The sequence below is a fragment of the Sceloporus occidentalis genome, unplaced genomic scaffold (genome assembly GCF_023333645.1).
Source record: "Sceloporus occidentalis isolate IW3139 unplaced genomic scaffold, rSceOcc1.0.p SCAF_15, whole genome shotgun sequence".
NCBI classification, from domain to species: domain Eukaryota; kingdom Metazoa; phylum Chordata; class Lepidosauria; order Squamata; family Phrynosomatidae; genus Sceloporus; species Sceloporus occidentalis.
Window position 1 is genome coordinate 15,863,355 of NW_028316995.1, and position 72,089 is coordinate 15,935,443.

The 72,089-nt window shown below is 39.7% G+C and overlaps 2 protein-coding genes across 3 annotated transcripts; both read left to right on the forward strand.

The window, feature by feature from the left end:
* The first annotated feature begins 6,141 nt into the window (after positions 1–6,141).
* On the forward strand, positions 6,142–38,562 carry LOC149303312 (acetyl-coenzyme A synthetase 2-like, mitochondrial). The gene is made up of 14 exons (XM_089481430.1): positions 6,142–6,517; positions 12,491–12,587; positions 19,377–19,576; positions 20,586–20,761; positions 21,605–21,757; positions 23,502–23,649; positions 25,483–25,620; positions 26,683–26,775; positions 32,175–32,287; positions 32,819–32,945; positions 33,183–33,310; positions 35,629–35,692; positions 37,696–37,817; positions 38,386–38,562. The coding sequence occupies exons 1-14, from the start codon at positions 6,142–6,144 to the stop codon at positions 38,560–38,562; spliced, it is 2,112 nt and encodes a 703-aa protein (XP_089337556.1).
* A 14,215-nt stretch (positions 38,563–52,777) lies between these two features.
* Positions 52,778–61,871, forward strand: LOC149303313 (adipocyte plasma membrane-associated protein-like). 2 transcript variants are annotated; one of them, XM_089481590.1, is made up of 10 exons: positions 52,778–52,869; positions 54,459–54,476; positions 55,232–55,348; positions 55,907–56,022; positions 58,254–58,346; positions 59,011–59,127; positions 59,322–59,496; positions 60,146–60,280; positions 61,210–61,402; positions 61,662–61,871. In XM_089481590.1, the coding sequence occupies exons 1-10, from the start codon at positions 52,778–52,780 to the stop codon at positions 61,869–61,871; spliced, it is 1,266 nt and encodes a 421-aa protein (XP_089337716.1). The 2 variants fall into 2 exon arrangements, with proteins under 2 accessions (XP_089337716.1, XP_089337717.1); XM_089481591.1 differs by lacking the exon at positions 54,459–54,476.
* Positions 61,872–72,089: the final 10,218 nt, after the last annotated feature.

Here is a 72,089-nt window from a genome sequence, read left to right on the forward strand (position 1 = left end):
GTATGCTAGAAACAGGAGCCCCAGAGCCACATAGGAGTAAGGGCAACGTGACTGGCATGGTCAGGGCAAGCTCTACCATCAGATGAAGGAGAAAGGGAAAGTTAAGAGGAGGCACTTGTAGAGGAGAGGTAGGGCAGGGGTGAAGGATATTTAAGGGGAAGGGGTGGTTTGTTCACCTTGGTTTCCTGCACATACACCCTGTTAGTCGTAGGATGTATGAGGCTGGGTGATGGTTATTTTATGTTTGGAGGTTAGCCTGTCAGGAGCACTCGCATTGTATATTATACATTTGGAGGTCATAGATGTTAAGATGGAGGGCATGGTCCCACCATACGCAAGGAAGGATGTATACTTGCAGATGGCTTGGTGGCTTATGGACGTTGGCATTTGGCAAGTTAATTTCGGTCAAGTTGGTAGAGTTTTAAAAGTTTACCTATCCTTCCCTGCGGGTTTAGCAGTATTTTTAAGTCTAGGTTCTAATAACATCTTATATCTTTGAATTTCTTGTACACAACACTATGTCAATACAACCCAGTGTGTGAGTCTGAGCCATTTCACAGTGCAAAGGTCAAGGTAATCAACTGCTTAGGGATTTATATATATATATATATATATATATATACAGTATCTCACAAAAGTGAGTACACTCCTCACATTTTTGTAAATATTTTATTATATCTTTTCATGTGACATCACTGAAGAAATTACACTCTGCTACCATGTAAAGTAGTGAGTGTACAGCCTGTATAACAGTGTAAATCTGCTGTCCCCTCAAAATAACTCAACACACAGCCATTAATGTCCAAAGTGAGTACACCCCTAAGTGGAAATGTCCAAATTGGGCCCAATTAGCCATTTCCCCTCCCCGGTGTCAAGTGCCTCGTTAGTGTTACAAGGTCTCAGGTGTGAATAGGGAGCAGGTGTGTTAAATTTGGTGTTTTCGGTCTCACACTCTCTAATACTGGTCACTGGAAGTTCAACATGGCACCTCATGGCAAAGAACCCTCTGAGGATCTGAAAAAAAATGTTGCTCTACATAAAGATGGCCAAGACCCTGAAACTGAGTTGCAGCATGGTGGGCAAGACCATACAGGCCTTGCCCAAAGAAGTTGAGTGCACATGCTCAGCGACATATCCAGAGGTTGTCTTTGGAAAATAGACGTATGAGGGCTGCCAGCATTGCTGCAGAGGTTGGAGTGGGTCAGCCTGTCAGTGCTCAGACCATACGCCGCACACTGCATCAAATTGGTCTGCATAGCTGTTGTCCCAGAAGGAAGCCTCTTCTAAAGATTAGACTTGTGCATTCGTCTTCAGGCGAACATGAAAACGAACACGAAGAGTGCGTTTTCGTGTTCGTTCCGAAGACATGAAGAAGAGAAGACGGTGCCGGTAAAATGTAGGCGAAGACGAAGACTCACACACGAAGAATCTTCGCCTTCGTCTACTATTCTCCCCGGTCCCTTCCCCATCTAACTTACCTTATCTTCACAGCATCGGGGGAGTTGACTGAAGTGGAAATCCGCAGGTTCGTCCTCAGGGGTTACAGGGCAGTGTGAGTGAGCCTATTGGTCACCTGCAGGGTCTTCCTCTGGCATCAACCAATTGGTTGATGCCAGAGGAAGACCCTGCAGGTGACCAATAGGGCTCACTCGCACAGCCTTTTTAACTCCTGATTTCCGCTCCCGTTAACCCCTGCGATGCTGCGTTGGATAACGGGAGCAGAAATCCGTAGGGTAAAGGGCTGTGCAAGCGACCAATAGGCTCACTCGCACGGCCCCTTACCACTAGTTGCTAGGCAGAAAAAAAAAATCAACCTGGGACCCTGCTGCAACAGTCCAACAAAGTCGCCGGTACGGACATTTAACTGACACAGCAGGGACACCAGTGGTCTCCCCGCTGTGTCAGTTAAATGTCAGTGCCAGCGACCAACAAAGTCGCCGGTACGGACATTTAACTTAGCATAAATAACTTACTATAACTTCGGACACAATGCTGCCCTCTGTTGGTTTTACATTAAGTAGCATATGCTTGAAATCCAAAGTTATTATGCTACTCAGTGTAAAACCAACAGAGGGCAGCATTCTGTCCGAAGATATATTAGCCATATGTGGCAGTGTGTTCATTTTCATTTATTAATTATTTAAATAAAATATATCCCCATGATCCGCTGGTCTCCCCGCTGCAACAGTTAAATGTCCGCACTCGCGGACATTAATTCTGTCGAACTTGCAAACTCTTTTTTTCTATTTATTTGGGGTTTTTTTGTATTAAACCATTACACGAAAGGATCATGGGAATATATTTTATTTGAATAAATGCAAATGAGCTCACTGCCACAGATGGCTAATATATGTTCGGACAGAATGCTGCCCTCTGTTGGTTTTACATTAAGTTGCATAATAACTTTGGATTTCTTTCAAGCATATGGAACAATGCTACTTAATGTAAAACCAACAGAGGGCAGCATTCTGTCCGAACATATATTAGCCATATGTCTTCGGACAGAATGCTGCCCTCTGTTGGTTTTACATTAAATAGCATTGTTCCATATACTTGAAATCCAGTTATTTATTATGCTACTTAATGTAAAACCAACAGAGGGCAGCATTCTGTCCGAAGACATATGGCTAATATATGTTCGGACAGAATGCTGCCCTCTGTTGGTTTTACATTAAGTAGCATTGTTCCATATGCTTGAAAGAAATCCAAAGTTATTATGCTACTTAATGTAAAACCAACAGAGGGCAGCATTCTGTCCGAACATATATGGCTAATATATGCTGCGTTCCTGCCACACACTACATTTTTAAGATGGTGTAGTGTGCAGCCGAGCATATCCAGCCGATGGCTGCACTGTGCAGGACGCTCCAGCTGCAGATGGGGTGAGTGAGAGATGATGGCCAGCAGCCCAGTTTGGGAAAAAAGATGTGGAAATTTGAAATTAATTATTCTATAATTTGTACGGATAAATGAAAAGTATCCCCTCTAGGCCATTACTTCTGAGTCGATCAGTGATAGTCAGAGGTAGGGGAACAGTAAAAAGAATGGCATTTACAAAAATACCTCCACTGGACTACCAATAAGCTCCCTCCGCTCTTCTGATTTTACCATAATACCAAGTGCTATTTAATACCCAAACGCTTCCTAACAACAATTCCTTTAATGATTTAAAATGTCAGACACTGGAGTTTGTTTCCATAGAAACACTAAAAAAGCTCCTTAAGCGTTTCTGTGTAGTTTTCATGTGATTAAACCCTCAGAAGAAAGAATAAAATGGCAGATCTGCTATGGCATATTTGCTTGGCATACTATCGAGTGCAATTATTGTTTTGTCTGATGGAACAGCATTCTTTACAGAAACTATAAAATGAAATAATTTGTTGCGGTCACTGTGAAAAATGGAGATGAAACCAGACGTTGTGTTTACTAATTCAGCATAATGAATGTTCAAAGAAATTTTTGGGGTTTGGAACTTTTATCACCCCACAGCAGCAGGTGTCCAAAGAGCATTGAACCTGGCATGCTTGGTACCTACTATTTAAAATATTAATAAATGATTCAGTTATAAACTGTTTCAAAATAAAAGTTGCTGTTCAAAGTTATGTTTTATTAACACACATATATTATAATCATTTAATTTGCAAAAATACTAGCTTATTATTTACACATTATTCATTTTATGCATATAACCCTGCTGACATGTGAGATATTATGTGAGCCGCATTACTCATAGTATCTAAAATAGCAGCTGGGCACCCAAGCAAACGGGGACTATTTATAAACCGCAATTCTGGTGCTTGATGAGGGGGTGATCCTGGGCCCACTTTGTCAACAATGTATCTCGTATGTGGTTCACATTGAAACGATTAACTACTTTCACACAATATACAGATACACACAAGATACACAGTGTGACACTCAACAAAAGCCAAGGAAGTATAAGTTATGGCATTTTGGATGCTTTCTCTGCTTTACTCTGCAGACCAGCCATATTCATTCATTTCTTTTTTCCCTCATTTCATTTTCTCATACATTGCTTTTAATCTCTAGGTTCATGTCTCTCCTCATGTTCTCCCTTTCCATTCTTCCCTCTCTTATTAAATTCTTACTTTCCCCTTTTATATTCCTCTCAGCCTTTAATCTCATTGCATTCATACCTTGATAAGTCCTTCATAATTTCTCTTTTGTGACGTTTCATTCACCCTCTTTCATCTTTTCCTCCTCATTACCTTCATGTAGAGGCTGAGCTTATTGCATTGTGGTCCGTGGCAGGGCATAGACCTTTAATTTCGTGCCATTCCACTGAATGTATCTGGTGTTTTAAGTGCTGCTGTGAATGATAGTAACGTTATCTCTGGAATCTGCTTCCACCGAAATCTTCAGCATTCACCCTCCTTCCCAACATTCAAGAAACATCTCAAAACTCACTTCTTCAGAGAAGCCGCACCATCTTAGCTGCTAGAACTTCCTTGTCATTGATACGACCACCATACTACCTCTCACCTTTCTCTGTGCCTTATGTTTGTCACCCCATTCCCTCAAGATTGTAAGCTTGCGAGCCGAGCCTCTCCACCTAATGTATCGGTTTGTCTTAGTCTATCAATTCTCGTCTTGTCATACCCCTTGAATATTTGTATTGTATTAAGCTATGCGTACATTTTTGGCGCTATATAAATAAAAGATAATAAAAATAATAGCTGCAACGTGTACAATGTCTCAAATGTCAACTACAGTTATTAGCTTGCCCTGATTGTGTGACCTCTTGTGGATACCACAGCACCTCCAACAGTCATGTCAATTTCCTGAAACTGTTCCTTTCATTTGCCGCTTTCCCCATCGCCCAGCTAAACGCCCTGCAGGAAATGCATTCAGCCAAACGTATCTCCCTGCACATGATGTATAGTGTGCATGCGCAAAGTTTTCCCTGCCACAGACTGACAGTTAAAAGTTGCCAATCTGGGGCAGGAAATGTTGGTTCCTGGAGGAAGAAGATCCTTCTAATTCCGTGCCAGGTAAGTGCTTCATTTTTTATATTATTTTTCATTTTGGAAGAATGCATATTAGTCCTCACTGAGGGTTAATGTTACTCAGAGTACTTTAGCATGCATTTTTCTATAGTATAGGTGTCAGGGACAATAGACCGTCCCTTTGGGTCAATGAGTTGCAAATCAGTAGAAACCCTAAGGATAGTGAATAAACCCTAAAGTTATTTAAATATACAACTCTGAAAAATTGTGTTTGCAGAATTTTTGAAGCTTTTCATACTTGGCATGGCCCTGATATTCTCATGCATTTATTTTAGAATAGCGGTGAAGGGTTAGAAGTTTAAGGTAAACCTACATTTAACAGTACAATTATAACATTTGCTTCCTCACCAAAAATAAACCCAATTTTAAAACTGTGTTAAAAATCTAGTGACATGTACATAATATATTTAAAAACTTGACTTTGCTCACTCCAGTGGTAAAGGCATACACTGCAGGGGTTAACCAACATCTTCACATATTATTATTGGGTTTGTTTTGTAATAAATACATTTGTATACAATAACGCCATCATATTCTGCAGCACTAATATTTACATTAAATATAGCAGATTACTTTTCCTTATCGATGTATCCTACACAAAACATTATTAAAGGGAAAGAATGAATTGACTAGCCTAGCTGACAGTGAGAAATATCCTTCTACCAAGTATAGTTCTGCGTGTGTTTCATACAGATAGTCTGCAGGCGCTTTCTGCTGCTGTGATGATTTAAGTGAAGCAGATAGAAAGATTAAGAAATGCACATGCAGGGGAATAGGGGTAATGAGTACTGAGCTATCAGGACCCAGGGGGACAGGTCTATGCACCAGATCATGGGGACCTTATCTGCCACAGAAGAATCAGAGGAGGGGACAATGCAGGCCAACGTGGTGCTCAATATAAAAAGTTGCTATTACGTTTCCTGAATGTGAAATGAGGAGGAGCAGCAGTAGGGGAGTGTAATTCTAGCAGCTCCCAGCAGAAGACTTGTTGCAGTTGTGGTTATCATCTTCAGCACTTAACTCCTACTAGCCTGCACTTTAAGATACTTCTTGGGCTTCAACAGATCATAGAGGTATAGACCTGAGCACCTTGGAAACCCTGATATCTCTGAAGATGACAGCTACATTTGTAAACAGACTGATCTTGAATCAGGTGCTCAGTAAGCACCATGCTCCTGCAAGGATCTGCCAGTGGAGAAGACTTGGAGCTAGACATTGTGTGTCCTACCAACAACAGAAGGTGCAACCATCTCACCAGGCTGCTGGCTCTCAGTGGGATGTCCATTCTTACATGCCAGAAGCTGCTGCCTTGCCTGCTGTGCAAAGTTACCAAGAACTCATACAGCTGTCGGTGGGCGACCCTGAGACTTTTTGGGGTGTGCTGGCCAGAGAAAGGTTGACTTGGGTTAAGCCATACCAGACGGTTAAAGACTGTGACTTCACTCAAGGCCGGGTGAGGTGGTTCCTTGGTGGCCAGTTGAATGTGTCTGGTGAGTGATGTGACGTTCGCAGGTGGATTGCTTACAGTGACATCTGCTTCCCAGGCTTCTGCGTCATCGTTTTAAGCTCAATGTGCTTGATTAGCTGTGCCCATGCATATAGCTCGTATACCGGCACTGTGCTCCCCCGTGTCTCTGCATGGACCTGCATATATACATTTCATGCAAAATACCCCCAAATACTTCACATTTGTGTCTTGCCTTAATATGGCTCGATCCAAAGCAGTCCTCTCAACACGAGGTTAAGGAAGCGCTTAAGGCAGATGCGGCTATATGATCGGTTTACCATTCTCTATAAGTTTAAATGGGAGGGGACATTATTGGATCTGTGCCGGTTATGGGGGGGATCTAATCCTTATCCGACAACAATACATTTCCAATATGACGGTACATACATGCAATAACAGTGCCTTTTTATTATATAGCGCTTTTTTAATATGGTGTCTTAAACCTGGCATGCGTGAACAAACCAGCTGGAGTTCTCATGCATCGTAGCCGTCTTGTTTTAGCGCGTTGGGAGTGAACGAGTTAAAAAAGGCTTCTTTTTTTTTTCTTGGCTCACTTCTGCACTGACGTTTCCAATACATTGAGAAGAATGGGATGGGCCCAAACTGCGCATCTGATTGGCTAAGAACTTAGAAGAGGGGGCGTGGTTTGGTGTAACCAAAAAAAACCCCTACTTTTGAGAAGCTCTGTTTGTGTCACATGCTGGGTGCTGCCCAACTGGCTTGGGGTGGCTTTTGTGTAGAGAGCTGGCACTCGGCCCTCTGTTAATGTCTACGCCTGAACAAAGTAACTGCCGCTTTAACGTAATCGGTGTATTATTTCATTCACAGAGGATTTACATATACAATTCTCGCAACTAGAAATAAAGAAAACTAACAGTGCTTGATTTTTTTAAGTCTTGTTTTGCCCTAAAATTCTAATCTAATGACTCTTAAAGGGACACTCCGGTATCCCAGGGGTGCCAACTGACAAGGGCAGACTGTGCCGGGAGGACGGACCACCGTCGATCAGTGTGTCGGTGCACAGTAAATGCATGGAGGGACTGATCCAAAGAGTAGAGTGCGGCCACCAGCAAGGAGTCACTAAGTCCCAGCACGCTGCCTGAGCGCCAGGATATGATGTCATTTCCCAGCTCATAGTCGCAGGCAGTGTGTGAGGACCATGAGGGTGCATCGGAAGGGAGTGTGTAAAATATTTAGAAATAATAGAAACTGCAGCCACTGAAAAAGCTACTATTAGTAATATAGAATAAAACGTAACTTTTATCCCGGGTTAGAAAATAAAAATATAGCTATGTAGATATATATATACAATAACTGTTTTTCTGGAGATATATTATCCGGAATTATCCGGAATGTATATCTGTAGAGAAGGCTGGTGGCCTTGAGCCCAGGTGGACTAGGCCACCCAGATAGCCCTATGATATGATGACCAAAACCAACACAAAAAGTACACCCTACCCTTACGAAAAAATTACTGCAGTTTTTCTGAAGTAATACTGCTGTTTTTTGGACATGAAAAAACTGCAATACTGCACTTTTACTGCAGTATTACTGCACTTTTACTGCAGTTGTACTGCATTTGTACTTCACTGTACTGCAGTTATTTTTGTACGGAAGTACAAATGCAATAAAGCTGCAGTACATTGAAGTACAACTGTAGGTTTGCAATATAAAAAAAAAGTGCAGTAAATGTGCAGTAAAACTGCAGTACAGTGAAGTACAAATGCAGTACAACTGCAGTAAATGTGCAGTATTGGAGTTTTTTCATGTCCAAAAAACAGCAGTATTACTTCAGAAAAACTGCAGTAATTTTTCGTAAGGGTACCTCTCATGTACAACAAACATTTCCCCCAAATGACTTAATAGACCAAATGAAGCACAAAAATGATCCAGTCAGGGGTAAACGCTGCCTAAGACACTGTGATGGCTATATGCGGTATTAAAAATAAAATACATAGTAGCATTATTCTGGTAGTTGCCCAAAACGTTCAAATCAGAGTAATAGAGACAAATGCCTCCCGCTGCCAGCTCGCCTTTCGCCTTTATGTAAATGTGTACGCTGAGAACTGTAGCAACTTGTCAGCATTGCCTTAGCACATGGTTTCTGAATACTACATATAGCTGACATGCGGTGATAAATGACCGAAGGAACACGTCAGACTTGAGCCTCAACAAGAACAAACCAGACGGCAACCCGTAGATGAGCCTCGGCCTTGGCTGCCTACATTACCCAGTTGTGTGTGATTTAACTCCAAATTATATAAGACATCAGATATTCAATACGTGACTACTTAGGACTTCAAGCTTCTGCAGTCACAATTTTCAAGCTAATTATAAGGAATTCTGATTAACCGAGTTATAGAAGGGTAACCTAAACTCCTCTCTGATGAGCAATTATGTCAACGTTTTGTTTGCAAAGAGCAATTAATTGCTGTTTTGTAGAACATGATTGCATAATCACTGCAATATTTTGACACCTTATTGCATGGCCTGCTCATTATATATAAGATTGGAATACCTCAATAGAACATCAGGACTCTGGTGTTACATGTGATACAATGAACTTGAAATATTTTTGCCACCGACTTCTTACTGGCAACTAGAATGTGTTTGAATGTTGGATACTTTTGCTTTAACTGGACAGCAGCAGAGATTCCAGACATGTTAGAATCTTTTCTTCTCGCTTGTGTTATGCATGTTACTAAGGGAATGATTTTCCATGCTGCAACATCTATTATCAACCTTTGGCATAGTTTCCAACACAAAGTTCACAGCCTGCGTTTAAAAATAAAGACACATCTAAGGTATACGACAAAATCATTGGGCGATAGATAAAAAAAAATAATGTATGTCGCCATGAAAAGTACAATTACTTGGCTGGATCTAATATTTTCACACGTAAGTGTTGGTGGAAATCATTTATTGGGGCCACAGAAGACTTGATCTATTCACTAAAGCAAGCATCTGCAGGAGAGTTTCAACTTTATGCATCATAATGGCCCAACCTCAATGATGCTTTTCAACAAAAAGGATCAGCTGGCTGTATATAAATTATAGTTAATGTCGAGATATGAGTAATGCATAGCTCATTTTTGGAAGAGATACTCACTGAGGTTGGCTGTCCATAATGCTTAGTGTAGTCAGAGAAGTCAAATTACCTTCAGTATCTGTTTTAGTGAATACACTCCATTGCAAGTACTTAAGCGGTTGTAGGGGTGCAAACCAATTGGCTCTGGAATATTCCATCAATGCCCAACATATAGTCCGAGCTCCCAATGTTTACGCTGCCTCTCTTCAACCTATCATACTTCAAATTAAGACCATATCATTGGTTCTTCCATATACCTGTCCACCATGTGACTCTTTTAAGGGTACAATTCCTATGACGCCTTTGATGGCCAGCCAGCCATCAGGGATCTTGAGAAGAAGAGTTGTCATCTGTTGCATCTGGAGACCAGATATTCTTTAAATTAGCGTATGGGTTATATTCTCTACATAAATTTGCCCCACTGCCTTTAGGCCTTTAAGCCCTTAAGGACAATGGGCGGTCCATAAACCCATTGAAAACAATGCATTTTGAGCCCGTACATGTACGGGCTTTGTCATTAAGGGGTTAAAAACATTGTAACATCCTTTTCTCTCTGAATGGGGATTTTTTGAATGTTGTATGTGTCATGGTAAGTACTTTTTTGTGATCCTTTAACCTTGTTGTATATACCCTTGCTCTAGAAATAGCATTCAGTTCATGTGAAGACCCATTTGTGTTAAAAGCTCAGGTTCACCTTGAGAGGCACATGACGAATGGTTCATAAAAACAAATGGTTCATAAAACTTTGTGTCTGTAGGATGGAGTTAAACAAAAAGAAATACACTTAAGACATGTTATGCATTCTTTATTCAACGTTTTTTATAGCAAAGCTATGAGTGAAATACGGTATAATGTTACATTTAAATGACTTTCTCTGTTTATTGACACTGCCCGTGTTCCTAAAAAAAAACAGTCATGAAAGTATAATTCTGGCGTACTGTCAATGGCTGTGCTTTTTATTGCATTCTTACTAACCTGAAATATTTTCATTGTGTTTGGGGTCAATGTGAAAGTTTTGCAACTAGCCCAATAAAGTAAGTAGTAATCTCTGTTACCTTGTAGTTGTGAATGAATGATTTTATAGGCAAATATTATGTTGGTTCAGAAAACAAAATAGGCTCTGCTATAGTTTATTGGTGAGGAGGTGGCTGGAAGTCATTGAGGTCCTGAAGGCACCTTATAGGAGAGCATGCATTTTATGGTGAGAAAACAAACCATGAGAATTTCAGTTTTGAAAACACGTGACGTAGCCATGCATTAGGAATGACGCAAACAGGGTTTGAATGCAGAGTAGGCAGGGAGGCATCAAGATGGAGGCTTTGTTAAAAAGAGGTGGTATGTAGGAACCATTGTTAGGAAGTTGGCAGAATTCCATGCTCCCCCTTCGCATTCCACTGACTTGGACAGAGACTCAGAAACCCCGAATTAGCTGTGACTTCCTATGGTAAAGCTAATAAGTCACAGTGTAGGACTTTGTAAATATAGGTTTTCTTGTAGTTTCATTTTTTTGTTTTGTTTTATTTTAAGCATGTTCATGAAATAAACAAAAGGTGAAGTACACAGAAACATGGATGCAATCTCAGCTTACATACATAGCATGAGGTACATAGCATTCAGGGGATTAATACACACCTCGTACCCTGCAAGAATGGACCATCAGAACTTGGTATCACATAGTTGATTTCTTGCTGACCCAAGTAATTAGTATCAAACACAACTGAAATTGTAAAAGAAAAGAAGAAGTTGGGGTAACTAAAGTTTAAGGAATGAAGAGGACGAGAATGAAAGGGGAAGAACACTGACAGGAGTCATGCTTGCTAGAGATGAAAACAGCTAATGGAAATGTGTTATCTCTAAATGATGAGGACCAGGATTCCCAAATTTGATGAACTGTATCGAGATTGTGCTGTAATCTTCTCCATGACAAAAAAGATTCCAGATGGATGAGTGGATCTTGGCTTTAGATGGGATGTCCCCTCCAGCAGCAAACTAAAACTTGTGTGGTTGCAGGACACACTCAGTGAACTAGTTTGATTTGTGTTTTATTGAGTTTAGGAAGGGTAACATCCATTCTTGTAGTTTTCTTATTGCTCACTGTAGATTTTGCCTTGATGCAAGACATAATCATGTTAACCACTATGTCTGGATAACATCTGAGTGCTCATGTCGTGTCCCTCAAAGGGGCAGCTCAAGCTTCCACTCCAGTTAAAGAAGAAGTCTAAGAGTCTTCTGTTACTGATTCTCTGAATAATTAATCTTTCCTTACCGACCAATACTGATGTGCATCAATTATGTTAAACGGACCAGCTTTGGCCTATTTTGGTGGCAGCTCTCCAGGACTATTGAAAGACAAGGCGATATCTTGAATTGTCTATTAAGGCCAGCCAAGCAAGCAAATTTAATGTCTCATTCTACATTTGAATAAGCCATTTGTTCAAGCGATGCGTAGTGCTGTTGTTGCTTTAGGACTGAATTCTTTCCTGTCTGATCTGAGCGTTTATTCACATTGATAACAAGGAAACTGATTTCCCCAACTGCAGCATTGTTAAATCTTTTAATAGAGTAATACATGATCAGCAGCATAGCTGATGTTAATTGGAGCCTCCTTTGCAAATTTATGACATGTTTCTTGTATTTTCTCACAGTGAGAACAGCTTTCCAGTAGAACTGGTGGAGGTTAATGCAGTGAGGAAATGTAACAAAAAAAGGGGACTAGATTGGCTGAATGGCTCATAACTGCTGTCAGATTCTGTTTCTAATCAATGTTATAGTTTCTTTGTCGTTAATCAAAATCATGCTAGCTAGGCAAAGCCACACAAAAATAACACTTTCTTACGCTCAAGAATACTAAATACTCTATCTCTACAGTGAATTGCCTAGACAAGCATGTACATCAGTGTCCAGAAAGAGTTGCATTGATTTGGGAGAGAGATGAACCTGGGACCCAAGTGAACATCACATACAGGTAGGTCGCAAACTTTTTATATGTGTTATATTACAAATAACCCGACTGACTACAATTTAAAAATTATTATAACAATCTGTTTTCCTTTGCTTATTTTCATAGAACATTTTGTATACTGTTTAAAGATATGTGGGGCATAGGGGTCAGGCGCCCCTGTGCAGCTTGCGGCAGTTATTATATTATCATATACAGCAAAGCATTTCTTCCAAGGCTGAATCCTTTATATGATCCATCTTTTGTGCAGGTTGACACACCCTAGCTTGTTTGTTACAAAACTAGCAAGGACCCATTGCAGTGATTGGGGATAGCTGCACATACAGTGTGCTTTTTTAGAATTTCATATTTATCTGTTATATGTCTAATCAAAAGGATTTGTTTTTTGAGTTAGAAAATGAAAAGACACTGGTAAAATATCTAATATATATAATACAAGAGAAGTTTCCGCACATTTTTAATATAAAAAAAATCCTATATATATGTATAAAGAAACTTTTATTTATATATATATATATGTATATATATGTCACGGAGCTGGCTAGTCCGACTGACTACCTCCGCTGTCTTGTGCTCCCTTAGCCTGGGACAACACACTTTCCCCGGTTCCCCAGTCACTAGCCGAGACTCAGTGTAGGGTAAAACCAAACGAAGACTGATTTATTTTAGACACACGGAGCTGGATATATCCAGCAAAACACACATTAACATAAAACAAGATATTGGGACACAAACCGCCCCCTTAATCTGCCTCTCAGAGACAACAGGGGCAGTAACGGGATTAACAATACAATAGGGGGGAGACTGATTTATACAACATTAAACATCAAAGAATGGTGGTCACTCCCTGGTGGCAGATCCTGGCTGTCTGCCGTAGATAATCCCCTCAACCAGTGATGAGATGATACTGCTGGGGGTAGCCACAGAAGTCTTTACAAACCCAGGGCCCATAGTCAATAGGGAGGAGGCTGGCAGTCAGGCTTCTCCAGTGGCCCCAGTGATGGAGGCTTCCGTCACAATATATATATATATATAATCGTTGGTGATGTTGGGTGGAGCTTTAAACAATGTCCAATCAGAGTGTGTATAATGCTCTCTGAACTCTGATCCACTTCTTCTAGTTCCCCTCTACTCTGACCTGTTACCCCCTGCTCCTCTTTGATCTCCTCAGCCCCTTCCTGCACCCTCTATCTCCTTTCTGATCCCCAAGCCTCTTACTGCCCCCTCTGCCCCGCTCCTACCCGTGCCCCTCTGCTGTGATCTGCCCCTTCCTTACTTCTGAAATTGACAGAATACTGGTTGGATCATGAGGAAAATCCATTTCATGTTTGCTACAATATATATTTCTGATACCAGCATGGTTGAAAAATAATGCATTATACCATTCCATAATGCACATATACTCTATTGCATAATAACAAGAGAATTGTAATGATTTCAATATACATTATTTCAAGGTTTCAGCATTTTGAACACATTTCTTACCATTTAGCTGTGAGACTAAATAACAAGGCACATGCATTATCTTCGTGCTGTTTGCTACATGTCCTGTGACAAAACCATTCTTAGTCAAGAGAGGTCAAAATAACCTTCAGAACTCAATTGTAATATCAAAAGACACCCAGTATCTAAATTGTTCACATGATCTGACATGTTTGCAATCATTCACGTTTGATAGGGCTGGTTTGGTCTGAAATTCACTATCCTTTATTGGGGAGAATTCTTCTTTAGAAGAATGATTCCCAAAGGGGAGAGTCATATCATGAGACTGTGAATGTGCCCCCTTGAGCATGTGCATTTTTTCCTATATGGTATTACTTAGTAAATACTAAAGCATTATCCAACTGCAGGAAAATCAGGCTCCTTTCGTTAATTTGTCAATTAGTCAAAAAGCTGTACTCGACCACATGCGGGAGAGCTTAATCATGGTTCTAGTCTGGTTCTGGATTGGCCTCTGTAGCATAATTTATTACACGGTACAATCGGTCTGTACCATGTTTTTCTATAACTCCTTTTATTCTGCATTGTTTGCCTATGATAAGGCATTCAGCGTGATTTTACAAAGTTGTGCACAGAAGCCTCTGACATAGATAAAAATAAGTAATAGCAGAAACCGTACCTAGTATGAAAGGTACGTTGTTCTATCTAACCAAACCTGCATGACCTAGTAATTATTTAGTTCAGAGGCTGTAAGAACGCGTTTGTCTTATTGAACTTGTGAAGGACATTGAGGGTTCAACTTCAACAAGGAAGTCAAAATAATTGTTTTTACTGGCACCGCAACTGTATATAAACTGCAAGTGAAAGTTGCATAACTATGAAATAGTTCAGTTTTTATCTGGTAGTTTTGACTGGCATTGGCTTTATTTATGTGTCAGTAAAGGTGTCATCTTCTCTTGCTCTTCTAGATGACACTAAGAACATTATAAACAATGTTAATGCCTCAGTTTCCCGGAATGATGATTTTACTAATTATATTGTGTTAGAATGAGATCTAAGTAGACAGTCAACTACTACAAATATTTGGAACAAAGGTTGGTTCGGAATATCACATGATAACCAAACAATAGTTGCTACCTGGTCAGCAAGGAAGTATGTTTCATAAATAACGATATATATGTGTCTGTAAGCACAGCCATTAATTCCACACTGTATTCAATAATCAAAATGTTTTTTTATGGGCAGCCCTGGTAGTTTAAGGCCAGCAGCCACATGATGACGGTAGTATGGCCGATGGCTGGATATGTGTGGCCGCACGCTATCCAGCCGCTGGCTGCACACTGCAGCACCAGATCTATCACTGGAACTGTGTGGCACTGTTGGCCAGTGGCCCACTGGGCATTTGCCTGGTTTGTTAGATGGCCAGTTTGGGCCTGACTATGTACTTACAGTACACATAAAAAGCACTGTACTTAAATCAAATGGGTTTTGGGTTTTTAAACGTTGTGGACCACAAGAAGCCATCTAATGCACCTACTATTGTGTATTTATTAACACAGAAGTTGACAAATTTGGTTTAAATGTTGAAGCAAGAAAAAACTTTTTTTTGTACCTTTGCCTTTGTTGGCTCGGGAGGGGGACGTCCACTAATGATGACAGGTCTTCAGTACCCTTGTGGTCCTCACATGGTGCTTGCGTCTGAGTGCAGGAAAATGATATTATATCAGACTCAGTCAGCGTGCCAGGACTGAGGGACTGTGGTATAACTGGCCCAAGGGGAGGAGAGGTTTAGAGTCACTGGCATTGGGTACCAATATCCTGCAAAACCTATAGGAGCCAGGAAGTTTTTCCTTGTTGCCACGGTGACCTGGCACTTGGCGTTTATTAAGCCCTGTATTAACAGTAAAGTAATGTTTTGAGGTTACAGGTTTTATTATCATCGTCGATGCCCTTGTTATGTGTATGTTCAAGGAGGTCAAACATGTCTTTCCAGTTCTGGGTGTTGACTAAATAAAAAATGCTAGTCTCCAAAGCAGTTGGCATGATGCAACGTATAACGTATGGTTTGGCTATAGCTATAGCATTCATTGCAACAATACTTCTTTAATGATATGAAATTACTTTGTGACTGTAGATATGCTACTGAGATTCCTAGGTTTCATATTGCGGCAAAGTACAGTATACTGTAAATTGTGATCATGTTGCTTATTTTATGCCTTGGCACTATTTTTATTGTTTGAACAAACAGTCTTATTTTTAGTGAAGGTGTTTATATTTTGCATAATATTATATACGGTACATTCAACCTATTTGTAGCTTTATCAGAGCAAGCCATTTTACCCCTCGTTTCTATATATCTTGTTTAGTCCCAAATGCAGTGTCTAAACCAGTCAAAGGGACTGAACATGGAAGCAATGGAAGCAAGGTTTGTGAAAGTGATTGATGTCTGTGGAGCATGTTACTCAGTTTCCTGACACAGAATCTGTTGGTTTCTAAATGTGATCTCTACATAAAATACCTCCATACCTGTGGGGCAGTAGAAGTAAAATAATGACTTCCGAATAGATGATGGTCCTTATCCGTGAATTTAACCTTCTTTTATAAAACGTGATACCCTTGGCTTTCCAACCCTGACCCTTAACATATTTTATACAACGCAATTTGCAGATTTGTTGTAGTTTCTTGTATATTCTTCTTGTCTTCCTCGGGCACAAGACAAAATTCTTGGCCTTGTATCTACTACTCCCTCCACCTCTTGTATTTTGTCTTCACATACTATTTACCCCAAATAAAAAAAAAACCTGAAAAACATCTCTCTAAACCCACATATCTGTAAAATGAAAAATTTCTATAGTAAACTGTTTCAGTTTTTCCCGTAATGGAGAAGTGGCCATGTTCCTCTGAATAGCGAGAACAGTGCTTAGTGTAATGTATCACAGGGTATGTGGAGGATAATAACATGTATAGTAATGTCAGGGGGAATTCGTACATATGGAAAGAAAACATAACATAAATTAGTCCACACTTCTATGCCCACATTCTCTAAATCAACCACAAACTATTGGTAGTAATGCATGGATAAAATGATTTTGGTCAACCCAACTACTTTAGTTGCAATTATCATAGTCATACAAAATATGGCTTTTTAAAATGTATTGGTATATTATTCATACTAAATGTTGGACTATACATCTAAAAGTAAGTCCTTTCCTTAAAAAAAGGATGTATAATTTGGATGGGGAAATACAGTAAAAATGAAAAAGGGGAATCATAGCTAAAAAAACATGGTTTTGGAGCTCAGTAAAGAAGGGGTTAACTGAGCAAAATAGTACATTAGTTAACGAGATATGCTAATGACAGGGTCCAAACACAATTCAGTAGCTGGAGCTTTGTTTAAATCAGCAGTGTTTCTGACTAGGATTTTTTTGTATAATTTAAAGGGCACCTATTGTGATGTATGACAAGGTATTATGGAGAAATGTCTTCTATTCATTGCATTGCTAAATTGCATACATACATGAAGTCTTACTGAATTTTAACTTTTTTTGTCTATTTTTGCACAATATTAATATACCTGGGAACACTCTGGGTTTCGCCCGGAGACTTCGAGGCAAGAGCCTCTTCTCCAGGTCTCCCGGTCACTATAGGCACGCACCACTCACCGACCACTTCACCATTAAAAATAGAATGTGTCCTGCGATAGTCATTGTGTTAATTTTTCTTAGAGCTGTTTTTTGCTGTAGCTTCAGACAATAGCCCAAGATCATTAGATCAGAGCAGTCTGTGGGCGAAAGCTGCCCCCCACCCCAGCCACTTGGGGAAACTGAAAGAAGGAAATTGTAGTCGCAGGAGCTGTTCCCTAAACAAAGGATTAATGTTTTCTTTCAGTCTCACGTGCAAGGTTACTGTATTACGATACAATAAGTGTGTATTTGCTTTGTAAATATATGTTGCTACCTTTCAGTGTATGCAAAAATATTGTATATTAATGGTTCTGGTAGATCTAAACATAGTACTGTAAATATGTAAATCAATGGAGATATATAACTAAAAGATAATAATAATAGTCCCACCACTCATTGCACGCTGCACAATGTTATTAATAAGTGGATAAACCTCCATTTTATGGTGGATACAAAGCATTGTCATATGTGGAACCTCGCTTTAAGCTTTGTGATTCCATGGAAAGATCAAAGATTCGAACATAAGCAAATGTGAAAAACTTGAGGAAATAATATTGAGATTCTCTAGAATTTTTTTCTAGAAATAATAATCATTATTGTCCTTGTTCATAAAATTTGGTAGACTACATATAAAATATGGAAGGCTGGAGGTCTTGCTACCCCTGATGAGTTAAACTAGATCCTTACAGAGACTATCACAGGAAGGTGTCAGACATGTGCATGATACCCAATTGAGGATAATAGTGTGTCTATAGGTTTTCTTTATGTTGGTAGTGACTGCATAAACCATATCTTGAATCTTCCCATCTCAGGCTACATGGAGCCATTCGCCTCAGGAGAGTGGCCTAGTGAGGTTCCTAAACATTCTTTGGTGACATTGCACATACACTGCATTCGCATAGGCTGGTCTCTTTACTTGTCTTATCTACACATAGTCTAGCATTGTATTACACATTAACTAAATGAGTACTAAAACCATCGCAGGGTTGGTGAACTTGGAAAACCATTCTGTTAACGCTCATATAGTTTTTTTTCACTAAACTGTGACTATATAGTCTAATGGCAATAAGGATTTTTTTAATACACCAGTGCGTATGTTTATTTGCTGTTCCGACCAGTAAAATGTAGTACATTGTTAAAGTGACAGATCTTGCTACAGTTGTACACAGTTAAAAAACATTTATCAGGTATGGCCGTCCTACTAGTCAAAGTGTCACGGACATTTTCAGAAATAATTCTACGTAGATAAATACTTTATCAGCCTCTGAGAATGCAGACTAATATACACTATATGGACAGTGCCAAATGCTCACATGCGTGCAACGAAATTGCTGGATTCACACATATGCATGCTACGCTCTAAATTAACCACCTAGACTTTTGGATTGTGTGTGGCCAGTGCATCAAGTAGACAGCCCCACACTAAAGTATTGGATCTGCCACATGAGTGGCACATTCATGCAACAGGCCACCGGGCATTTGCCTGAACTGTCCAATGACCAGTGCAGGTCACATTGTAATTCATGATTTCTGCCAGCATTTTAACCAAGATGTAGAGAGCTACTTAGCTAAGCCACTAGATAACATTTGGCCTTAGGCAGCCAAACCCCTACCAACTACAAAAAACACAATAAAATCTAACAATCATAAATATGTCACTATTTCGTTACAGAGAACTCTTAGATACAACATGCCGAATTGGAAACACGCTGAAGAAATATGGGATTCAAAAAGGAGACAGGGTAGCCATTTACATGCCTGTGTCACCTTTGGCTGTGGCTGCCATGCTGGCTTGTGCCAGAATCGGTGCTGTACATACTGTGGTCTTTGCAGGATTCAGTGCAGAATCATTGGCAGGAAGAATCAATGATGGTGAGTGATCCATAAAATAAAAACCTGCTTAAACACTCTGTTGGCTTGTGAAATCAATAGCTACCTTACTAATGTTTCTATTTTGGTTCATGAATTTGTTCTGTCATCATATTAGCGATAATGCAAGGCACAGAATTGCTTCCAGCTAACATCTAACTTATACCTTAATCATTTGAGTGACAGTGTAGTGTGTGTGGGTCATTATCACTGAAAGGGTTAATATGGGCTTCTCATATGGAACTTTTCCCCCTTTCATTCTGCATATCATGCAGTGTCTATTTAGCTCCAGGTCCAGATGTTCCATATACATTGATGTGAATGAAATGCCTGTTCCCCAATAAATACAATGCTATATAATATATGTAAGATTATAGAAAACAATGAATGTATATGAAAGTACTTTGTAAGTATGATGATGATGTAGTGTCTTTTATTTTAGCTAACATAGCAATGTAATGGCAAAACATGAATCTAGCAATGTATTCTTGATCAAAAATAAGAATAAGATACTGTGGCTTTTTATGTAAATGTTGAGTAGAGATTTCAATAAACTCATAGTTACCTGTACTGGATCCATTTGTTGATGATAGGTCAACTCTTAGCCATGAGAACTTCTGTGACAAATGCATAATGGAAAAAAGAACCCTCAGAAATACTTGTTAAAATTCCTGCGCTAAACCCCGAATATTGGCCTTTATTCGGGCCAATACGGTATATAAAATTAACCATTGTTTCTCACCGCTCACTGTCTGTTGTAGTTTTGACCAGAGAAGTCAGCTCTGCATGATTAAAACCTTTCAACAAAATATTTCTGTAACATTTTTACTAACTGAAAAAAAGAAAAATAGCAATATAAGATATGGACAGGTCCACTTTAAAGACAGGTTAGCTAGTTTTCTGTAAAAAAAAATCTGTAACAACAACTCTACACTGAAATGTGTGCTACATTTTCAATTAATTGTTTCAACTTGTCATAAAATGACTTGTATCAATACGCTTGTCTCGATAGCCAACTGCAAAGCCGTCATTACGTTCAATCAAGGAGTTCGGGGTGGACGTGTAGTAGAACTGAAGAAAACAGTTGATGAAGCCATCAAGACCTGCCCTTCTGTCAAACATGTCTTTGTAGCTCAGAGGACTGACAACAAAGTCCACATGGGTAATCTTGACATTCCTCTTGAAGAAGTAAGTCAACTAAATGTCTACTTATGCTCTAGCCTATAGTTGCTTGAGTGTATTCATGAAGGACAGCAGTGTGGATGACACAATTGAATCTAGAAAAATGTGTGGATTGTATCTGTTCTAACACAACCTACACTCAGAAATAAATGCAATTGAAAAACAAACATGAAAAAAGAAATATAGTCAATGTTTCAAATATACCATATCCATTTATTTCCAGTCTGAATTTCAAAGCACCTGTCAAAATGCTTAATTATTGTTACTATTAGCATTATTTTTAATTGTTTATTTTGAACTGTCCATAAATGCTAAATTTGGCTGTTATTCCTGCTCTATTACATGTATGTATATACTACATGTAATATACATGGTTACTACATGATACTGCCAAATTTACTTTTTCTGACAGCCACACTAAAGAAGAATGGATATTAAAGTACTTTGTGGTGACTTTAATATTAATTCTTGAAAAACAAAGAAACACTTACTTTAGGTAGAACATCTGTGGTCCGACAATCCTTGATACTGATCAGTGGCAAGAAACAGCTTCCATTTAAATCAATGGAAGAGCTTTCTGCACATGTGCATAGGGGGGTCTCATTGGAGGGGAGGACAGGACTGGTATTAAGTATACCCCTTGTATGTATTTTCATTTTGGTAAATGTTAAGCTTGTTATGTATGTAGCATATACGTAGTTATACATTGTAATCTCTTTGTTAGCTGATCTGGAATTTACTATATCAGCTGGGTGACTATTATGTGGATAAAACAATAATGACAATTTTACCAAAAAAGGTCAAACGACAATTTACCCTTCCTTCTTTTTCTTGCCTGTGTTATGGCAGGAGATGTCCAAAGCTGATACAGTTTGTGTTCCCGAAACCATGAACAGTGAAGACATGCTTTTTATGCTATACACCTCGGGTAGCACCGGCAAACCAAAGGGCATAGTACATACCCAGGCTGGATACCTACTCTATGCTGCACTGACACACAAGGTATGCACCTTTATGAACTGATAGATATGTTTTTTGTATTTTAAGAGAAACCAGTGGTTGCTGCCATATCCATCATTCCATCGTTCCAAGGTGTACGACAGGAATGTTTTAAAATCACTCCTAAAGGCGATACAGAAGAGAATTAAAAATACCAATCCATTTATTTATAGAGTACCTACAGATTCTGTGGCTCTACTACTTTAAAGGGACAATGGAAATAAACATTGAAAGTGACAATATACAGAATTGACTGCTTTTGTTAGTTTATAATCTATTAGGTGGTTTTACAAACAGGAGTATTGACATTGTATTCAGTGTTATCATTCGCAAGCCTAAACCATGTTATAGCATCCTGTGTAATAAAAAATATATATATATATCATTAAAAAATATCACAATTATGTGCAGTTTCCAGGCTAGGCTTTGTCATACCGCTTGTAAACAGATACTTCCTGAGGAAAGAATCAATCTACTTTATGTAAAACAAAAAAAAATTCATCATCACATATCTTTTTTTGAGATGCCATTTCCTGTTATCAGCTAAAAATACATATATTTGCTGAAGTTTGTGTAGCTAACTTGAGGCTTACTAAACTTATCAATATCCAAAACCAAGGGATTACTGGCTGTTAAATACGGTCTTTAACCCCACTCCAGCTAGGAGGAAAGCATCGCTTGAAACATTAACATTACATAAAACCTGCAGGATATCAGATAAATAATAATGAGGTATCTCCCTGCGGTTGGTGGGAAAGGCACTGAATAATATGTACAGTTTACCAATGCAATGATACTTCCCGTTCTTCCTCCTGTTAACGGTTTTGAGAAAATATCATACAGAAAATAGAGCTTTAAACTCCCAATGTATTTACTAACATTATATGAACTCTGCTGAACCATTGAATATCCAGTTTGTGTTATTAAACATTCTATATACCGTATATATATCACTGGCTCTAAGTGATAGTAGAGCTGTAAACTGGTAGCCACAAGGTGTTTCTGTAAATGTTTACTTATGGATCTTGATAGAGGTGTTTTCTAGCAAATAAATACATTTATTGCTGTTTATTTTTCCATGATACCTAAAAGGAGCTGCATAACTGATGTTAGGTGCCATATGTATGGACAGCAATTATCTGGAACATTTAGTTATACTGGGCATTTTTGTCTTATTCATTTTAATTTGATTTTCAGAACATATATGCAGTATATTTAAGATCCATAAGACCTATAAGTAAATATTTATGGAAACACTCTGTGGCCTCCAGTTTACAGCTTCAGAATACAAACAGGTCTGCTAGCACTTAGAGCCCGTGATACTAATATATATTGTTGGTAGTGGTGTATGAAAGTAAAGTCCGACACGACTTAATAAAGGACATAACAGTTGTATAATTTTTCTATTGATTTGAATCACAGTAAAGTAATGTTTTCAAGACACGTTTAGAAATGTCCTGGAGTAGCCAGAACTGGAAATGTCAAGTTACGCAGTATTCAAATTCATCTAACATTCATAAAAATGGATATTTAAATAAGAGATGAAAGCTTATTTTTAAATGTGCAGTTTTTGTGTTAAAAGTGGTGAAATCGCCATAGCAACCATGAGACTTTCCTACTGATTTCCCTACCTTTAGCACTTTGCAACATAATTGCTTCTTAAAATATTTCTATTATGTAGAGTTGTACATTTGCTAAATCTTTCTTTAGTTTACCCTCATAATTTTCTCCTCCCTTTCCCTCTCAGTATGTGTTTGATTATAAACAAGGAGATGTGTTTGGTTGCGTCGCTGATATTGGATGGATTACAGGACACAGCTATGTTGTCTATGGTCCTCTCTGCAATGGAGCTACCACAGTGCTGTTTGAGAGCACTCCAATATATCCGGACCCAGGTCGGTTCATTTAAGACAATCTATATTTACAAAGATATACAGTATATGAAATATCTCAATTCCAGGTGGAGCACTGTGTCTCAACAAATGTCACTTCATCATTAAAGGCCTCGAAAATGATTCTTGTTCACTTGTACAATGTAGAAAAATAGTACCAACTATAATTCCTTATATTTTTTTAATTCATCATGACCCTAGAATCACAGTTCATCATCTGTTCCTGACCCATAGGTTATATATTATTGACAACTGAAAAACATGTAAATTCTGTGCCGTTGTTCAGATCATGATCCTTTTGTTCTGGTTGGTTTGGTATGTAGTGAGATCCCCACCATTAGCTTTGGGTGCTTTGAAAAGCATATCGTTTTTCTGAAACCTTTCCTAATTCGAAACCATCCTTTACAGTTTTGACGAGCAAAATAACATCTAGTAATATCTTGTCATTGTCACATTCAAAATGCATGAAAACATCTTCCTCAGTGATTATAATGATTCATCTTGGCTTTGTCCATTGCATGTACATATTAACCCCTAACAAATCAATAAAATAACCACAGACACAGAATTGTAAATTGGATAGAATTGGCCGTAGCTTTATTTAAAAGGGTATAAGAGGCATTACCAACACAAACCATTTAACGTAATAACCAAATAACTTCTTATATATAATACACCAAATACAATCCGCCCCTTTCTCAGCCAGATTGTGTAACACCAAGCCTCTATCCACCTCAACACAGAGGCGACCTTTACCCCTTATAAAACTACGACAATATACATATTACATACCTTACATTTAAACACAAAAGGGGAGAGGGGGTGGGACGCTTGCTCAGCAACAGCTCCTTGAAGATTTCTCTTGAGGTGAATTTAATCTCCCTGCGCGCAGCTTATTTATTTATTTTAGAGTTGCCTCACGCCGTGAGCACAGCTGACTGCACCAATCAGCTGTGCTTATTTTTCCCGCCGCACAGAACGCCCACTCAAACCTCGTGCTGCAGCACAGCTATAACCAATCAGCTGCGCTAAATAAACTGCCTGCCCAGCAACCTAGAATTAGATTTAGCTAACCTAGCCCACCAAAACTATATGCCTTAACTTTCCTGACCTTTTAGTGACCCCTGTTAACCCCTATAACTAATGTCCAGCAATGGACAATTAGCGCGCCGCTTAGGCAGCTTGCGCTTTCAATTAATGACATCTGCTGGGCCATTGGCTAAATACTGTCTTCTTCTTGTATGGCCCTAAACCTAAATGAAAACATGAGGTTCTATTCTACTAACAAAACGTCACTGAATAGTATTCAACTGTCCCTTCTAGAATTATGTGTAGCTCTGCCCAAAACTTATCTTTTGACACATGACAATCCATGGTGATCAGACCATGACATCAAGATGCAGAACCTGGAATGTGATTCCTCAGGTCCAAAAAAATATATAAGCATTAAGATCCTGCACAGTCATCTCTGTACAGATACTACACAACAAAAACTGGTAGCTCCAATCAAGTGAATCACATAATTACAATTATTTTCACTAATGACCAGATTCAAATGAAAATCATACCTCAGATTTGTGAATAACCATGGTCAATAACCATAACTATTGCTAACCCTACTGTTCGCTCAACGGGTTAAACTATTACTTTGTTTTTTTATTAGATCATTCTTCTACATGATTTATGATGTACCCATGACCATTTATTGTACTGAAATGTTTTCACTCTGGGGCTGAGTGCTTGCAAGGAATGTCTTGCAAAAATGTTCTTGGGTTTACCAAGGCCGTACCTTGTCGTGTATTGCCGTGACTGAACGTGTCATTGGTCTTTGTGCAGGTCGATATTGGGAGACGGTGGAGAGGTTGAAGATTAGTCAGTTTTATGGAGCACCAACTGCTATACGTCTGTTGCTGAAATATGGAGACGAATGGGTGAAGAAATATGATAGGTCATCTTTGAAAACGTTAGGATCAGGTGTGTGTATACAGGGAGCACTTACTGCCTTCGAGATACTTGATGCAGAAAAATCGTGTGTTTTAAGCTGCTCTATGAAATTGTACTAAAAACATTTTAGAATGGAAGTGCATTTCATCTGAATGGTATGTAGTAAAATATTAACTAGTGGTAAGTTAAACATAAACCATTTTATGATTGTACACTGTAACTATTTCCAATATTTTTGTATGTATTATTAAAAACATGTTTAGGAATAGTTTTGATTTTTAGCCTAACGATTTATTAATTTTACCTCTTTCTGATTCATCACTCAAAGTATAGTTGGGGGATAGCTGGGGCATCTTTCAGCTGTTTGTACCCAGGAATTCTTACTTGTTGTAGCTACTTTGGTCACAAGATAAGAAAGATCACAATTATAATAGCTTATATACAGTATATGATCACATATATGTGTGTGTTAGGAGCTTGAGCAATTTAAAGGAGGCTGTAATCCTACATATGTATTAGCATAAATCTCACAAATGGATTTATCATATATTATAATAATAAAAGGGAATTTCCAGTAACCAATGCAGCCCCATCAATGAAGAATTTTTATTAAGGTACTTTGTAAGAACTTTAAAATATATTAGGCCTTGTTGGTACTCAGGAAGAAGAGGATCGTATACATCACCCCTGGGTTTAAGATAACAGTCACAATGACTTTGTGAGTTATCCCTTATCACTTTATGTAGGTTTGCCCAGAAGACTCTTTATTTAGGCTACCATTACAAAACTATTATTTTGCTTATATCTTAGAGTATTAAGATACATTAGATAAATAGTCATCTAAGACGTTTGCTTTTCTAGTTAACAAAGTTTAGCCGTGTGTAGTCTTTATATTATGTGCACCCAATCATATATAGCATTCCTGTTTCGTGCACATTTGCATAATACCAGGAGGGCGATGATGTGTAAATAACATAACCTGATCAGCCTTGTGACATTGTCACGTGTTTTGGAAAATGTTGCCCTTGAGCATTTTAACACACAATCATGTAATGTACTTTAATGACCTTTAGCTTTTTACTTTTACTTTAGTGGGAGAACCAATCAATCATGAAGCCTGGGAGTGGTTCTACAATGTGGTGGGAGAGAAGAAGTGTACCCTTGTTGACACATGGTGGCAAACAGGTAAATAACAGCATCTAGATTAAACCAAGGTTATGTTTGGTTGTAAAAATTCTCCATCTTTAATATTTTCTGTTCTCTTAGTGGCCCCCTAGTAACCACATTCCACTTCATTGTACTTGCTACTGGCAGCTGCTGCTGCTGCTGATGTCCTGGTCTGTATTGCACAATATTATCTGCCTGTGAGCATGCTTACATTACAGAATGCCTGAAGATGCAGTTGCTAAGATAAACCTGGGCAGGGGGCAATCTGCAAGTAGAATGCTAATTACATAAAATTTATTTATATAGCTCCAACAGCTGAAAATGAAAATCAGGAACAATACCAAACTGGTACAAAAGGAGAAGAGGGCCCTGCTCTCACGAGTTTACAATCTAGTTCTGGATCCCTAACACTATGGATTCTGTCCTTGTGTTTACTGCTGAAAGACAAGCCTTTTCCCATTTCATTCGAGCTCCAGTTGACATCTAACCACAATCTCTACATGAGCTTTGTGCTCTTGAGCCCTGCCGGCATGGACAGACTGTGCCAAATGCCTTAGGGTGGCTCATACCACTGGCCGATGGACCACTGCCTTACTCCACTGATCAGTCCTCGGTGCACAGTAAATGCAAGGGACTGACCGAGAGAGATGAGTGTGGTCGTCAACAATGCCCTCTCTATCAGGGTTTGTTGAGTCCCATCCCAGCACGCCTGAGTTTGAGTGTCAACATATGACGCCTTTTCCAGGCGCTCAGATGCAGGTCGTGTGTGAGGACCGCAGGGGAGCACCAGAAAGGAGCTGTCCCCGGCTATAAGATGCTGGCTTTTAATTATTTAAAAAAAATGTGCCGCTTCTAATCATTCTCTTAGTTTTGGAACATGAGAGCATTAAACCATTCCAGCTAAAAGTCAGTGGAGTATCAACCATGCTCAACATGTTTACTTAGAAATTGCCAAAACCCTTTTACTATGAAGTTGTATACTAGTTGTTAACTTACTTGGAAATAAAACTAGACGGACAAAACAACCTTCTGTAAAATGTAGGAACTATCAGTTTAATCACAAAAAGTATCCAACAGGAAAGTCACTTATGCCTGTGTACACAACTTCATTTAGTAATGAGTACATTGAAAGATTCCCTGTTTTCTCAATCCTGACACACCCATGATCAAGGACTATGCAAAATCAGTTTCTATTATTGTTTATTGTTTTATATATACATACTTCCCAACATTTCAAAATGTGAAAGAGGGACACTTTTTTTTTTAAATCTCGCGGAACTCACCAATACAAGCAATTGCACTTTACAATGTCGCGCTTGCATTGCCACTTAAAACACGCTTCGTTTTTGTCAGCAGTCATGCATATTAAAAAAAACCAACACATTGAATTGAATTCCCATGAGGCTCAGCCAGACATACTACTTCCATGATGTTTGCTGAGCGTCATGGGAAGTGCAGCAACAGTAAAGCTGCAGATGCTAGCTGTGAACAAAAATTCCCATGATTCTCAGCCTCCCAGGACCCTTACACACTGCCATAAACACACATATACACATACACTGCCTTTACACACACACATACATATACACTGCCCTACACACACACATATACACGTGCACTGCCCTTACACACATACACGTACACTGCCCTTACACACATACAGGTAAACTGCCCTTACACACACACATATACACGTACACTGCCCTTACACACACCTGCCCATAAACACATGTATACACATACATTGCCCTTACATACACATATATACATGTTCACTGCCCTTACACATACATATACACATACACTGCCCTTACACACACATATACACATATACACGTACACTGCCCTCACACACATACACATACACTGCCCTTACACACACATAGACACATATACACGTACACTGCCCTTACGCACACATACTCGTACACTGCCCTTACACACACACATATACACGTACACTGCCCTTACACACATACATGTACACTGCCCTTACACACACACATAGATTTACACTGCCCTTACCCACACATACATGTACACTGCCCTTACACACACCTGCCCATAAACACATGTATACACATACACTGCCCTTACACACACACACATATATACACGTTCACTGCCCTTACACACACACATATATACATATACACTGCCCTTACACACACAGATATACACGTACACTGCCCTTACACACATACACACATACATGTACACTGCCCTTACACACACATACACACATACATGTACACTGCCCTTACACACACACACATACACGTACACTGACCTTACACACACACATACATGTATACTGCCCTTACACACACATATATACACATACATTGCCTTTACACACCAGCTAACAAATACCTATACTGCTCTTACACACACAAGCTTACAAACACATACAGGTCCGTCACTTCAGACCTCGCTTTACTACTCCCTCATCACTATGTGCCGGCTATTGCTGCCAAGTGCTGGGATGACGCTCGGCATTATCTGAAGTGACAGACCTCGTGGTCCCTAATGTTGAAACGACTAGAGGGAGATTGTGATCTCCCAACTAGTCTACAGGCTGCAGCTGCTGATCAGGCATCTGTACGCCCCCCACAGCTGCACCTGAGGTGAGTATCACTCTTTCCTCACCCTTCCTCTGCCCCTGTAAATCGGGACAATTGGGGGGCATGTATATAGCACCATCATATTCCGTAGGGCTGTACAACAGGTAGACAGGACATAACAATTTGACTTACAGAAACAACAGGTGAGGAGGGCCCCGATCAAAGGATATTATTCATATAGTTAGTATAGTGTCTGTCTTCTCTTAATAAATAAGTTGTATTTGATGTCAAAGTCAGTATTGAAAATTAATATATTATATGTTAATGTGTAAACATGATGATTTTACGTTTATCGGATGTGTCATATATATATTTGGAAGGTAATGCATCTGTAAGAAAATTTCAAATGTATTTAAACAAATGTACACAAAATTTATGGGTCATAAAGAAAAACAACAAACATAAAATCAAAAGTGTGCTGTCAAAACCCAATGTACTTTGAAAATCAGACAGAACTAGCTCACAATGTCAGACCCCTCCCATTTGTTTATTTGTCAGTGTGTTGAAGAAAATATATAAATGTTATATTATAATGCCTTTAAATAGTACTCTGCATTCATTAAATACATGGCTGCTAATATATTCACAAATCATTATAAAATCTATGAACTCTCATGAAAACATATAAAATTAGACTTGCATAGAAAACTAACTCCTACTTTTTGGGGGAAATAAGTGTAGTAAAAATAATCATCTTGGCACGTATTTTATTTCTTCCATGAACACCAATCACTGTACCAGAATACTTGCTCTCTTAAATAAACCACTTGATCAAATATTATGGTATATTTGGAATGGGACAATTGTGAGGCCTAATTTTGACAATTTCACTATCCACAAAACCAGAAATGGTCTAGGATTTAACCCCTTAAGGACAATGGGCGGTCCCTAAACCCATTGAAAACAATGCATTTTGAGCTCGTACATGTAGGGGCTTTGTCATTAAGGGGTTAAAAATAATTTAAAAAACTAACTTGAATAATTAACTAGAACCCATAATACCCTAACATAGAGTATATTTAAGCATGCTTTTCTCTGGAATCAGATTTGGCTTCATGTGATCAATATGATCCAACCTCATGTTTCTAAACATCCTGCAGATGTTGGACCATTTGCTGTGAAAATCTGATAAAAATAAGAATGAAATGAAAAATAATGCAGCACCATATTTTTTTTCTAAAAGACAGTAAAAGATAATAAACCTCTGAATGTGGTTAACCTCTGTTTTACTGAACCAGTGTTAATTATTACAGCAAGGTCATGAAAATAACACTTCAAATGCCTTTATCATTCAGAACATTTTGCTGTTGGTGATTTGTAATACAAAATACAATGTTATAATTATCTGCTATTCTAAATTACTTCATATGAATGAAGTCGTTTCGGCAGACTGGGACTATGTATGTTGTGGTCCAGGTTGTGGAACGGTCAGTTTTAATTAAGGAAGGATAAGCAATACATATGATCCATAGCTGCATTACAAGGGTCTCATTATACCAATTACAATTGAGGGTCCCATAAGGAGATTATAAACGATTAAGTTACGGTAATAAGTGAGGTCTCGTTTGGATGTACTTAGTCAAATTAATTTGCAGATGTTTACTTAATATATTTTTTAATTTGTTAAGTGGTGCTTGTGGATGTTGACTGCCATTTACACAGAAGCATTAAACTGGTAGGTAGCTTTCACATTCTTGTGTACTTTATTGTGTTTATTGTGTTGCAAGATACAATAGGAGTTGAGATATATAAACAGTCATATTAGATTTGATATTGTGAAAGGTACAAATCTCTCAGTTTATCTCGTACTGACCTCAGCAGAATGAGAATGATTAAAGATCGTGGGTTTCAAGAGCATGATAATCTCAGAACACAGATAATGGTTAGGATATCCTAAAGCTGTGTAATAAAAGTAATTTAGTCGGCTAAAGAGCTTTATCCATTCACTTTACTTCTTAAGTGGTAAAGCAGAGGATAATCCTTTCTCAAGATAAATGAGTTCACATAATATTGTCATGGTTCATTGTATAAAATGGCTGCACATAATCTAACATTTGGGGTTTCATTACAAAATGAGCCTAATTAACAGCATCGCTGGAACCCCCCCCCCAAAAAATGAGTAATTCAGGGAAATGATATAATGTATATAACACTATATAATCTAAAGTAATCTCTAGGCTGTGTACTCAACACCTCGAGCAGCTTGCCCTATTTTGCCCGAGCACTAACCTTGGGTGATGCTGTCTTTCGTCTAGCGTAGGCGCTCATTCAAAAATCATAAAACATAATTGTTGGGAGTCACCTATCTTTTTCAGGTAGGAGAGATCTTAACTTGGCCAGCTATAAAAGATTGTCCCTTTGTTTTCCTAAATGCAGAAAGATACTATCTTACATAACACAGCTTCAAAGGATTACTCAACTTGCGGTGTTTACAATAGCTTGAAATCCTAGTAGAGAGCCTGGTCCCTTTAAGAAGAAATGCTGGCTTACTTGCACATTCCATGTTTTATGTACAATGCTGTTTCATCAATTGAAGTCTTCATGTCTTTGGCATAAGTTGAACTGTTATGCAAGGGGGATCAGGTTAAACTACCTGAGCATAAATTGACTTGAATGGTTTAGATAAAATAATTTGATGATAAAACCAAAATCTCATCAATTTAAATTGTCACGTGATATATTCCATATTATTGCTATATGTACAAAACTGAGCCCCGCCATGTTTAATGTCCAGTTATGATCCTGTGTTCTGTAATGTTCAACATTTTTCATGACAATTGAACTGTCTTGCAGAAACTGGTGGTATTTGCATATCTCCCCGTCCTTCAGAACAAGATGCTGAGATTATACCAGCCATGGCTATGAGACCATTCTTTGGAGTCAAACCTGTTCTCCTTAATGAGTCTGTGAGTAAATTATCTGTCTGGATAAGGCCACTGAACAAAGATAAATGAGAAATACACACTTCATATTGGTTTCAGATGCATTCATCTAGAAAACAGACCTAGTGACTGTGAATTAGATGCTTGTATCCATATGGTGTACACCGGACTGCAGGTTTGGAGATAGGTTGTACTAACAACATAGACACAATTTGATGACAGATAAAAGCAATTTGGTCCATCCCAATCCTGTTAGGCCACTGACCTTTTTTCATAATAGCCGTATACCTGTCACATGCATGCTTAAATTGTCTCACTGTATTAACCTCTACCATTTTGTTACTACTACTGCGAGAAGACAGCTAACTTATGCAGCCTTCACTCATTCACATAATAAAGTATTATCTCAAATACAGTAGGAAGTTTTGAGATGAAACCTAGTATTTTTTTTTCCAAACAAGACCTGGTAGAGAAGTGAGGTGTGATGGGATTTTGTACATGTATTGGGTGAGTGCTAAACGTGATTTTAAGCTTATGCTGTGTTTTTACCTCTAGGGAAAGGTTATACAAGGTGGAGATGTTTCTGGGGCTCTTTGTATTGCGCAGCCATGGCCAGGCATGGCAAGGACGATATACGGAGATCATCAGAGATTTTTTGAAGCTTACTTCAAATCCTACCCAGGTATGGGTTACTTAACAGTTTTTTTTTTCTGCAACATTCAAAATAGCTCATTCAAGCACTGGGGCCATACTTGCAGCTTTGTTCATTGATTCATTTGAATGGAGGGTTTATGTGCTCCCCGAATATGATTGCTGAAGATGGCACTGGTTCTTAGTGATACATTTAGTATAAAAGAAATGTTTATTGTATGTATACTTTCAAATATGATTGAAATGTATCTCTTGTCGATTCCTTTAGGCTATTATTTCACTGGGGATGGAGCTTATAGGTCAAATGAAGGCTATTACCAGATAACAGGCCGAATGGATGATGTTATTAACATTAGCGGACACCGGCTTGGTACAGCAGAGATTGAAGACGCAATGGTAATCGTGTACAGCGTACTTTTTACTGCATTGCAAATATCACCTGTAGGAGAAGTTTATTTGAGAATGATCCTCCTTCATGAAGATTATAGAAAATCCAGATCTATTGGAACAAAACAATGAAAACCTGATTCTCTTCAGTTCTACAATACATTGCTGTATATACAGTATCCATTTCAAGGGCAATCTTTGAATTTGTGCAATGGCCCAACATCCATTTAGAGTGTAGGACAGTCCCAGTAGAGACAGACTAGCTCAAATCACATTAGCCAGTCCTGGGAGACTGCATAGACGTACTACATACTAAATATTGTGCTGTAGAAGAATCTTCCGACCATATTCCACCTGTCGCTCTTTGTATTACTCCCATCATCCCGCAGGCTGCTGGAGAATGGCTTCATATCCCAACTAACCTGCACCTGCATTAGACTTTTTTTGGAAATTCCCAGTATCATGGGAGCAGACAGCTGCGAAAATACATTTTCAAAACATTTCATCTGATGATAAAAGTATTTTGTAGGATTTTCCACTGAGCTATGAATACATTATGTAATACTTATCAGTACAGAATGTCACCAGTCCAGTTAATAGTCAATAATTAATCAAAAACACAGAACAGATTGGATTCTATATAACAGGAAATATATATAAATGGGCAGACTAGATAGGCCAAGCGGTTCTTATCTACAGTTCACTTCTATGTTTCTATTGGTTTCACAAAAAGGGGTCTCTCTGAATATAGATACTGACGATGAATTAATCCACGAGCAAGCAGTTAAAGTGGAACTAATGGGCCTTTTTTGGCGGTTTTTAAATTAATGATTCTATTATTGTAAGCACTTCCCTGGTGTTATTTGCTGTTATAGTTGTGCAGACTAAACCCTTTTATGTGCTGTCTTTACCTGGATCATGGACAGCTGGAGACAGAAGATGCAATACCGAAACCTCTGAAATATATTACCGTATTTGCTCGATTATAAGACAAGCTTTTAGAAAAGGCATTTCATTGGGCACAGTGGCATATAGAGGGTTAACAGGCATATCATGGGGCACAGTGGCATATAGAGGGTTAACAGGCATATCATGGGGCACAGTGGTATTTAGAGGGTTAAAAGGCATATCATGGGGCACAGTATATAAGGGGTATAAGGCATTTCTGGGGCAGAGTGGCAAGTCTGGGGGCAGATGTGCCTAACTGGGGGGGCAGGTTGGAAAATAAAAGGAAATAAAAACAAAATATTTTTCTCAATCATAGGTTTTATTAAAAAAAAAAAAAATAGTTCACATAGTTTACATGAATTAACATTTTTTCCTAAATTAATATTCAGACTTTGGGGGGTCGTCTTATAATCAGGGTCATCTTATAATCGAGCAAATACGGTAAATTGAAACTCCATCTATCTTATGCACTTTTATGCATATGATAGCTGCGTGGTCCGTTTACATTTTGTCTGTTTTGCAAATGATTGGGGGAATTCTGCACAATTTCCATATATATTTGCCCCGTCCACACTCAAATGCCATGCAGGAGATGTTGGCGCAATGAGGAGGAGGCCTGCTGCTGCAGCAGGGCAGCCTCTTCTATATCACAAAAGTGTTTTTATGCAACTCTGTGATATCTCTCTCTGACCATTTTTTTGTAAGAAATAAGCCAAGCTCCCATGAAACTGCAAGACCTCCAGCTTTCTATGAAAACCAAATATGTAAGCACAGAAATAGATTCACCTCCTAAACTATAACAGCAGAAAGCATAGGCAACAATAGGACTCCATAAAACATTATAGAGATTGTTTAAGAAAACAGCTGATATAAAGAGATCAGTCATCGTTAGTAATGTACCACTTGCAAACAAATAAACATGTTAAAAAAATACACTATGTAAAGTGTGGGTGAAGCATAACAAGAATAAAAAGTTTATGATGCTGCAAGCAAAATATGGATTATCTTCACTAATGACACACTTGAATAACTATACCGCTTATAAAAATAAGGAATTTATATAAAAGCAAAGTACTAAAAGTATTGAAACATTGTTAAAAACATCTACAAATGTGTATAAAGGTAGATTTTGTACTATTGTTTTGTGATAGTACCACTTAAAAATAAGTATGTAAATATGTACTGGTAGAAACATAGAATTTGGTAGCAGGGAAAATCATTTGGCCCATCAAATTTGCCCGTTTTTCATGATTCAAGATAGCTGTATGCTTATCCCAAACATGTTTAAATCCCCTCACTATATTAGCTTCTGCCACCTCTGCATGGAGGCGGTACCATTTATCTACCACCCTCAAATGATACATACCATGTCTTTACAGGATGAGCATCCAGATGTGCCAGAAACTGCTGTCATAGGTTATCCACATGAGATCAAAGGAGAAGGTAAAGTACAATAAATCTTTGTTTGTGCCAATGTAGCAGCATATATCAGAGTGTCTGTTCTGAATGAGACTGTGCATATATAACCCATTACTATATATATTAATATATATATATGTCATATTTATATATATTAATATATATATATATTATATTCATATATATATATATATATACACAAAACTCTAATATGCATAAATATACATCTTTTTATATATATATATATATATATATATCAATTCTTATTGATAATGGACAAAGTAAAACAGATTCCTTCCAATAATGAATTGGGGCTGTTAATAATTTACCCATGTCAGTCATGCATTGGAAGATTATGAAAACACAGGTCAATTACTTTGACCGCATCATTGCTATTAGCACCGGGCGCATTTCTCCGCAGAGACTTTTCCTCCGGTCCCATTTTATTGGACTCCTTATTAAGAAGTTGCATAGTCACGGTCATAATATAGAGATAACAAAGTAAGTTCATGGAGTTAACCTTGATTTTTGTATTAAAGTGGTGGCACAAGAAGAAATATAATTTTTATATAATCCAAAATAATCTAAAAAAAAATATAGTTTATTATATTTAAGGCAATGTCGATGCATAATGTAAGTGTGGCAGAATTTTGTGATGTAGCTTGCATTCCCGGTAACGCCTTGTCCTAATTTGCATCAGTACAGAAAAATATCTAAAGTAACAGCATCTTAAGGCAGAATTTACATTGTGATTGGATCCCTTATGTGTTCCTTTCATGGGTTTTGGATGCATTACATGTAAGATTGTTTTGGATTGTGTGCATTGCGTGTGTTGCTTGTAAAATGTGTTTTATGCTGCATTATTACATGGACTTTCTAGCTCTGACGTATACAAAAGTCATAATCAAGGAATTTCATGCAAAGTTTCCTCATCCTTCAAATATTGCGCTCAGTCCTACTGCCAGATAATGAGAGGTATAAGACTCTTCTCCCTACTTCGTTTTATCAGCTGTACCTCTATCAACAGAGAGGCTTTCCGATTGAGTATCTTCCCCTTAGAGTTATTCTAACAAATTGTCCTAGGGAGAGGTACCAGCACGAAATGTGACAGACACAACATCAAGATAGCTGCTGATTTCCATTTAGCCATAGGTCTGATGTTTAACAAGTTTATTTTTGGGAAAGTTTTGGTCATTCAACTATTCTCGTCATTAATTGATGTTAAAAGTTAAATGACCTCGCAGTCCATCTGAAGAAGAGACCACTGGGATTCTCAATAAAAACAAGTCTAATTTTTCTCTTGGTTAATACGGCTAAATCCATTTTTCCTTATTCTGTTGTGGGATTGGTTACCACTGACTCTTTTCCAGGGAATTCTTTAGTTAGTTGGTAAAATATTATCTCTTGAAGTCCAGCCATGTTGCAATCCTAATTCATGAATCATCTGTTGAACTTGGCACTCAGCAGAGAGATATCACATTCACCCTTTCCGTCTCATCTCATTCAGTAATTTAAAAGGAAAATAAACTAAATGAGGTTATAATACTTTGTGTAGCTGATTCACACAAATGCTGTAAAAAAAGGTGGTGTGGCTTAGAGGATGAATATTTCTCATTTTGATATGTCCTATATAAACCTTTAAAACTCAGAAATTAGGCAATATTTGCCATTTACCAGGTGTAAATAGGATATATATATATATATATATATATATATATCTAAATATATACACATATATACACTTTTCTGTAATAGGAAATATAATCAGCCCGTATTTACAGCTAATGGTCTTAGATAAATCATTAATGGTCCCAACATACTTACCAGCTTTTGGGATCTTAGTACCAGTTACTAAAAGCTATTTGATTTATTCTCTCACTGGTTTGGTCATATTACATTGTCAGCAGTGTGGCATCACACATAAAGCGCCATCTGCTTTCATATAATAACAGTGCCTACTGATCCTCGTGACAGGTATCAGCGAGGATGCTCTTTATTGATCAGATATTTTTCATTTGCATTTTTAGCTGCATTTGCTTTTGTGGTAGTAAAAGACAACCTGAACATCCCTGAAGAAACAGTTAAAGAAGAGCTAAAATGCATCGTAGCTACAAAGATTGCAAAGTACGCTGTCCCTGATCATATCCTGGTGAGTATACATGTTTACATCAATTCCGAGTGTCCGAGCAGTCAGCTTCTATTCGAATGCTAGCTTGATGTGTCTTCATTAAAATGCCACCCACGGGCAGGGGGTCCCATATCAAGCCCCCATGTAGAGCCCAATCAGGGGAAGCCCACAGTAAGATGCAGGTCCATCGCTGCACTGATCACCGGTCTGTGTCTCTTAGGTGTGACGTTATACGGTATTGCCCTGTGCTGGCTGCATCTTGAAGTGGGGGTCCATGTTTAAATAAATGAAACTATATTAGACTATATTAAAAGTTATATAGTCACTAAGGCTAATGAAAGATATAAGTCCATAGAGTCAAACCTATCCAAGGTATTTACACTATTTTATCCTTATTGCACTGATCCAGATGAAGTCAAAAATCCCTATGAAGCGTATTACGAATCTTAACATTTTCTAGCTAATTTTAATTAAAATATGGCATGAAATATGTTTTGTGTCCGTATATAAATAGAATATATTACATAGCAGCCATGCTCTTTATTCCGATTATTGCTACATTTGACGTACATTTTGGTTCTTTTTTTAGATGGTGAAACGACTTCCTAAAACACGCTCGGGAAAAATTATGAGGCGGGTCCTGAGAAAAATTGCAACTGATCAGACAGACGATCTGGGTGATATAACCACACTGGAGGACCCAAGCATTATTACAGAAATCCTGGAGGCACACCAGAAGTACAAGAAGAATCAACTAACCAAATAGGACGCCAATGTCTTTCATATCTACCAAGAGTTTAAATGGATTAGGTCAGCAAAGGCAATTCTGGTTCTCCAAAGCTACTGAAAGGCAAGCTTTTAAAGGGAACATAAGCACCACTTTATATACTGCTATCTATTCTCAAAAATAGCTATATAAACTGTAACATGATGATTCAAGATGCCACGTTGTTTAACATTCTATATTTATGATATTTTTCAGGTGTATTATCTTCTCTGCCATACCCTGTACAATTACCCAACTTTGTGTGACTTTACTTTTAAAGGTTGTGTTAACATCTAACCTTTGGAGAAAAAAGAGACATTGATTTTTCTGAATCAGAAAAATCAGAGAATCAGAATGTAATAATTTCAGAGGGAAGTGCCTTACTGCATCCTGTATATAAGCTATATGACCAAAAGTATGTGGACACCTCTCCTAATTATCGAGTTTAGGTATATCACTGTAGAAAGCACCTTTAAATCCCGGGATATATAACCTTCACCCGTCTGGCTTTCCTTTAACTACTACAGATTCCTCGTCGTATGAAACTCCACTTACACCAGTGGCTTAAAACAATGGGTTTATTAAAATAACAAATACATATATATGAGTATATAGAGAAGCGTCTGAAATACAAGGCTCTATGACTCTAACTACACTATGCTAATGACTCTATGTGTGCATGTAAGGATGGGGTGTCCCTGTCACCTTGATGTTATCCTTCCTTCTTTCTTTCTGGTTCTCTCTCTGTCTTTGTTGCTCACACAACACCTTTATAGCCACTATGCCCAAACAGTCCCAGCCAATCATCTTCTTAGTTTGTGTCCACTCATCCTTAGGAAGGCACAATCTTGTACCTGCACCAGCTGCCTGTAGAGACCGCTTTTGTCCAGGAAGTTAGATTGCCCCCACAGTGAAGTTGATGGTCCTCAGGGCAAATTCAGGGTGGGTCTCTGGAATGTTGATATTGTCTCCTGCAATCCTTTTGTTGTAGGAGAAACACGTGCTTGTCTCCAGCCCAGATACTATCTCCTGCAGTCCTTTTGTTGTAAGAGATTGTAGATTGTATCTCCTGTTAATTGTTCCCACCTGGTAGAGAGATAGAGAGATAGCCCTTTGATGTATTGTGAGTTCCTGGACATTTGGGTTTCGCCACTAGTGTAATTCCTTGAAACTGGTTTACTCAAGAGGAATCCCATTGTGTTGGGAGCCAGCTGTTGTCCTTGGAGATTAATAGTTGATTTATATTTATTACAATCACACATCTCTAAAATGAAATATTGGTGGTTATTTATAAAGATTAATCCTGTTAAAAAACAGTATGTGGTCTCCATAGCAGCTACTAGAAAGTCTTTTTCCTACTAGAACATCTTTTCCCTTTAAGGATATTGGACATTGGATATTTGCCTCACCAAAAAAGATTGTATATTAAAGTACTTTGTGAGTTAATATAAATTCTTTAAAATGTAAAAAAAATACTCTTGGGGAGAAGCTGCAGCTCGCTGTCTGCTCCTTGTTTCTATGATTCGTGTCACTGATTTACGAAAGCTCTCCCATTTAAATCAAAGGGATCACTTTCCATGCACACGTGCTGTGGTCCCAATCGCTGCCCTCTCAACAAATCTCAACCCTTGTCGAGTCAGCGCTCAAACTGACTGGTAGTAAGTATATACTGCGGCAGGAGATGTGTTCTGTTGACTAATAGAGGGGTTGGGAAAGAGGCTAATGCAATTGAAGGATTATGTAGAAGGGGGCACCATGTAAGGGCCACTCAGGTATTATATGCATTAAGAAGTCATTTTATATAATAGACATATATACACTACTGTTCAAACGTTTGGGGTCACTTTTAGCTGTGTCACATAATCGCAAAAGTGTTTTCTAATGACTAGTTAGTCTTTTAAACTTGGATTAGCGAACATAACATGCCATTTTAACACAGGAGTGACTCCTGCATTTAGTGATTCAGCTATTGTTTCAACTATAGACTGGCTCTGAATCATGACCTATAGGGGATTATCTATAGAATTAAGTTCTGATGCACCGCAACCAATAGAACAATCTGCTTGGTGGGTCATTCCATTGTCTGGTACGATGATAAATCCCTGAAAATGATTCAAATAATTTCATTTGTGCAGAGATTCAAGTTTTCAAGGAAAGCGACTAATGTAGAAATCTTTTGTACAAACCTGAAATAAAGATTGCTTCCTTGACGCTTCTGTATGTTTAACTGTTGTTCCCCATTGTTGCAAAGCCAAGAACATGTTGGAGAATACATTTTTTAATAATAAAATAAAATTTGTTTCAAAATGCGTACCAAGATAGATTTAAAAAATTACGGTAAGTCATCTGAAGGGTACGCATTGTGACCTTGAAAGGATCTGGAGATAAAATCAAGGATATGGACAATACTAATATTACCTTATGATTTCTGTATTGGTTAAGTGTGGCAGGGCTTTAAATGTATTCCTTGTCATATAGTCAATGAGAGGTTTGCAGAGAGGCCTATATGAATGATCAATAAGAAAGCTGAAAGCTGTCGTTTGAATGATGGTTTGAGGTGCTCAGATACAAATGAGCTGGCATAGCCAAGATAAGAAATGTTTGAATTTAGTTTTTGGGGTTGTGGTAAGTACTTGACATATTTCACTAAGGACTATCGTAGCGAATAATGTGAGCAGAATCAAAGGGCAGTAGCTCGGATTTAATAATTATACACAGCAGGTGTCTTATAGTCAAATCCAGTTTGCATAAACAAAAGTACACTGACGACTTTCAAAGGCAATACAATATGATAAAATCAGGGTTTTGTATGTTTGGTGTAGACATAAGACATACTATGTTATTAACACAAATATTTGAGACAGGGTTGATACAAAGTTGAATGCCAACATCTACATAATCTACACTATCCTTCTCCAATCATCCAACAGAGAAGCAGCCAGAGCCTGGAGCTAAAACACACAAATCGAGGCTTTGCAAAGGTTCCACACATCCTGGACAGCAGATTTCTCTTCCCTTTTTGCAATTAAAACCTTTTTGAAATTAAAAAACGTCAGTGTTATGACCCAAACCAGGATATAAATACACACATTTCCGGGATTAGTGTTTTGTTCTAACATATTCCCAAATTCTCCAGAGATGGAAAAGTAAACTATACTATAAAATAATACTTAGTCTCCTGAGGACACATGAATTCCATGGACTGGTTATGCCTTCAGTAATCTAAGCACAATATTCCTTCTTCTGTTTAATCAAGCCATTTAACTAACAATACATATTTCAGCATTGTGTTTAGTTGGTGGCTTGTTTAACATGATCTGCGCTTCTAATTTTAGATGGCAACAGATGGAACAGAAGCCAAATAAGCAGCAGGACGTGTGATGGAAACTATGAATCTGTAAAGAAGGAATAAAGAAACTGCAGATTAGAGGCTAGTCACATTATGGCTTTGCTGCTCCATGTTTCAGTCTCATAAATATAAACATATAAACCATACACTGGAGAATGTGTGTATATTCAGGGCTGTCTTTACCACGGGGCAAAAGGGGCAGCTGCCCCGGGGGCCAGGCATTCCTTGGGGCCCGTGGCAGCTGCACCTTGAGCCTGCAAGAACTGTGGTCGCAGGGATCTTAACTGCAATTGCTGCCGCACGGCCCACTGTTTTCTCTGTGTTATGTCACAGCTGCATTCCTGCTTCCCCTGGCCACTAAAAGAGAAGTTGCTGGTACAGTGTTTGAGTGCCACAGAAAAATCTACAGGTGAGGTATGGGAGTGCAGGAGGGAGTATGAATGAGTATGTGTAAATGAGTGTATGAATGAGTATGTGTGGATGCATGGGTATGTATATGTGTGAATGCGTGAATGAATGAGTATTTACAAACGAGTACATATTTATGTATGTATGGATAAGTGTGTGATAGCATGGATGTGGATGTTTAACTGGGGGCAAATATGTCACAGGCAGTTTGTTCAGGGTAAATATTGCACAGGTAGGCTGTTTGGGGTCAAAGATGTATCTCTTGCAATGCTGTGTTTCAATGCGTGATTGCATGCTAGGGAGCATGGGGGCAAACAAATGCTTGCCCAGGATGCTATCAATATAGCATCCTGTGTATATAGTGTCGATAGAAAATGACAAGCATATTATACAGAAAGGAGGTAATTACTAAAATGGTGTAAATGTATTAGAAAATAGACAACACCAATTACAAATTGAATCAAGTAATTTATATGGATGTCAAAGCTATTTCACTTTTATACCATAGGGTTAATTATCCTAACTTTTTGTAAAATATATAGTGTTTATGCATGCAGTGAGGGCTGGTGGGTAATTCCAATGGGGGTTCACAATATATAAATTTTGAAAATGAAATGTACATTTACGACGTAATGTACAGGTTAAAATACATTTCCCTAAATTAACCCTAAGGACCACATAAACCATAACTGCCCATAAATTAACTTGAAAGACCTCATCAACCATAACTGCCCCTAAATTAACCCTAAACACCCCATCAACCATAACTGCCCCTAAATTAACCATAAAAACCCTATTTACCATAACTGCCCCTAAATTAACCCTAAAGACCCCATTAACCATAACTGCCCCTAAATTAACCCCACCTCCCCCTAAATTTCAGCAGCCCAAATATTAATTTTATACTTACTGTTGATGAGTTGCAGAGCAGTGTAGATGCTATAAGGAAAGGGGCGGGGCCAATCGTCAGTGCAGGACAGGACTGGGAAGCAGAATGTTGTTAGCCCCGCCTCCCTGCTTGCGTCACTCACTGGGGAGGGTGGGGAGACTCCGGGCTGGGCGGGGAGTGTGTTGGCTGGGAGCAAACGGCTGGGAGCTCCTCCCCCGCTCACACAGCCTTTACTGTGCGAACAGAGATCAAATGGGCGGCTCAGCCGGTGCTTTAGCAAGCGCTGCAGCAATTAAGCCAAATAGGGTCTTTCTTCCTATCGCACGTGCGATAGGCATAGGCAGGCTACATCAGGGGAAAGGAGGCTTCATGGCACATAAACCCCTAAGAGCAAAAAGAAAAAAAAAATAGCAAAATTCATCACAAATCTATTTTATTTTAAATTAGATTAAAATGGATTCCTTATGAAATTTGCTAATTTTTTTTCCTTTTGCGCTTGGGGGTTCATGTGCGCATGGGCTCCTATGGAGGAGCCTCCACTGCCCCTGACACTTTATAATATAAAGACACCCACAAAAAAAATTAATGTTGGCAAGAAAAGATTATTTCTTCTACAAATAAACTTATAAATAAATTACGTTTAAATAAATACCATTTACTGAACAGATATGGTGGTAATGCATAAACCCATCACTATATACTAAAGCAACTCACACAGAAGACGATTATACATTTAATTATTTATTAATTACTAATTCTAAGTCATCTAAATATCCAATACTATCCACAAGAGATTTAGTTATTTCACTAGAATTGATGTTCTTAAGCTTGATATTATTCCCTCTAACCAGGGGAGCCAAGCTTTTGTTGCCGCAGTCCAAAGAAGAGAAGCCTCTCAGATTCTTCAGGTCGAGTAGCGGCCTTGGTTGTTGTTGGTGGGGTAACTGTTTTACGCAAGATGTCATCAGCGAGGTTATTATACAAATGGCAACTTATGGCTCCTTCTGATGGTGGTTGGGAGATAAATGGTTCCTGCAAGGGCTCTTCTTCCTTTACTACGCGAACAATATCTTTCTCTGCATTTTTTACATCATTCCTGTTGACAGCCAGCTCTTTTTGGATAGTAATCAGAGTATTCCAGGTGGTATTCTGCTCTTCTCGTAACTTTTCATATTCGATTACAGCGCTCTGAGCCCTTTCATTCGAGATATTTAATTCTGATTTTAAATGTTCAATTATCTCCACAGCGGCCTTGTGATCTGCTTTCAAATCGTTGTAATCTTTGGTTATAGCTAGACTGTAGGAAGCTAGGTCTAAAAATGCTTCCGGTCCTGTCCCCATTTGCGTCACCACCATCCGTACCTCCACTGTCTGTGATTCCAGCAGCGTCTCTATGTTCTTTCCAGATTTAATCTCCTTTCTATATCTCTCAAGCTCCTCCATGTTTGCTTTCAATTCCATCTGCTGTTCTTCAATGCGCTGCTGTTGTTCCTGCAGTTGGGAAGTCAGTTGGTCGACTTCCCTCTTTAAAGATTCTGGGTCAAGAGCAGGACCATCCTGCTCTCCCACATCAAAATATAACTTTTCAAGAAAACATTTGCTGCTTTTCAGCTCCTTTCTGCACCGTGGGCACGATACTTTGGGGCTAGTGCAAAACCACTGAAGGATGCACTTGTGATGGAAAGTGTGCCCGCAACAAATCGCTGCCACGTCACAACTGTTATCTAAATAGTCCATGCAAATACTGCATGTTGCCCAAAGGGGCATGGCTGCAGCTTTCTGTAATCTCTCTACTCAAGTTATTCACCTCTATTCACCTCTACACTGTGAAGAAAAATGTGGACACGGAACTCTTGGATCCCTGCTATGACTCTTCTCATGTTTCTGATGTCATAGAGCAGCCATGACTGAGAAAGTTTAACCTCTAAACTGCTAATCAGTGAGTGTTCATGTGATTGAGATGGCATTTAAGGATTCTGTTTAAAAACATAGTGCAATGATGACTATTTTGCTTTAAAGTGTATCATTGTTTTGTAGAGCATCAATTCCCACTTACACATTGTGCTAGCCAATCAGTAAATTAAATATTTACATTAAATATTAAATATTTTTAAAAACAGTGTTGGCACCTATTTATACTCACAACAGTAGAATTCAATTGTCTGGGTTAACCCCTTAATGACCAGGACATTTTTACAATATGGAACCAGAGCATGTGTCTTTTGACCTTTTCCCTCCTTTTTATTTAGTGTACACACAGTATATCTATCTAGCAAATGTTCATGGAAACAAGTACATTTCTACCTGTGCTAACAGGATTAGCTCCTGTACCATTGGAACACAGGAGTGATCAACAGCAATTAACAGATGTGGGAAAGGCTGAACTTTATGATGAGTGTCTTTTTTCAGCCTGTGTAACTACATATATGTAAAAATGTAACTCTTGGGTTTTTTCATTTTCCCTTTTGAGTAATATTTCTCACTGTAGAATGAATATATAATGAATGAATAACCCTTTGCAGATTGATGGGCAGCAGCTTCTCTTAGATCCTGTAAACTCGTTGAGCAGGGCCCCCATTGCCTGTTGTCTCTGTAAGTCAAATTGTTATGTTACATACTACTTGTTGTGTCCTGCCCACCCATTGTAGAGTGCTACGGAATTTGATGGCGCTATGTTAAACAATAAATAATAATAATCATTGCTGATGTCTTTCCTCCTTGGCATTGTGTTAACACCTGAATGCTCCAGACCAGCAAACTGCTAAAATTTCAGCTTTTATAGGGTTGGTCACAATTATCAGGGCCGGCCCGACAATGGAGCCAAGTGGGGCAACCGCTCCAGGCGGCACTTTTGAAGGGGCGGCACTTTGCCGCCCCAAGCCCTATTTTTTTTTTTTAAAAAGCGAAAGAGAGAAAGGGGCGCCGAGTGGTTTTCGCTTACCAAGCTGTCAGTACCCGCTCGGCGCCCCTCTCTCTCTCCTCTGCGGCGAGTCTCCCTGTTCGGTCTCGATAGCGGCTTGTAATGCTGAGCACAGGAAGATTTCCGGCGCTCAGCATTACAAGCCGGCACCGAGACCGAACAGGGAGACTCGCCGCAGGACTGCTGAAAGGTAAGTACAAGGGGGTGGGGGGGACGGAGGGAGAGGAAGGGTAGATAATGGGGGGGCGGCAGGGACGGAGGGAGAGGAAGGGTAGATAAGGAGGGGGGGGCGGCATTTTAAAATTCGCCCCAGGCGGCATTTTGCCTTGGGCCGGCCCTGACAATTATTATTATTATTATGTCCTCATATGTAAAAGCATACAATTCAAAGAGGGTGTAATTTCTTTTACACACAACTGTACATAATAAATCCGGTCATCATCTTCACTATATGGTGCCGGGATATCACATTGTATCCCAATGTTCCATGGGAAGGAAGTAGAAAACCAATTAGGATAGTATCTCCATCATCATCATATGCTCTAATGAAATAGACACCAATGACAGACCACAAATGAGTCATTTGCACATGTGCTCAGTAGGACAGCACTCAGGTACCATCTAGTGGTTAATATTTATAAAGATAGCTTTAAATGTATCTAAAATTATATAGTGATACAAGTATTCTCAGAACAAATTTCTTATAGATATATTGACACAGAAGTGCAGGCACACACTAACAAACACAAAACTCTTAAGAAAGGCTTTTCTTTAGAGGGTTTATTAAGAGAGGGGAAATGAGATAGCAAGATATATACAGAAGAAGTTACCATTGCAATCAGAAAAAAAAAATGAAGACAGGGTTGCATTTTAAATTAAAAAAAAAGACCTGGAAATAATCAAACACCAAACCTCCAATGTATTGTGCTGTGAATGTCCCCATTATTGTAGGGCACATTTTTTTTATGTATATGGCTTCTTGTTCTGTACCAGTATGTTAATGCTATTATCAATTTTGTATAACCAATTTTGAAGTTATGGTTAATATTCCCACTCCCCTATACCTGGGAACTCTCAAGTTTTGTCCCTGAGCCTAAGGTCCCCCCCCCATCTCAGAGTGAAGGGACACAATCAAGGTCATAAGGTCTGGCTCTGATAATACATGGGGAAGGCTGGCACCTTGTGGTCTGGAGGGCAAGTAAAGCCTGGTAGCTAACATACACACAGAGACACTGTTACACACACTCTCTCCCTCCTTTAGCCCCTTTTCTTGTCCAGAGCCTTCTTTTTAGCTTCTCACATAAGGTGAGCACTGGGTTTAACATTGAGTTATGTGACCCTGCAACATACACCCCACTTGTATTCTTTTTTCATGGTAGCTATGGAAGCCAGCAACTATCCTTGTGTAAGCAGATTCCACTATAAACAGAAGTTTTGCAAAAGAGATTGACCAATGCAAGATGGGCAAAATGACATGGTGGAGAGTACTGTCGATCGAATGTCAGCCAATCAGGAGTCCTATTACAGTAAACAGAAATGAATAGCTATAGTGTGCCACCACATATGTGTTTTGGCATATTGGGTCCACATTGGCAACAATGTGTCTTATATATGGTTGGCACTAAAAGATTAAGGTGTAAAATTATATATAGAAGGTGAAATGCTAAGCCATGTTTAACTATGAGAATGAGTAATGTGCAAATTCTTAAATTCGATTTACATATAACTACAAAAAAAATAGTGGAATTTTCATGCATCGGTCTGGTGCAGGAAACCTAAAGGGGAAGGCTTACTTACACTGATCCCAGCACCATCTGCTCTGATTTAATAAGCTCCCAGGATAAACTTAGGGCGAAAACAGCTTCCTCTTCCAAACTCATTTCTTCAAATCTTCAGATTTAAGAAAAATGTGTATTGGTACTTAAGTATTAGTTACATTGCATCCCATTTTATTCTGCAGTTATTCTGTACTTATTAAAGCTTTGCACATTTTAAGAAGCATTAATATATTCACTATATATATATATATATATATATTTCTGCTGGTGTGTATGTTAAGAAGTTTGCTACTTTTAATTTTACTGATGTATGTGAAAAGTATTTGAGGATAAAATACACTACATGTATCAAGAGAAATATTCCCCACTCATCGCTAAGTTATTCTGATAAATTACCTTTTTACTAGCTACCAAAATATTTTTACTTAAAAAGAATTGTCACTTTTTTCCCCCCAGTCAATAAATGTACTAATGTTGGCACTCTAATGTTAACCCCTTAAGTACCAGGCTGTTTTTCAATTTTTGTACCCTTTGGGACCGAGGCTGTTTTTACACTTTTGCATCGCTCGTGTTTAGATGTAATTTTCTCCTCACCCATTTAGTGTACCCACACAAGTTATATATTGTTTTTTTCATCAGATACATTTTTTTATTATATTATCTAATTTCCTATAAAAAAATATATGAGTGATTAAGGGAATGAATGAGTATTTAAATGTTTGGAAATCAGTGTGTGTGTGTATGAATGTGATAGCATGGATGTGTAAGGGGGGGTAGCATGGCATAGGGCGCCTGTAATCACACTCCTATCATGCCCATGTTCCAGTATGTACTGGCTGCCTGGGCATGATAGGAGTGTGATTGCTGTTAGCTATCATATATGTATATATGCCTCCAGAAATGCCTTTTAACCCCCTATATGCCACTCTGTCCTATGATATGCCTTTTAACCCCCTATATGCCAAAGTAGCATATAAGGGTATAAGGCATATACTGGAGCAGAGTGGCATATAGGGGGTTAAAAGGAATTTCATGGAGCACAGTGGCATTTAGGAGGGTACAAGGCATTTCTGGAGGCAGAGTGATATATAGAGGGTTAAAAGGCATATACTGCGGCAGAGTGGCATATAGGGGGGTATAAGGCATTACTGTGGGGGCAGGTTGTCAAATAAAAGGAAATAAAACATATTTTTCTCAATCTTTTATTAAATATGAAAAAATTGTTTACATGAATTAATATTTAATAGTAAAACTTTTTTTCCTATAGGGTCGTCTTCAGGCTTTTTCTTTTTTTCCTAAATTAATATTCAGATTTTGGGGGGTTGTTTTATAATCCAGGTTGTCTTATAATCGAGCAAATACGGTATATATACATACAGTCCATACAGTATCTCACAAAAGTGAGTACAACCCTCACAGTTTTGTAAATATTTTATATCTTTTCATGTGACAACACTGAAGAAATGACACTCTGCTACAATCTAAAGTAGTGAACGTACATCCTGTATAAGGCTAGGTTTCCACTTGTTTTTTTTTGCTAAAAACGCCCATAAAAACGCCAATAGCGCCACCTGGCGTTTTTTTAGTGAAAAAACGCTGCAGCCAGATGTTAGCTGTTCTTCAATAGGAAATCGCACAATGCCATATCCACTTGGCGTTTTTCTGTTTGGCGTTTTTCCAGTCCTCTTTGGCGTTTTTCTGCTTTTTTGGGCTCTGTGGCAGTTTTTCAAAATCACAGCATGTTGACACTCTGGCGTTTTTTGCAAGGAAATCTTGGCGTTTTTCTCCAATAGAAGTCTATGGGAGAGAAAAAATGCCATGAAAAAGCCATGTGGGTTTATTGCCTTGGCGTTTTTTCCACAGTTACAATGCAGAGGATGGACCCAGTATCTGTGTGTCCTACGAGAAATAGGGTGGAAACAAACAGTTTCACACAAAACAAAGTTCATATTGAATTCTACACCATTTGGAACAAACATGCCATTACAGACAAACATACGCGACGCATCAACTGGATCCTGCGAGCCAAAAGCAACAGCAAACAATTTGCACCATCATTTAGGGCCAATCTTCCTAGAGGAGCAGACATTCGGAATAAAGCATGCCTTACAAACCACAGAAAAGTGACAAAAGGGTCCGCCGGGGCGTTTAAGTAGAACTCTACCAAGTAAATGACATCAGGGGGCAGATACTTGCCATTTATCCTAATCCCTTTTTTAGCTGGGTGAAACTTCTAACATGTAAAGGCTGGAAAAACTGCCTAAGGTCAAAAAAAGCAATTTCCACAGAAAGGCTAAAACGCCAGAAAAAACTCCAGAAAAAAACGCCAAAACGCAGGAAAATGCAGTGGCAGTTTTCTTGGCGTTTTTCATCAAGAAAAAAAACGCAGGACAAAAACCCAAGTGGAAACCTAGCCTAACAGTGTAAATTTGCTGTCCCCTCAAAATAACTCAACACACAGCAATTAACATCTTGGCAACAAAAGTGAGTACACCCCTAAGTGGAAATGCCCACATTGGGCCCAAAGTGTCAATATTTTGTGTGGCCACCATTATTTTCCAGCACTGCCTTAACCCTCTTGGGCATGGAGTTCACCAGAGCTTCACAGGTTGCCACTGGATTCCTCTTACACTCCTCCATGACGACATCACGGAGCCGGTGGATGTTAAAGACCTTGCACTCCCCCACCTCCCGTTTGAGGATGCCCCACAGATGCTCAATACAGTTTAGGTCTGGAGACATGCTTGGCAAATCCATCACCTTTACCCTCAGCTTTTTTTAGCAAGGCAGTGGTCATCTTGGAGGTGTGTTTGGGGTCATTATGTTGGAATACTGCCCTGCGGCCCAGTCTCCGAAGGGAGGGAATCATGCTCTGCTTCAGTCACAGTACATGTACATGGTGCCGCCACACACGCTTGACACCATCTGAACCCAATTAGTTTATCTTGGTCTCATCGGACCACAGGACATGGTTCCAGTAATCCATGTCCTTAGTCTGATTGTCTTCAGCAAACTGTTTGCGGGCTTTCTTCTGCATCATCTTTAGAAGAGGCTTCCAGTGATGCAGTGTGCGGCGTATGGTCTGAGCACTGACAGGCTGACCCCCCACCCCATTCAACCTCTGCAGCAATGCTGGCAGCACTCATATGTCTATTTCCCAACGACAACCTCTGGATATGATGTTGAGCACGTGCACTCAACTTCTTTGGTCAACCATGGCGCGGCCTGAGTGGAACCTGTCCTGTGAAACCGCTGTATGGTCTTGCCCACCGTGCTGCAGCTCAGTTTGGCAATCTTATTACAGCCTTGGCAATCTTCTTACAGCCTAGGCAATGTTTATATAGAGCAACAATTCTTTTTTTCAGATCCTCAGAGAGTTCTTTGCCATGAGGTGCCATGTTGAACTTCCAGTGACCAGTATGAGAGAGTGTGAGAGTGATAACACCAAATTTAACACACCTGCTCCCCATTCACACCTGAGACCTTCTAACACGAATGAGTTACATGACAGCAGGGAGGGGAAATGGCTAATTGGGCCCAATTTGGACATTTCCTCTTAGGGCCCAGAGCTTGGTAATACTCTAGCTCAGGATAGCCTACATGATACTGAGGTTGGAAGTAGATAGCATGACAGCTGCCTCTTGTGCTTCGATAACATACCTTCTTTCTAAATATAGGAAAGGTCTCTGGGTTAAACTAGGGACCATCCTGACATTGAGTTCTAAGGTGACGGGGATGGTGTTTGGTGGACCCCTAGGCCGTAGGGCCCAATGGGCTCTGTCGAATTTAATTTTCAACTTGGCAGTGTGTTGCAGGATCTTTTTGAAGAGCAATTGGGATGGAGGGGACCCCCCTGACCCTTAAATAATTTTGATTACCCTGGTTTTCGAGAAAGGAGAACAAGAATATTCAGAGAGCATGAGCGAGTAAAACTAATAGGTCAAATACATAATCCAAATCGTGTTTAAAGTCATTATTAGCATCCCCTCAACATTTCAGTTATCTGAATCCATATACTTGCATGGGGAGTGTGTGTGACAATAGGTGGAGAGGAGCAGAGCCACAGGCATGGCCACAAACCCATCTGACCAAAAGTGCAGCCTCGTGGCGTCAGCTGCAGAGTTTCTCGAGGTGGCCACTTGCGAGGTATTTGCACACCTCTATTAATTTTACAGCTACCCTGCATAATTGGGCCGGTCGATTATGCGGGAGGGGGCTAATGGGGTACTTGGCTTTACTTGACTCCCAAGCCTGAACGTGCCAGCCACCCCCTAAATGGGGACCTGGCAATCATCCTCCGATGTACCCCTAACCCAGTTCAATTCAACAGGACTGTCTTGTGTGCCAGAGAAGGTCTCCGTAGTCTCTCTGGTACCTCACAATTACCAACCCCAGAGTTGGTGGGCGGTGAGAATAGCGTATTTGAACGCAGGAGACGTGTTTAAAATTGCCTTTAAAGTTCCCTCCTATTTTCTTTTTGCAGTGCCAGCAGATTTTCTATTAGCGCGCTTAACGTTGCATGGAATGTTTCAACTCATTTACGTGCACAAAACAAAGGTTCGTGACTTAAAAACCTATTACACCCAGGGGCCAAAAGTCCAATGTTTTCACCACGAAGGGCAACCGTAACCTACGGCAAGCGCTTCTACCAGCTGCGATGCTTCTATACTTCTATTGGCTGGCCTCACAAGCATCTGCCACCCTATTGGCTACAACTAATGACAGCCAATTCAGTATTAGCCGAATTCATTGACATCTGATTCTTTATTGGCTAATGGAAGATGACGTTGCATCCCGACCATTGGCTCCGGCTGGCGCTTGTCCTTGGCGTGATCTGCTGTGGCTGAGTAGGAATTAGGTAGCCGATGACCATGGAAGAGGGTGACGGGTTGCGGCAGCGGAGGCCTATACGGCCGCAGATAATCACCGACGAGACTGTGGTTCAGGATACCGGGAGGAGTGGGTGAGGCATTGGCGGCGGCGGCGGGAATGGAGGCACTAACGGGGAGTGCGAACGTGTGTGTAATGAAGCGGGCTGCTGAGCAGTTAGTGAATGGGTTTTCTGTAATGTCAGCTGACCTGGAGGAGCACCTGCCATTCGCCCTTAGAAGTATAACTGTGTAATGTATGGGATAGAGCATGACTGCTGATGAAGGTCTATCTTATGGGTGTTGACCCTGATACTGTATTTCATATACAGGAGATTTGTGTCCGTATAGAAAGGGTTAAGCAGGTTAACACCCCCCCGTTTCTCCAGATCCTGTCTACACAAAGCAGTGATCATCCGGGCCCCTGGAGTCAGGTAAAGGATATCCTCTCAAATGATCTGGTTTCACCCAAATATCTGTCAGAATGATTAAAATAATAAAAACATGAGGACACGTGCGGGATCACTGACTGCGAAGCATGTATTGATTTTGCAGTGTGATGGACGGTAAAGCCTCCTATACGAACCCGTTTACAAGCTCTAGTACATGCATGTGCTTCGGCTCCCAACTTCTAGGATGGATCTAGAATCCCTAAATGTGAGCTACCATTAAAGTGTGACGTTGCGCTTTAAAACAGAGCAAAAATGTTTTAACCCACGGTTGCGCTTGACATGTGGAAAGGCAGAGGTTTAACATGTTTCCGTTTATAGAGATGAGTCTTTCCCTCGATGGATGAAGCCGTGCTTTGGTTTATTAACCAAATACGTACATTCAATACAGCAATGAAAGGATTATGCTTAGGCTCTTTCCTCCGCTGAGAGACCCTCAGAGTCGTGTAGCGGTGTACATTGCGAGACGTTGCTCACCATACACTGATCCATGACTCGCACTGCTAAAAGGAGGTTAACTTTTAAAATTTGGAAGGCTGTTTAATTACAAGATCTATGTAATTATTGTTTTGAAATTAAATGGATAAAAAAAAAACAGGATTGAGAGTCTTGTCGGTCGGGATTGCCAAATCTCACTCCCAACGTACTAGGTTCAAGGACATGTTCAGATCTACCAGAACACTATTCCTGTTATACTTGTTTACAAGAATAATTTTAAAAAAAAAATAGCATATTACACTATTAACCCTTTTGCATCACAATTCTTGGTTGCTATAAAAAAGCATTGCTGCTTAACGCTAATTTAAAATTCAGTTCAGGGGTCCCGCTGTAGATGTGGGAAAACAAAAAGATTAAGAGTTTGCCTTAATTTGCGGCATGATAGACAGTTTTCGCGTGCCAGACAATAATTTAGGAATCGACTGGAGGCAAATAAGGGAGGAGCTCAAACGTTTTAAACCGATCTGTCGAACTACTAATTGTTTCACTAGTCATTGGCTTGCTATTGGAACCTGTTCAAATGGACCCTTTGAGCGCGGGGAGAAGAGCACTGCATCTTCACTGCTGCTGCAGCCAAATTAGAGACGCGCTCCTGTGGATGCCAGGAATAGATGCATCAATGGAGATCAATATAAGACGGCACAAAAGATTACGGTGTATATCTGAGTCACGATTTCATGCGTAGTCCCGGGGGAAATTGGCAACTAACAGGAAATGATGAGCAATAGAAAAAGGAGTTTTGCAAGAAAAGGGAGGTTTCTAAAGAGCCCATGTAATTGTATAAGGAATCAAGTATACATACTGTGTGTGTTACATACATATTTCAGAAAATATTTTGAAGTCTCCAGATATTGGTTGTTAACCCCTTCACTACAAAGCCCCTACATGTACCGGCTCACAATGTATTGTTGTTAATGGGTTGTCCTTAAGGGGTTAATTCAACACGGGAGCACAAAGGTTATATTTGATAGGCTGAATATTGGGTAGTGTTACGGCCTGCTGATTTCTTCTGTTGGCTGACCTACCAAACATCTATCACCCTATTGGCTACAATTAATGACAGCCAATGCACTATTAGCCGAATTCATTGACATTGATTCCTTATTGGCTAATGCAAGGAGACGTTGCATCCAGATGGCCCTTACCCATAATTAGCAATAGCACAAACTATATTATGCATAGGCCTGTGGTTCTACTACGGACTTTAAAAAAAGTGGTGATATAATTGTGGTAACTAATGGAATCGGAACGTTCCACTGGTTACTATGGTGATATTGTGTTATTATTTTTATCCGGGTTAATAAATTTTCTCCAAGACCCCCATCAGACAAGGTCCATTTTTGACCAGCTGCAGAAATTTGGAAGCCTGTGGATTAGTGATGGTCAGTTTTAGGAGTCATGGCTGTCTCCGTCACAGGGCTTACTAGGCCCTTGGCGTCCATAGCATTGGTGACATACAGGTTGCTGTGTAGCAAAGTATACTGGTTTACCTGTACTTATGTGTTTGCAGCTCATACAGTGGGAAAATCTTCCGTGCCACCTTCATCTTCTTGGCATTGGCTCTGCTAATCCCTTCGCTTGCTGCTGTGTGCTTACTGGAGTCTCCCATAGAGCCACAATATTTAAGGTATGTTGGATTGCTACTCAATGTAATCGTATATTCTTTGTCATCATTCTATGGCAGGCAATACCCAAATATTTGATATAAATGTACTAGTTTCTTGCATGAGTAAAACATTAACAGTATTGTGAAAGGACAGTATAAGGCCAGCATATAAGCAACCTTAATACTCTATGGGGGAAAAAATAGTGATGACTGTTTCTCCAAAAGGTTAATATGGTTGAAGAAGAGCCCCTCATAGTATCTAAAAAGTGCATTTTAATGTGATTCTGTTAGCCAGTAAAGGTATTATTGTTGCCAAGTTTGCTTCTTCTAAAAAGTAACACATGAAATGACATCTCACATTTAAGAATATGGCTTTATTACCAAGGATTTAGGATGAGCTGTTTTTTTGCGAAATAAAAATAAATGTTGTTTATGGATGGGTGTATATAAAATAAAATAAAATTACACAAGGAAAATGCCACGATTTCTCCGTTTATAGGCAAGTGAAAGCTGGTAATGAAGAATAATGATTCTTATTATGTAAAAGTGAATTCTTGTCTTTTTTTTCTCTCCCTGCAGTTTCCAGATACCTCCTCGTATGACAGGTGCTCTTGAGGCAAATCTTAAATTAAGGCAAGCAGAACGTTTGTTGGAAGGCCAGCTAGTTGGGCCGGAATCCATTGCAAACATTGGAGGTATGTTTACTGTAGGGCTGCAACTAACGATTATTTTAATAATCGATTAGTTGGCCGATTATTTTTTCGATTAATCGATTAATCGGATAAAAAAAAACAATATGCAAATTTTTAGTTTATTTAAAATAATTTAATGAACTGGATGTTAAAAAACAACTTAAAATTTACATTAACATTCTTATTTTGTTATGATGTAATAAAAAAACAAAGTACAAAAACCCAAACACAATATTTATGAAACAAAATAACCCCAAACATTCTGAAAAGAGGTGGACTATTACTGTTCAAGAAACTTTGCCCCAGCCCTGGTACTTTGCACCCAGCACTTTGCACTTTGCACCCGGCACTTTGCACCCGGCCCTGGCACTTTGCACTCGGCACTCAGCACTTTGCCCCACCCCTGGCACTTTGCACCCAGCACTTTGCACCCGGCACTTTGCACCCAGCCCTGGCACTTTGCACCCAGCACTCAGCACTTTGCCCCAGCCCTGGCACTTTGCACCCAGCACTTTGCACTCAGCACTTTGCACCCAGCCCTGGCACTTTGCACCCAGAACTTTGCACCCAGCCCTGGCACTTTGCACTCAGCACTTTGCACCCAGCCCTGGCACTTTGCACCCAGCCCTGGCACTTTGCACCCAGCACTTTGCACTGTGCCCCTGCACCCAGTCTCCAACTCTGCCCTGCACCCAGCCCTGCCCCCACATTCTGCCCTGCCCCCACACTCACACCCTGCACCCACTCTGCCCTGCACCCACACCCTGCCCTGCATCCACACCCCCACTCTGCCCTGCACCCAGTCTCCCACTCTGCCCTGCACCCCCACTCTGCCCTGCACCCAGTCTCCTGCCCTGCCCCCACACTCACACCCTGCCCTGCATCCCCACTCTGCCCTGCATCCCCTGAAACCCCACCCCCACCCCCGCGAATCGCTCTGTGCGAACGGAGCCACTCGCACAGAGCGAACCGCTCTGTGCGAACGGAGCCACTCGCACAGAGCGAACCGCTCTGTGCGAACGGAGCCACTCGCACAGAGCGAACCGCTCTGTGCGAACGGAGCCACTCGCACAGAGCGAACCGCTCTGTGCGAACGGAGCCACTCGCACAGAGCGAACCGCTCTGTGCGAACGGAGCCACTCGCACAGAGCGATTCGCACAGACATGAAGAATACTTACCTCCGGAACGCGTCACATCCGTCACGCAGTGCAGAGCGTGTAGCGGAAGCAGGGAACGCTCGCGGAGGTAAGTAAAAGGAGCCAACAACGAATCGATCACTCGATTAATCGATAACGGAAATCGTCGACAACGATTTCCGTTATCGATTATTATCGATTTTATCGATTCGTTGTTTCAGCCCTAGTTTACTGTGTTAAGTAATAAATATTCTATGTTTATGGTTGCATTGCAGTAGAAGGTCACTTGTCTAAATGCAGTTTTTATTTTTGTCAAAGCTCTTTAACGAGCTGTGTGCATGAATATTGGATCTGAAAATGTTTTACAAGACTTTTTAATATTATGGTCATATGACCGTTTCTAGATTTGGCAAAAAAAAACCCTCTCGGGCCAACAGTTCTCTTGACCAATTAATATCCTCGTTAAAATTCCTTCTTTGTGTAAGCCACTAAAACATTGTTTAAGTCATAAACTATGTATGATGTATTCTTACTATGCGGATATGTCTCTAGGTTAGTATTAAAACAGTTTTTTGCAGGCAGATCAGGGGGTTATGTTCCTTGAGTGCCCTAAGTAAACCTGGCTTAGCCCATCTAGTGGACATTCTTTACAGCCCATACACTTAAACTGAGGCTAGCGTGGTAAATGGCACTTGATTCGAGAGTTTGTGTTGCTCAAGTCCAGGTCCACCTGGTGTGAAACCCAGGGAGTTCATACTTACCTGCCCAAGGTTACACTATATGACCAAAAGTATGTTTTAAGTGTACCAAACAGATGTATAAAATCAAGCACATAGCCAGCCATCTCCATAGTCAAACATTAACGGAAGAATGGCTCATATTCAAGAGCTCAGTGACTTTAAAAGTGGCACTGTCATAGGATGCTGTTGCCACAAGTGAGGTTGGGAAACTTCTCCTCTACGAGATCTGTTCCGGTCCAATGTGTTATTGCAAAAGCTTCTAGGAGTAATGACCACTCAGTAGCGAAGCTGTTTTTGATACCTGACAGCATGGTGAAATCCTTAATAAACTAACAAACTGAAATGCATTTTGTTTAGATGTCCTTTTCACTGGCACAGCAGATGGGCAGATTCTGAAAATTGAAGATGGAAAAATCCACACAATAGCTAAACTTGGCAGACCTCCTTGTGGTGAGCATATTATGAACGGCCTCCCAGGGCAAAAATGTTATTTTCTAGCAAAATAAAGGCTTGCTCCTCTCCTGGTACCCCCAGACCAGAATATATATATATATATATATATATATATATATATATATATATATATATATATATATATATATATTGTTTGTTTTTTTTTTGTTTGTTTTTTCAGACCATTGAGATTAATGTATGTTAAACCTTGTACACTTCTTTTAAAAAAAAAAAACATGTCCTTGCACAATCACTTGTGTGGACAAGATATTACCCCAGGGGGTACTTTTCCAAAGTATCATCTTACAATGTAATCTGCAGGTAAAGCACTTACTCTGTTAGATAATTGAGCCTGGCTGTCTTACAGAGAAATAGCCGATTGTGGTAAAATAAATCACAACAATAAGTTGGCTTGACTTGTCAAGCATCTTTTCCCACCTTGAATTATTTCTTTGCAAATAGAGGCTTAAGGTATATGTGTGGGTCTGGATTTAGGCTGCAACAGCTGACAAGTTCTGACAGTGTGAGAGTCATGTTTCTGATCTTGTAATGAGTTACAAATCACACTGAATCTGTTGTAGGTTTCATTGAAAATCCCGCTCTGTTCTTAAGAAATGTAGTTTTGTTTCTAATCGATTTACTTACATTTTCCATGTATCAGGAACTCGGGAGAATGAGCCTAACTGCGGAAGACCTCTGGGTCTCCGAGTTGGCCCTAATGGGACCCTCTTCATTGCAGATGCTTACCAAGGAATATTTGAAGTCAATCCTGTTACAGGTACGTTATTGAGACAGGCTGGAACTGACAATGTAAAGCAGAGCTGGGCAACATGCAATCCTTTAGCTGTTAGAGGCTGAGTGAGCATGGATGAAGTTCAGCGAGAGCTGTAGGGCTGCATGATGCTCAGTCCTGCGATAATCAGTACAACAAGGTGGACCATCATGGACTAACACCAAACTTTGCTTGTTCAGGTGCCGTAGAACAACTCCTGTCTTCCCAGATACCAGTCCAAGGGAAGAAGATGTCATTTGTAAATGATCTTACTATAACCAGTGATGGTAGAAAGATCTACTTTACAGATTCCAGCAGCAAGTGGCAGAGGCGAGATTACCCATACTTGGTTATGGAAGGCACAGATGATGGGCGGCAAGTCGTTTTTTTTTATTTTTATATATCTCATAAACATTCCTTTATTGTGAAGCTGATTCTAACCACACCATTGCTAAAAGGCAAAGGCTTGTGTATCCCTTAACTGAACTGAAATGTTAATTTAAACATAATCCACCTTGAGTTATGATTTAAGATCTCCACTTTCCCATTTTTCAGATAAGTTTTGAACACGTGCCAAGAATGCGTTGGCCAACTGAAAAGTATAGCTAACAAATACAAACTTCTGTGGTACTAAGCCACACACAGGTGCTCAGCCTGGGGTCATGTTGGTGCCACTGTGCTGTTTATTTGCATGTGGTGCCGCGTGACGTTGGGAATTGGGTGGATCAATTACCTTAAAGTCATTTTGTTTTCTCTTGATCTACAATTTTGCCTGGAGCTCTGTTTTACCCATCCCATAAGCAATTTAGGTGTCCGATTCAATGTAAGCACTTTACTGGTCTATTGTCAGACATTCTTGTAAGCGCAGAATGTGGCTTGTTCGCATTTGTATAACAATAAAGTAAATCATGAAAACACTCAAAATTGATATTTTCATTTTTGGTGACATCTGTAAAGCTTTGTCCATTCATGCTTAAAACGCTGATGGGATTGCCTTAATCCTATAATTATATGTTACATGCAGATTGCTGGAGTATGACACCGTCACAAAAGAAGTGAAAGTTTTGATGGGAGGATTGAGGTTTCCCAATGGAGTTCAGCTTTCGCCAGCAGAAGATTTCTTGCTTGTTGCAGAGACCACAATGGCCCGAATAAGAAGGTATGCCATTATGCTAATGATTCTTCCTGTCACATTCTTCTATGCATGTGAAAATATGATCAACATAAGATTTTATATTTGAATATGTGCACAGTGAAAGCTGCTCATTTGATCATGGCTTTCTACCAAAGTTTTCTTGTTTTTTTTATTTAACAGCATAGGTGAACAAGTGTGCTTCATACACTATTTTTGTTGTATTTTTATTGCATTTTAATTGTGTTTTTTATGATGTCATAAAGGCTTAATTTGGCCTGGCTACATTTGAGTCCTACAGTATATATGTAACCCTTACCTACAAATTTTACCCTTAGATGTAATACTTACATTTTGCAATTGCGCAACCCTTACACTTAATTTCTACATAAATCTAGATTGTGATTCACCGTAAACTTAGTTTAGCAAAATTCACAAACTCATCATAGACTTAAAATTAAACCCAGGCAGGCTATTCAAGTTTCTCCAAACCAATATTGTCAAACCATGTCTTTATGATGGGTAGCATTCTCCTGGCACCCATCAAACTACCAGATAGTGAAGCACTAGAGAACACATTTCCACTGCTCAAGAGTCCAGTGTCATTTTCTTTTTTGTAGCCGGTGTTTGCATCGCACAGCTGCTTGGTCATGGAAACTCCGTTTCATGAAGCTCCCAACGCACAGTGCTTGTGTTGATGTTGTTTTCAGAGACACTTTAGACTGATGCTACAGCGGGCTTTGCGTCACTTCACACCAATGCACTAGGCAGATCTAGTAGAGCAGAAATTCCGCAGACTTGTTTAAATTCGCTGATCTCTTCAGTACGACCCGTTCTACTGCCAATGTTTGTCTATGGAGATGGCTGTCTATCTATGTACCATATTAAGAATATTTGGTGGTTTTTAATATGGTAATGTGTGTTGTATTTCTCATAGTCTTTCTGTGTTTAAACAGGTATTATGTATCTGGTCTTACAAAAGGTGGAGTAGACATGTTTGTGGAAAACCTGCCTGGCTTTCCAGATAACATACGCCTTAGCAGCTCAGGAGGATACTGGGTTGCCATGTCTGCTGTAAGGCTTAATCCTGGATTCTCCATGATGGATTTCTTAGCGGACAAACCATGGATAAAAAAAATTATATTCAAGGTAGGTGGCTGATAAACATTAGCAGTGGTTCAAATTTAAATGGTGGAAAATCTATTTGGAAGTATGGGTGTAGGTAGCACAAGCAGACTACATCAAGCTACTGTATGCTATATGTAAGTAATATAAATTGAATAATATGATGGAATTGGAGCTTTTATGAGCTTTACAGAGTAGCACACAATGCCTTGTTTGCTGGTTATGCTGTTAATAGAATACTGTATGTAACATTTACATTTTAATCACGGTCCTTTACTTGCAGCTCTTCAGCCATGATACAGTAATGAAGTTCGTTCCCAGGTACAGTCTGGTTGTAGAGCTCGGTGAGAAAGGTTCCTACAAAAGAAGCTTTCATGATCCCAATGGAGAGGTTGTGACTTACATCAGCGAGGCCCATGAACATGATGGGTATTTATACATGGGATCCTTCCGATCTCCTTTTATTTGTAAACTGAATCTTCAAGAAGTATGAGCTTTCAAAGTTTAGCCAGTAAGCAAATGATGGAAGCAACTGTTGTGCCCCAGTGACCAGTTATTTCCTGATTAATGGGTGCCTATAGTACACACTTGTTCTGGAATCCCAGTGATTTAGATTTGTGGATCGTATGTGATATTCTTATGCTAATCCTATAGATGGTTAAAGGTCAAGCAGGACTTTGTCTTGTCAAATGTTGCTTACAACTCTGTCTTCAAAAGGGGATTTAACTATATGTACTCATTTAATTGAAAAAACCCCCCAAAAATTAATGGACAGGATTTATACAGCAGTGATAAGGGCTGGAATGTCACATACTTATTATTTAACATACCTGGGTCTTCAAGCCCTGTTTGGTCGGGAAGAAAGTGTGCTGGAGGTCGGTCAACTAACACATCTCCTCCCCTTCTATCTCTTGGTCCTGGCTAGTGGCTACAAGGACAGCTGTAAGGGCTTGTCAGTCTGGTTTGGAAAGCTGAGCAGGGATCTGACCAAGCTTATAGTATCTATTCCAAGAAAACTCAAACGATTTTGTAATAACCTAACCTCTTGTCATATACAAGAGATGTTGTGATCTCCCTTTAACTAGCCCATGAAATGACAGCACACCAGGGGGAGCAGCCTGCTGGACTTGTTGCCCTAGGCCTAGTCAGCCTCGGTCAGAATGCATCACTGCCTACCTCATGCATAAAGGCATGGTCTGTCGGGTACCAGTTCAGTGCTGAAAGATGCAAAGCCAAGTAGCTTTCCAAGTTTTGTAAGAGGATGCTTTAGCCAAGAACATCCAAGCCTCACAGATGAAATTTAGTATATCATGCGTCCTCAAGATACCACAACCAAAGTGTCTTTATAACATTACTCGACTCAAATTACCAATAGCCGGTATTAATTTGCCCCAATTTGAAAGATGACATAGTAAACTGACAATTTTTTAAATGTGCGTAATTCTGCTTTAAAAAAAAAAACAAAAACCATAAGTTGTGCTGTTTTTCCTTCCTTCCTTGTATATTGTAATGTGTGCTGTGGCTCCCACAGATGTAATGATTTGATAGCATCATATTACTACACAAAGTAGCCATGCATTAATATAAGACTGTTAATTTACTATTAATTGCATGATTATTGGCATTATTGAACTCACAATTCAGTGCACTACTTGTGTATGGAATAAACTTTTTTTTTTTTAAATAAATGTTTGCTATTTATTTATTTTGGATAACCAGAACATTTTTATCCTACATGTTAGGACATGTTTGTTTTACATTTTCCATTCCGAGAGCCAGGACAGGAAAACCTATGCAGGTTACTACACTTGGAACATTTTAGGATTGTTGTGACAGCTTGGCAATGCCTTAGAGTGTTATGGCTTTTTGGCACACAAACCTAAGTAAAGATTAAATGAAGACAGTTCGCTAGCGCAGAGATCATGCCTTCACCTTAGAAAAAATCCCCACTTTCTGCATGCTTACTTTGTTTATATGACAGAAAGGGAACCCATGCCTGGTGCATCATGTCTGTGCCAACTTATGGTACAGATATCTAGCACCCTTCCAATCCTCTTCCTGGTTATTTGCAACGTTATCTATGTGACAGCTGGTAGCATAGTCAAATTCTTGAAGGATATCAGCCAAAGGTTGTACTGTATCTTAGGGGGATTCATAGCCTTTGGACACAAGTCATTAATTGCACATTTGTTACACCGTAAACAAGACTATGTGGGTGGGTTGAAACATTTAAACGCATTGTTTAACCACGTCGGGCTACTTACATTTTCAAATCGCTGGAAAGGTCAACTCAACTGTTTTGCAGGAGAAATATGACAAGTTGTCCCTTCATAATGTGTACAGTTTGGTAGATGCAGCCCACTGCAATCATGCAATTCAGTGAATAGAACCATAGGCTTTCTAGCACCATTGTGCTGGTTAACTTAACTCTCCCTTAGCATCCATGCAAGGATGATGGGAATTCTAGTTCAACATAGCTATCTTAAAATTGAATACATACAAGTCAAAAAGCTGTAATGGAGCATGAGTAGGATCTGTAATTAGAGATAGAGATATATATATATAGATATATATCTCTCAAATAACAGATGGAATAAGTATCTTGTGATAATACAACCTCTACTATATATATATATATATCTCTACCTGTCTGTTATGTCGGGACCTAGACAACACCAGTAGTGGACCCACTATGCAGAGACGAGCAAGTACGGAGCATATCAGTCCAAGGCGGAAGAACCGTATAGGGCCAGAGGCAGACGAGGTCGGGTCAGGCAGCACAGAAGCAAAATCCATAGACAATCCTAGGTCGAGGCAGGCAGCACAGCAGCAAAATCCAAAAATCAATCCAAGGTCGGGGCAGGCAGCACGGGAGCGAAGTCAGGAAACAGTCCGAGGTCAGGTACACAATAAGGCAAGGCAGCAAGTATAAACTCCCAGAGTACGTACAGTAGCTCATTGAACGGGCACTGATAGAAGCCAGGAGTGAGTTTAAATAGGAACAAGGGCGGGGACAAATGGACAGGGCGCCAATGGGAGATGTAGTGACGTCATAGCGTCCGGCGCCAAATAATGGCGTCGGTGCAAAACACATGTACCTGAAAACGAGTGCTAAACCCGCGGGTCTCGCACTATGTAGTAGTTCTGGAGCGCTGCGAGCGTGCAGCAGCACCTCGCTTATTACTCTGCAAGTGCTGCCGGCACGCCGCGGCAGCTCCCGCAACAGTGTCTTGCCGTCGTGGGCGGTTTGCATAGACGAATGAGACCGCCGTGAGCGCGCCGCGTCTACACGCACGCCCCTCCGTGTGCTTGCAGTACACACGTCACTCGGAGAGGGCGTGTGTACATAGTCGCGAGCGCGCCGCCCACCCGCGACCGACCGTCGCGGGACATCGGCGAGACCGATCTATCTCCCCTTAAGGAAAATGGGCGGTCCCTAAACCCATTTAAAACAATGCATTTTGAGCCCGTACATGTACGGGCTTTGTCTTTAGGGGTTAAGCCGTATTAGCCCAGTAGACACATTTAACAAATGTTAATCCAATAAAAAAGGTATCACTGCAATACTGTTTTTTTGACAAAGTATATCTTCTGTGAGTTATACGGTTCTTATGGGTGCTGTTTATTAAAAAAATAGTTGGGGGTTATAGGAAAGTGGACCCATATTCAAAGGGGGGGGGTTCCTTGGGACAAAAAATAAATACAAAAGGGGGGTGGCTGGGTTATGGCATTACAAAATCAATAGGGGGATGGCTGGGGGTAATATACATGGCAGTGGGGCCATCAGTAGACAAGAGGGTGGTTGGGCATCACATTAGCCAATACAAAAAGGATGGGGGCATCAATACACAAGGGAGGGGATTGGCTGGGGCATCGCATAAATCAATGTACAAGGGTGTGGGGGCATAAATGCACAAAGGGGGGCAATACACAAGGTTGTGGGGGGGGCACAATCAATACTAAAGGGGGCCAGGCTAGGGCATCAATACAAAAATAGGGCAAACATACAAAAAGGGCGGATAATGACAAAGCAGTGTAGAAAATAAAATTTTTTATACTTCAGCGCCGCAGAGCCTGTCCTGGTGTGTGTGTGTTTGGGTGTCAGTGTGGCAGAGTCTGTCCTGGTGTGTGTGTGTGTGTTTGGGTGTCGGTGTGAAAGAGCCTGTCCTGGTGGGTGTGTGTGTGTTGGTGTGGCAGAGCCTGTCCTGGTGGGTGTGTTTGGGTGTTGGTGTGGCAGAGCCTGTCCTGGTGTGTGTTTGGGTGTCACTGTGGCAGAGCCTGGTGTGTGTGTGTTTGGGTGTCAGTGTGGCAGAGCCTGTCCTGGTGTGTGTGTTTGGGTGTCGGTGTGGCAGAGCCTGTCTTGGTGTGTGTTTGGGTGTCGGTGTGACAGAGCCTGTCCTGGTGTGTGTGTGTTTGGGTGTCGGTGTGAAAGAGCCTGTCCTGGTGGGTGTGTGGGTGTGGGTGTGGCAGAGCCTGTCCTGGTGGGTGTGTGTGTTTGGATGTCGGTGTGGCAGAGCCTGTCCTGGTGTGTGTTTGGGTGTCACTGTGGCAGAGCCTGGTGTGTGTGTGTTTGGGTGTCAGTGTGACAGAGCTTGTCTTGGTGTGTGTGTTTGGGTGTCGGTGTGGCAGAGCCTGTCCTGGTGTGTGTGTGTGTTTGGGTGTTGGTGTGGCAGAGCCTGTCTTGGTGTGTGTTTGGGTGTCAGTGTGGCAGAGCCTGTCCTGGTATGTGTGTTTTTGGTGTGTCAGTATGGCAGAGCCTGTCCTGATGTGTGTTTGGGTGTCGGTGTGACAGATCCTGTCTTGGTGTGTGTTCGGGTGTATAATATAGTAACATTGTACATGAGACTGAAAAAAGACATCTATCATTTGTTTAGTAAACAGCTCCTGTGACTACAATTTCCTTCTTTCTGTCTCTCCAATGATTCTTTATTGCCTCCTCCTTATATTGTTAGAGACACACTGTAAGTAGTCAATTGCTCCAAAGCTTCTAGCCTTAATAACATTTCTCACATCATATCTGCCATTTGTGTCTGAGGCTACAGCAGCATCACTTTACTAAATTATTTCCTCTACAATATAATATTTAATGTACTCATTGGCTAGATCAACGTGTAGGTAAAAACTGGTGCTCTAAAAAACATCACCTTGCCATTTCTGAAATAAGAGATGCAATTTAAAGTAAAATTCATTATTATATTTTTAAACCTCCTGGACTCCAGCGATCCAACATCCGCCTCCCCGGTAACACCTTTTCAGACACTATTAGCCCCATAACAACATCCAAGGCAGCTACCAGTCCTGGAGTAGATATGAGGCTAACCTGCTTTGGAGTCCAGCAGACCAAGCTTCGCTCCCATGTTTACAGGCGACAATAACCTTTCAAAACTACATCTCTAATTGAAACACCTGAACCACTCCTATGTTTTAGATAATCAGAATCATATAATTAGTAAGTGAATAAGTACCGTATTTGCTCGATTATAAGACAAGGTTTTTTCCAGAGCAAATGCTCTGAAAACTCCCCCTCGTCTTATAATCAGACCTGAACTAGGTCTGACTATTGAGACTAAGATACAGATCCCCCGCAGCGATGCAGGGGACCTGCCCTTATGAAAAATTACTGCAGTTTTTATGAAGTAATACTGCTGTTTTTTGGACATGAAAAAACTGCAATACTGCACTTTTAGTGCAGTATTACTTCACATTTACTGCAGTTGTACCGCATTTGTACTTCACTGTACTGCAGTTTTACTGCACATTTACTGCACTTTTTTTTTTATATTGCAAACCTACAGTTGAACTTCAATGTACTGCAGCTTTATTGCATTTGTACTTCTGTACAAAAATAACTGCAGTACAACTGCAGTACAGTGAAGTACATATGCAGTACAACTGCAGTAAATGTGCAGTACTACTGCAGTAAAAGTGCAGTATTGCAGTTTTTTCATGTCCAAAAACCAGCAGTATTACTTCAGAAAAACTGCAGTAATTTTTTCGTAAGGGTGGATCCTCCTGTCCCCCCCCCCCCACTTACCGGTACCTCTGAGCCCCCGGTGCTTGGTCCGGGCAGCGTGTAGAGCTCTACGCGATTCGCGTAGACAACTTCTGCTGCAGCCGGGAGGAGGTGCGGTTAGTAGCGGGGGGTTGTCTGCGACCATCGCGCAGACCTTCCCCGGCTGTCAGAGATCAGAGTTCCCCGTGATCGGGAGTGATAAAGAGCCTGTGTGCTCTTATTTAGATATTCCTTTCAAAATATGCTCTTTGCAGCTACAATAACCATTTACAACGTCTACACTGTATTTCTGATCCATTTCATGGTATTAGGGCTGCAACTAACGATTATTTTAATAATCGATTAGTTGGCTGATTATTTTTTCGATTATTCGGATAAAAAAAATGCATTTTTTTTTTATTTAAAATAAATAAAACTTACAATTTACACTTTCATCTCTTTATCACAATGGCATTTCTCTATTCACCTTCTTATTTTATTGACATTATGCTCTTACACAGTTAGTATTCTCATTATTGTAGATGGGAATTACAGTTTATTCTTTAATCCATTTACTATGGATTTCTCTATGGTTAGTTAGCTGCCATCTTCTGGCCCTTTTTGGTAATGCACTTATCACACATTTCCTTTGCATGTAAACCCCACCCCTGCTCTCTAGTGAGGCACTTCCTGTATCATGGCTGCTTGTATCTGCCACATGTAACAGGGACACATGTATTCTGCATGCTAAGCTAGGAAAGCATCATCTTTTGACCGCATTATACTGAAATCCAATCATTCTGCTGTATTCAGTTGTTTGTTGTACAGAATAAACCAGCTCTTGGATGAAAACCGGTATTGGTGAGTTCAGCTATCTGACAAGGATTGTCCGCAGTGGTTATATCTGCTTATTCAAGCCAGACATAGAGGTCTTACAAGGGATAGATCGCTATCACAACAATCGGAGTCAGAATAGACATAATAATAAAAGCTACAAGAACCCAAACACAGTGTTTCTCAAACTAGGTTTTAATACAAAGTCATTAGTAAATATTAATTCATATGTTAACCATTTTTCATATTTAATAAAAACTGAGAAAAAAGCCTTGTTTATATTTACCAAACTGCCCCAGTTATGCACATCTGACCCCCAGCTTGCCACTCTGCCCCCAGATATACCTCCTATATGCCAGAGATTCCACTGTGCCCCCTGATATGACACTGTGCCCCCGATACGCCTTATACTCCTTATATGCAACTGAGCCCCCTGATATACCTTTTACCCCAGATATGTCTTATGCCCCCCTGATATGCCTAATATCGATATGCCTTATACCCCCTATATGCCACTGTGCCCCCTGATATGCCTTATAACTTCCAATATGCCACTGGCCCCCATTTATGCCTTATACCTCCCTATATGCCACTTTTTCACATGCTTACTATTTGTTTAGTACTCAAATTAGCAAATCATTAAATGTACTGGTCAACAACAAGGAAAATGTTCATGTATCCTAAAAAAATTTGGTCAATGTGGTCACCCTATTAACCACAAAGCTCATCCCAGCCTTTCCAAATCTTTGGTAATTGAGCTTGCCATGAGATCAATGAGAATCAGCTTCTTGAAATTGTGCATTGATCGAAGGCTTCAATGACACCCCAAGATTGTCTTTGTTGCTGAAGATATTAAATGTAATATAAAGAATATATTATTATATATTCATTGAAATATATATATTTTTTTAAATTGAATGCAATACATTGTCTTGTTCCATAGTTTTAACGTAATTATGTTCAAGACATAGTTTATTGACTATTGATAAAATCATCATCATCATCATCATCACAGACCTGACTGTTTAGAATATCTCGGTTTGTAATCCCTTCTTACAATCATATTGCTTCTGGCGAGTAGAAGAGATATTCTTTGGTTTCATTTTTGAGCGGCACAACTGGAATGTCTTTGCATTTCAGAACAAGGACAGTGACTTCATGTATCCAGGTGATATTCCAGACTTCAGAATAACAGTCCAACACCTAGAGGCACAAACATTGTTTGAAATAACACTTTATAAACCTTGTTTCAATTTTAACTATAGAAAGTAAAAATAGAATTATCCAAATTTATATCCGGCCAAGCTTTAGGGAACGGCTTTCTGTCTAGAGGACACATGCACAAATCGTGAAAGATACTGTATATATAGCGTAGGAAAGAAGGTTATGTACAAGCATATCATACACTTAGGCAGCATCAGAGACATACAAAGCACTGGCTGATCAACAGAATTCTGGTGGTCAGTGACTGTTTTAATTTCTCAACATGCAGGTCTGACATTGTCACCTTGCCACATCACAATAATTTTAGTTCTCCAAAATATCATAAAACCCACCAGAATTGATATATAGTAAATTGTTCTACAACACTGAAATTTTTAATATTCGGTGGAGCAAACTCTTGAAAAGTTACATCGTCCGTCTCACTCGCTTCACTACAATATACTGTATATTTTTTGTCTGCAACTATTAGTGTATCTAAATGGATATTGACTAAACACACCTGCCTTGCCTAACATGGGGAAAGAGAAATACTTGAAGCATGCCATACAGAACCTTTTTGAGAAGATTTTCCTTCTGGAAGTCACATTTATCTGGATTTGTGGTTTGTCTCTTTGTGCAGATTGTTCTTCCTATCTTAGTTTGTAACATGTACTTTATGCCTTTAACAATCTGTGATAAGAGAAGATTAAATACTAAAGCATTAGTTGCTATATTCCCATTGATTTATCAATAAACACGATGGGTTGAGGAGATATCCTACCTGTATCATTGCTTTCTTTATCTCAAGTACTTTGAACAAGAACAAGTCATTAGACATGTTATTATAAGCATAAACCGTCACCCGTGCTGCTGCCTTTACATTTGGATCATTGGTACTGATGTTCTTGGGATATCCAGGGTTATCTGTTGATCTCTTGTAGCCTAGAACTTGAACAGAATATTTACCAAATTTTAGGAGAAAAGTTAAATTTTAAACTAGCACAGAGCCTTACTAGACTCATTTTATCCCTTAGGGTATAGGGAGTTGGCAGAAGCCCCCTAGAGTAATTTTACTATAATATGTACATATATGTACAATAAAGCTGCAGTACATTGAATTACAACTGTAGGTTTGCAATATAAAAAAAAAGTGCAGCCAATGTGCATTAAAAGTGCAGTACAGTGAAGTACAAATGCAGTAACACTGCAGTAAAAGTGCAGTATTGCAGTTTTTTCATGTCCAAAAAACTGCAGTATTACTTCAGAAAAACTGCAGTAATTTTTTCGTAAGGGATGTATGTATAATATATATATATATATACATACACATACATATACATACATACATACACACACACACACAGTTATAAACATACAGAGTGCATGCTCAGTAGGATAACTCCATTCCCCTCCCTCACTAAGATATGGAGTCTACTGTCTTCTCGATACACTATTTGTAATTTGAATTAAATTTAAAAATGCTATGTAAAAAAAGCTCATTTTGACATGACATATATAGAAAAAAATATATATTCTAAGTCTGAGAGGAATCTTAAAAGAGATCTTTTCACAGATACTGGAACCATTGGCACAATTATGTAAGAAGTGGCTGTTTGCCAGGATGTCACAATACTATGAAGTTAACTGAACTGGTGATTACGTACATATCTGACAGCACACATTTCAAAACGCACCAGAGAGATAACACAACTTCGCTGCCGTTCAGAAATGTAGCTGACAAAAGTGAAAGATTTGCAGGAGCGGAATGTTTGTAAGTTACGTTAACAAAATGAATCCAGGGCCTGGACTGGCCATCTGGCACATTGGGCAAATGCATACAGCACCCCATACTCACCTTATCTGCTGCTCTGTTGGCTGACTATACCCGGCCACACGCTACTTACATCATCAGGCGGCCACCAACTTTAAAAGTGCCAGGGCCGCCTCGCCATCCCCAGTGCCATAATGTTAATGCGCCGACCTTACCCATTCGGTCACGTTGTGACATCCATTTGAAGTGTGCCGTGTGGTAGACATGCAAGAGCAAAGATCTCAGTTAATGCCACAGTTTGCTAGGCCAGTCAGGGGAGATCAGAGGATGTGCCCATCCGGCCCATGATATCCACTTTGCCCAAAATAAGGGCAGTGGGGGTGTACGGCAGTATAGTGCCTCAAAACAGGGACTGTCCCACCAAAAATGGCATGAAGAGGAGGTATGGTTAAAATACTCTCCACACTGTGACCCACTTTCATGGACTTTTCATAAGTAGCGATGTATGTGATAATAAAGACAGAACAAACCAAAGGGATGTTGGTTAGATTGGTTAGGTTTTTACTGAATACGGAAATAAGCTTACTTTAAGTGTATAACCTCACTGCAACTTCTTAAAATAATTAGGACACAAGCTATTACACTTAAAATAATAGCGAGGAAAGGCAGGCTAAGCCACAAGACAATAAAGTGCAAATTTGTGGCGTGAAGAAGCGGCCGACTAAATTCAGAACAAAAAATAAAAGCCCTGGTGGTCTCTCTGCCTAATCCCATCTACTACACAGCATAGCCAGTTTCTAAATAGGTTTCTGACGCTGCCTAACAGCTAAATAACTCCTTCAATGACGAGAGGGGCTTCTTTGATCCATCTTCAATCTGTAACTAGCAGCACTTTAAACAAAGAATGCAGA

Excerpts from the sequence above, each read along its gene's own strand:
- LOC149303312 (XM_089481430.1), top strand. The coding sequence starts at position 6,142 with ATGACAGCTACATTTGTAAACAGACTGATCTTGAATCAGGTGCTCAGT. Across the intron at positions 25,621-26,682 it reads TTTGAAAACGTTAGGATCAG|TGGGAGAACCAATCAATCAT; the intron begins GTGTGTGTATAC and ends CTTTTACTTTAG. Across the intron at positions 32,288-32,818 it reads CTGTTCTCCTTAATGAGTCT|GGAAAGGTTATACAAGGTGG; the intron begins GTGAGTAAATTA and ends TTTTACCTCTAG.
- LOC149303313 (XM_089481590.1), top strand. The coding sequence starts at position 52,778 with ATGGAAGAGGGTGACGGGTTGCGGCAGCGGAGGCCTATACGGCCGCAG. Across the intron at positions 58,347-59,010 it reads ACTTGGCAGACCTCCTTGTG|GAACTCGGGAGAATGAGCCT; the intron begins GTGAGCATATTA and ends TCCATGTATCAG. Across the intron at positions 60,281-61,209 it reads ACAATGGCCCGAATAAGAAG|GTATTATGTATCTGGTCTTA; the intron begins GTATGCCATTAT and ends GTGTTTAAACAG.